Below are 55,867 nucleotides of genomic sequence, written 5' to 3' on the forward strand. Positions count from 1 at the left end.
CCTGGATCATTTTCCCAACCTTCGCATGCCATTTTGATATAGGAACAGGTTTCTTGTATGTCAATTTTTAAGGGTGATCCAGTTTACCACTAAAAGTGATGGGAGGCTTTATTAAGACATTTATTACATACATTGTAAGATCTTCTCTAGACTGTACATAGTTCCTGATCCCACTATTCATTCCAATGAGCTGTTGGGGAGATGCTCTTATTCCAATTATTTTGTGATTGTGTTTCTACATTACCTACACTTTTTCATTTACAGTTTGGGCCAGTAGAGATTCTTCATGCAAGTGATTCTAGAACTGAATATATAAACAGCATTTCTGCCAAATCCAGAAAACATGTATATTGTTACAAAGATAAATTAATTAATTCAATTGTCTTAGAAAATCCTGTTTATCCCAGAAAGGTATATTTACATAAATGCTGGATATAGCAAAGATAAGAACTTATATGATGCATATATAAAAAAGAGGACCTATTAGGAATGTACTTGTTGGAACCTGTGTGATGTGTGAGATGAACTGCAATTGCTGAACTGATTTTAATTTTTATACCCTCTTATGTTTTCCTTCCAATCAAGTGTCTAATAATGCTTAAAACCAAAAGGTACCCAGACTTATAATTGTTGTTTATCTTATGGACTTAAATTCCAATTAATTAGTTGTGTCCATTCCATTGGTAGTGCATAGATCAGTAAAGCAACTAAATAAACATTGAAGTCAATATGTAAGTAAGAATCTGCTACTATATTCCTTTAATTCAGATTGTCTCATATTTCACTATCTGTGAATTTTATTGGTTTGCATTAAGTTACTTGTATCACAATCAGATTGTAAACTGTTTGGGTACAGTTTTTTTTTTTATTTCAATCTGAGCCAGATTCTTAACCATTGATTTCAGTGATCACAATTATATTCTCTGGCTCCTAAAGCCATATTTACAGTTGGGACTTTAGATTCAAAAGATAATACAAAGACCAAATAACAGCTTACTTAACTCTTATGAATTTACAGTGGATGGCAAGCATCTTGCTCCAAAGTTTAATGTTCTGACAAATTCTAAATTTGATTGCAACTTAAACTTGGGCCTTAATTCTGAAAACATTTTGATCAAGGATGTTCTTTGAAAAGTTATGAGTCTTAAAGATAAAATGTAGAAGATAGCTATGGCTCTATGAATTATCTGACCAAGAAGTTTTAATTCAATTTGAAATTCCTGTCTTTCTGATCTTGTGCTTTGCAACTTGTTTAAAATAAGATTTTTAAAAAGAATACATTATTATTAAGATTTTGTGCAATACGTAATTTTGATTAAAATAATATTTTATACAATAAACTTTTAAGAAATAAAAATGAAAATTTTGAAGTTTTATTTTAGTTGGATAGATTTAGCAAGTAATCCTGTATTTTAGGTATGAGTGGACTTTCTTTGGCCTAAAGATTGCATTATGTCATGTGCCCTGCTTGTTGTGATGTTACCACACTAGACAAGGCTAATGTTTTGGAGTGTTTTCTGTGTATTTTTTCAATTTGGGGAGTTGTTCAAGGGGAAAAAAAATTGTTCTCTAAGCCTGGCAGAAGTTAAGGCAATTATATTACCTTTTAAGCTTTCCACAAAACCCCGTTATGACCTTATCCCCTCAGAAGGATTAAGAGCTTCCATACACTGCATTTGGAAAGGAAGTAAGGAAGATACCCACTTCAGTCATAAATGAGGAGTGGAATAGCTCTGGTTCTTTACATATGGCTTCCATTTGGAATCTGGACAGCCAGAGATTTCCATCCCCTCTCATTAATGCAGGAAACTTGGCATTTTGCTCTTTTTATTACATGGATATTTTCTTCAGAGCTCACTTGTGAAATTTAATTTTATTTCTCTTTCCTTCAAATGCATTTATCTTATTTTAGACTAGGAGAACCTAGGAGAACCTTAGAACCTTCATTCTAAGAGAATGAAGATGGTTTTAAGTATACATGTCAGGAAAAACTTAGTAATATTTCTCTGCACAATACTCATAAATCCTCATATTCTTCGTATGGTAAACTATGTTACTTTTTGTTCAGTAGAGTATCAGTGAAGGCCTTGGAAGAAATATTCAGATGTTGTGATGTGTATATATGTACAAAGATCAGAATAGTGCAGGCAATGGTATTTCTTGTGATAATCTATGGAAGCGAAAGTTGGACTTTGAAGAAGCAGAATAGAAAAAGGACTGCTGCTCTTGAAACCTGGTGTTGGAGAAAACTCCGGAGAATACCATGGACGGCCAAGAAAACAGATGGATCATCGAACAAATCAACCCAGAGTTCTCACTGGGTTGACACAAATGACCAGACTCAAATTATTCTACTTTGGACTCATTATGTGAAGACCCAGCTCTCTGGAGAAGGTTCTAATGCTGGGAAAGGGAGAAGGAAGGAGAAGAAGAGGACGACCATCAGCAAGGTAGATGACTCAGTTACAGTGGTGATGGGTACACCATTGGAAGATCTGAAGTGCCAGGTTAAGACAGATTGTCATGGAGGAAATCTATCTGTGGTCGCTAAAGGTGGATACCAACTTGATGGGACATAATCAGTTACAAAAAAATGAATGTTATTAAAGAAGTACCAGTCACTCATACTGTTATTCTTGTTAAACGTGTTTGTTTAAAATCAGTGAATGCATTACATACCAGACTTTCTCACTGTAGTTTTCCACAGTTGGGCTAGTTCTGCTTTTCTAAAAAAAAAAATAGGAAGCCCTGAGGAATTTTTGTTAATTGTTCCTAACATTATTATGGATTAAGCTCTCAGTAATATTTAAAAATTAGATTTTCCAATTTAACCTTGCCATTTTAATGAGATTTTTAAAAACTAAATTTGAACATTCCTGTGAAGATTTTTAACTTAAAATATTTTAAAATCAGAAGCCAGTGTAAAAAACCCTTTAGGATTGTCAGTTGTCAAATGTTAGGTGCCTGTTACATATTAAAGTAGGTAAGATAAAATTATGTGCCAACCAAATACAATACTTCTGTAAGTTTTCAAACAATCTTCCAGGAAAGATTTATGTTTTTAAAAAAAAACTTACTAAAGATTACTTAGATAGCTTATCAGTCTTCAAAATTCTTATAATAATTTACGTGACTTAACCCTGCCTTCAGATTTACAGTTGAAAGGAGGAATCTATGCAACACTGTTTCCAGTCTTTGATTTAAATGCTAGCGTTGACTGTTTAATGCCATATATACTCGGGAACCAGAGTAAATAAAGATTTGCACACCTCCACATAAGTTTCTGAATGACAAAGTAACTGCCGAGATATGGTGGGTAATGACAGAAGCTTTTTGAAAGAATACTCTTATCAGTAGAGACTTGCCTAATGCCCATGCTGTCCTCAGGTATTAGGCAAAAAAAATAAAAAAAAGATAGCAGAGATTCCTTAGCAGAAACCTACGTGGAAAGTGATCACAAAAAATAGAATATTATATCAGCTTTGGAAAGCTAGATAACCTTGAATTACAACTACTAGACAATGTAAAATATCACAGTGGGGAGTTGTCACATAGCTATTCCAGTGTTCAAAATTTCTAGAGGATAATTTCTAAGAGGGGTATAGATAATATGAATGTTGAATGAAAACCTGCCCATCCAAATTCATTTGACTTAAGATATGAAGTCACTTAATATGTAAAGTCACATGACTTGCATTTATTGAAAGGAATGTTGATCTTGTGAAAAACATTTCGGTTTGGTAAACCATATAAAACAATAATTGATAGAAGTCTTTCAAGTGCTTGGACATCACACAAAATGGCTAATAAACTATGAAACCAACCATAGAATAGAATACTCCACCAAAATACAATAAAAGCTTGAGACAAGTATTGCAAATAATAAATCCAGTTCTATCTTTTGTTTGATTTGATAAAAAGCCTATACAAAAGAAAGGTTTTATGTTACCATAACAGAAGAGGCCAAACTTAATCTCATGCTTTGTCATTTCAGAGTTCACTGACCATACAGTAGTTTTAGAAGAATAGTCCTATACTTACAGCTCTGGCAATAGTTTGCAAAGGGCCAAGTACCCTGCAAAGGTTTATTAATGAGGAGAAATGGGAATTGTACAGAAAATTCAAACATTGGCCATAAGATATACCTGTATATTTTTTGAAGATGACTGGAGAGCAGGAATGAACCTGTTCTGAATTCCACGACCCATAGCAAGCTGCGGAATTTGCTCCTAGATCAAACACAGCAATGCTTCTCTCTGAAATTCTGAAAAAAACAAGGCTTATTTATTCTTAAAATCAAGTAATAACTAAACTGCGCTAATAACTTCTTGATCTTATTGCTGTCTTTTACATGTATAGTTTGCTTTTTAATGAGTGCTTAAATTAGCACCTCAAACAGCAAAGAAGGTAGACTATTAAAACTGTAAAATAAAAAGTTATAAACAGAGTAATTCCTCAATCTACTATGTGACTAAAGAAATGTAAATTGTAAAAAGTCAAATCTTCCAAGAGGTGAGGTGTTCCTCCTTGAAAATGGGTTAACAATTACAAAACAATATGTCAAAATGTGTTCTTTTCTAACCTACTGTAGACGACTTCCGTGCTCTGGCTTTCATACCACTTACCTTCCATCTGAATGTAAGCTTTTATATTGAGAGGGTGACAACTGGCATTAACAGTATAGTACTTAATATTCAAAGTTTGAAATCCAGTCTGTATTGAATGAATGGAGCGGAGGTTCATCCTAATCACGTCTACTTTAGTATGGCAACTTCTATTAAAGGCTCCATCTAATAGAGATAGAATTTTTATTAGAGCACATTTAGCAGAAGGAACATCCTGGCACCTGCAACTGAATTGCCATGCAAGAACAGTCACTACTTTGTGCTTCCTCATGTTTTATGTGTGCTGGCAACACACCCAATAACAAGTGGTTTATTTTGGAGGACAACGTTTTTAGTATTGCAGTAAATCTTCCTTGTATGCAGGATTAGTTTGACTCACTCATTAGTGCAAACTATATTAATTTATGCTTGGGAGTGCAGAAGCAGAAAAATGAAATTATAGACATCATTAATACTGATTCTGAAGCTTGTCTAATATATCTTATTCCTTTTTTTACTTTAATACTTTCAGTGCTTTCTATCTCAAAGTAGCTATTGCTGTAGTGATTTTCAAAAAGCCAGAAGTAATTTGCTTATCTCTCATTAGTTATTTGACGTATGGTCTCCAGTACATTTAATTTGTATATGATTGTCAGTGTCAAATAGCATAACCCTTCAGCATTTAGAAAGTTTAATAAATCAACACCCAAAGATGCCTATATTGCTATAGATATATATTTTTTGCACACTATTGTTCCTTGAGCAAAACCTACAAGGGCAGTTTCCCAGTTTTAATTTCTTCTGAAAATAAGACAAGGTAAGATGCTGTATATATTTCTAAACAAACTGAGTATTCAGGTAAAAGGGATGACAATTCTGAGCCCACTTCTAGCTTTCCTTCCCTCCCAAGTAAGATCTCCTCCCTCTCTGGAAATTGTCATAGATTCAATTTGTTCCCCAAAATAAGGCAGTCTAAATCAGTGTTTCTCAACCTTGGTAACTTTAAGATGAGTGGACTTCAACTCCCAGAATTCCCCAGCCAGCCAACACTGGTCTAAATACTCCTCCTTGGCCAAAGTTGGCAATTTTCTTTTTGACAGTACTTCTGGCATACAAAGCTGTAATAGAAAAAATTTGCTTTGGTCAATTTTTACTTCTTGCAATGTGTTTAAGAGGCATGTGTTCCCCACAAGAAACAATTAGCACTGTCATCTGGAAGCAATATATTGGGGAAGGCTAGACTATTTCTATGTGAATTCTGCTCTTGCCATGGACTTACTATTGACAGGCCATTTAGCCATCTGGTTTTAATAAAACAAAATTTTGGGAAGGCTACTGCCAAGATTATACAGTAACTGGATAAAGGAAGTGCACCTCTGAATCAAGAAGCCACATCCACTACAACATCCTTCCGCATGAGAAAATATATTTCTGTCCCAGGTCTAACAGCGTCTTCCATTATTTCAAAGCTCAATTTACATCAAAATCTACAACCAAAAGAAGGCCAGGTCCTATTCATCTGCTCCCCATATTTCTTTCGGAAAGACAAAAGTACCAGAAACCCAAATTATATGAAAATGGTCTTAGGATGTTGGTCCATTGTCCTGACTCTATAGGCTGTTAAATATCTAAGCAGGAACATTTCCTTTACTATATAACTAGTATTGATTGGTAGTTTTAATTCAAGGTTTAATGCAAGGACATTGCAAAGCACATGCTTCATCTAGTAGCACATAGCTGTGACTGAGAATTTACAGAAGTTAGAAACTGAATTTGCATCCCTAGGACTGGAATCCCAAAATAACTCCAAATAGTAGTCAAATCTTGCCCTTCCCATGTGCTGAGAGGGAACAACACTAAACTGACCTTTCAATAAAATCGTTATTATTCTATATATTTGCTTTAAATGAATCTTTCCAAGCCCACTCCTATTGCTTTAACTCAACCCTATATATATTTACTCTGAAAGAAAGCCCCACTGAATTGAATGCTTACCCTCTGGGAACCAAGCACAGGATTAAAACTTGAGCAAGCAACACCTTAGATTAACCCCAGACTCTCACTATCAGTTCCATCGCCTGTATGATACAGCCTAAGTAAATCAGAACGTTTACCTGACTCAGGTGTGCATGACCAGTGCATGCTAGGAGCTGTAGTTCTTTCTCACAAAAAATTTAACCTCTGTGGAACAGCTGAACTGCATTACCCAGAATGCTTTGTCAAGAAAGGTGTGAGGCACCACCCCATGACCTACCTGAGCACAGGGCAGCGTTTCCCCTGGCAACTGAGAAGATAATGAAGACTCCTCCCTGTATCAGCAACTCAAAGTATTGGCTTCGGCGAGCAAGAGGTTACTTTTGGTATATGGTAGGATAAACTGCTTGAAAGAGGTTAGTTGAATGAATTGAGGTATCATGTCTGATGCTATTTCTCTGGCCCAGTAGGCGGGGCTCAGCCATTTTTTGCTTTGCAAGAAAAAAATCTAGGATTTCAGGAGTAGAGATTAGGTAATCCCTCTGGGAGAAGGAAAGAGAGCCCTGCTCTTTCATTCAGGTGTGGGTCTCAGCAGAACAGACTAAATCTGGCAAACTGAGTGATATTAGGATTGCTGTCTCCAATAAACATTAATCTATTTTTGTAGTACAAAAAATCCCCAACAAAACAATTTAGATGAAGGATAATCTGTGTCTAGTTAAATACTAATGGTGTTTATACTATATATTGGAATCTATCTCATATATAAGCATCATTTCTCAGTCCCTTGTTATCTAGTGAAGTTAAGTGGGAGGAGATTTGTCTTTTCTTTAATCTGGGTTTGAGTCAGTAACCTGCTTTAATTTGAAGAACCTTGGAGTTCCTAAACAAGGCATAATTTCCTAAAAGGCTTGGAAGTTGTTCCCACTCAGTTCATTGAGGCTTGCTCCTAAATCAATGTAGATAGGATTATAGATGTTGGCTATGATCTTAAAAACACTTATTCCAAAGTATGTTTTACTGGCAAAATGTAGTTTATTTTTAATGTGAATAGGATTGTGTTCATATTTACCAGCAAAGAATTCAAATTATTGGCAGGGGAAGGGGCAGGAGAGAAGGAAAGTGCATTACATTCTTATCCCATTTATATGAAAACAAGTTAAACTGATTACAGTGATACTTCCCTCCAAATAGTTTTTTTTTTTAGTCTTTATAAACTTTGTGCTTATGTTCTTTAATAGCATACTGCAATGCATAAGATTGAATTCTAAATATGTGTGTTTAAGATTGCAACAAAACTCTTAATTTCTTATTGAAAAAAAGCACTTAAGTACTATTAACTTTGATTGGAGCATTCTCAGTTTTTGTTAAACAACTGCGCTACTGCTTTTGAGGTTTTTAAAATTATTTATTTAATCAATTTATATGGCTGCCCATCTCACAACGATGACTCTGGGGATCTAACATAGGATTAAAAACCCAAATACAACCAAACAGTAATAAATGTACATTGTGGCAACTGAGTTTTCAAGCTTTTTAAAATAAAAAGGAATTGCTCAGTGATCATATCAGATACGTGGCATTTTATGTGGGAATTGCTCTGTTACATTTGAATTTAGTTCATTATTAAGTGAGTATTCCAAATGAAGCAGAAATCTCTGAAAGCTGCTTCATCACTAAGAAAATCAATTAAATGATGTGGTTTGGCAAGTAAGATTCTATTTTCTTCAGGATATCTTGGAAATGTTTATTTAATTATCCAAAAATTGATCTAAAATTATAGTTAATAAACTATGTGATTTAAAAAAAACACTTTGGGTGAAGTTGTGATACTGTTCACTGATTTAGTCTGTTTGTAATTGTGCTTTTTGAGGAATTCTCATCATTCATGAGCTCTTTCCCATTAGCTTCTCTCATGATAGAATCATATTTATTATTCTAAATTTAGTAAAATCTGCTTTCTCCATAATACACATTCAATTACACCGAGTTTGGTTTCTCTTAAAATCAGTAACGCTGGTGTTCCTGCTACTTCCATTTTGTCTAAAGAAGATGCTTTGTCTTCTGTATTGGTTAGGATCAAATGAAGGATATTTTTCTCCATTCTGAGAAGGAGAAAGTTGTCAGCAAAAAAAGTTAAGATATTTCTGGAAAGACATCTTGGCAAAGTTCACCTCCCAGCAGATATCAAGGTAATTAAAATATACAATTCCTATTTGCCTCTGAAAGATCTACAATCTATAGTTCATTTCCCTGGTTGAACAGATGACAGGACACATTAACAGCAGTGTTGGTTGTATGTATTCCTCTGCTTAATACTGTATTTGCTTTTAGGCAAAAGGTCTAGAAACTAATTTACCTCCTCAATAAACAACAGAGCATTTCTTATTAAATTATCAGTATTCTGCAGTTTCCAGAAAAGCAGCCAAATTTTGTGCTATGACAATTGCTGTTAGAAGTTGCTATAGCCAAACAAAATTCAGTTTTGTTTCAAAGTGAGTCTTATGTTGGATGCTTTGTATTTTAACTGTATATGCTTTTGGTCTATGACCAAACATAAATAAATAATAGTAATTCTTCTGCTTATTTTAACCTATATGTTCTCTACAATATTGTCATGTTAATTTACTTGGATTTTTGATGGCTACTTTTTCCTGTAGTGCAATTCCCTTTCTATTTTTTTTTTTAAATTCTCATTGAACAAACTGTATCTTTATTAGTATATTCCAGTCATGAGAGATATCCAATCAGGTCTCCATTATTCCTATTAAATCTTGTAGTAAGAGTTCAAACTGATCTAATTTATTTTTAATATTTTGAATTATTTCTTGATAACAAGAAAGTAATAAAAGGGCTTCTGAATATTTGCACTTCAGAATATTTTTCCCTTTCTGTTCAGCCACTGGTAGTGTATCCTATCCTTAGAACAAGGGATAGCATGACTTAGGAATGGAGAAAGGATACAGAGGTGAGGACACACAGAAGGAAGAAAGGAGGTTGTAAATAACTGATGGCGGAAAAGGGGAAGTTTGGAACTGCACTTTATTTTCTCCCACCTGGTCAGGTCAGACATTTGCAGGAGAAACCACTTACTGTTCATTTTTAACCCCTGTAAATTTATGTATTTATTTGATTTGTACTTGCTCAAATCACCCAGACTCTTAGCAGTTAACAACAAATATATATACTAATAATACATTAAAATATCATATACCAAGATAGAATAGTAATGGAAATCATCAGTCATTCATCAGCATCAGCTCAGTCATCCATCAGCCCTCCAAAACAGTTCAGTTTTTAGCTGCTTCTAGAGGAGGAAAATGTGACACTCCATTAAGAGCCTGTTCCATTGTGCAGGTACAGCCAATGAAAAGCAGTGCCCATAAGCCTGAATCCCCCTCATGCAGCCGTAGTAGGGAATCACCAGCAGATTTCGCCTGGGACATGTGATCAGGTAGGTCAATTGCAGCTGAAGAAGGTACTTATAGGTATCTTGGAGTCAAGCCATGTAGGGCTTTGTAGACTAAAACTAATACTTTGAATTGTATTTGGAACCCAGTAGAAAGCCAGTGTGGGAGCTGAAGGCCTGATGTGATGTGTATAATTAAATGAAATGCCTTTTTAACTCAAAGGCTATTCTGAAGAAAAGAGGGATTGTTCTGAAGATAGAAAACACAAGACTGTGACTTGGGTCACACTAAACCAAAATGTAGTTTCCTTATTTGTGGCTTAGCATATCATTTGAACCCAACTTTTGTGGTTTACAAATAATAAGTTTAGTTAGCATGTGGTATAGTTCTGTCCAATGCTGGTTTATTCCATACAGCATACTTAGTAAACCACAATTTAGCACAATATGGAAACACAATCTGTACAGGTTTGCTTACAGAGTTTTTGCACAAGGAGAGGCAGAGAGGTAGGCATAATGTTAAGGTCAGAGGGAGACTGAAAATGCAGAACTGCAGCTAGCCCCTCCCCTTAGTTTAACAATCAGAATTATAGTATTATCAGGAATGAAAAAGAAAGAACAATAAACACTTCATAACTGCTATTTACCATTAGAGTACAAAGTGTTCTAAAAAGCTATTGTAGTTTTTTGCAACATTATTGATTGGCAACATTAAAGACTACAGTATTACATTTGGCTTGTTATCAAGTGGATTTGTTGAAATATAATCTTGGTGCAACTGAGAATTACAAGATCTATCTTCACCTGAGGATCAGGACTTTCAACCCTGTAGGACTGATTTTGCATAGCTGGAAATTTGGCAGCATATTATAGATACTCTAACAAAATGGCTATTGGGAAAACTTGTCCCATTACAAAATGGCTCCCATGAGAATGCAATTTGTTCCAAAGCACCATTTTACCCAAATGCTTCCTCTATTTTCCCCTCCCCCAAGATGCACTCTGCTCACATTTGCCCTCTTTCTGAGCAGATGGGCACGCTCTCAAATACAGCACTGGATTGTTATTTTTGGATTTTCAGTCAGAAATGAAAATGCCATCCATTTTTTCTAGCTCTCTAACATATCATTTAGCATAGATAAGGTATGCCTTAATAGAGTAAACAGTTTCTTGCTTTTACATATGGTGACGAAGGAGTGATAGCTATCTTTTGTGTATGCTTAGATAAGGTGGCAATTTTAATCAAGTAACAGTCTGAATACAAGACAATGGAGCCTATCGCTTTTTCCAAAATTGTATTTGAAATGTAAAAGCTTCTATGTGAGAGAATTTCACCTTCTGACTAGTTTTCTTCCAAAATTGAGCTGCTGTCATACAGCCCTCTTTCTCAGGGTTGAGAATTTACAGATGTGCTTATTATGGTACATGCAAATAAGAGGGGAGAAGAAGTTTGAATAGAGTAAATAATTCAGCCTGTAATATTACTGCTGGACACAATAATATTATTTACTAATTGTAACGTAACAGTGCAGTTGTGGTCTTATTTTGCAAAGTTTTCTCCTTCATAGAAGCAAATCTCAGTGTTTTTGTTTGCTAATTGCTTGGGGCTTTTTAGTTTATTCCTTGGGATATATTTTTTTTTAATGTTAACAGCTTCAGAATAACCCTTGCCAAGGTTCAGGAAAGCTGACTGGCCCAGTGTTACAAAGCTGCAGTCTTCACAGCTGCAGAGCTCTTGAGAAACTTGCTTCATAGCTATTGAGTAAACTTCTAACTGAATGCTTGGCTGCTGCCAACAGGTTGGGTGGCTTTTATTGTTTTTTTGAAATATTTAGGTTTCATTTTCCGATCTATGCAGGTGGAAATACGGGAGGAGCAATGATAACAGGTAGGAGGTACTGACTCTCTGAAGTACAGGCTTGGAGGATTGTGATTGGGGGCAGAGAAAGAGAACAAGTCATTGAGGAAGGGCATGAGGTCATAAAAAGCGGGGAATACTTAACTGGCAAAGCCGGTCTGTTGGACAATCATGTGATTAAAGTTGTTACAATAAAGGAGTGTACAGCAAGGGCACACAAGAACTCTTGGCCTTTTGAAGATGCCTGCCTGCCTGCCTGCCTGCCTGCCTCTAGAAGTGGAGGGGAAGCCCTAGAAAGGTAATGCTTCTCACTCTGTTCTCCAATTTGCAGGGTATTATTCACGAATGAGCTAAAATGACTGTGAAATTGCTCTCTGTTTGGCCTTTGCCATTTGTCCTCTTGACTTTCTGCCTTGCCAGAGTGGGTGGACAGGAAAGAATGGCAATTTCTCAAGGTAAGGCAGCAGCTGCTGGTGGTGGTGCTAGTGCTGGGGAGGGGGAATCCTTACATATGTGTTTAAGGATAAATATCCTGGATTTCAGTGATAAAGGCATGCCATCAGACTATTCCCCCCCCCCCCCCCGCTTGTTACATGCCCTGAACAGGGTTCCTTTTCTTGCAGTTCTTATTATTTGATCCAGTTGTCTCTCCTTTGTGAACGCATAGTAGATATCTCTTTTTCGGAAGTTATGTTCTGTGTTCAGAAATATTGTTAGTCCTTGAGACCATATTTTGAACTTTGTTTTGACAGGCCTATTTCTATCTTGTTTCTCACAGCTAAGAATAGTGGTCTCATGGCTTCCTAATAGGTTTTTTTTTTTTTTCTGTTACTGTTCTTGACCTATAAGGCCTTTTGATCAAAGTGATTTTTTATTATGAGCTGCCTAATTTATAAGGACATTGTTATTCATTTGCTGTTGAGGTTTTCTGAAATTCTGCTGTCCACTGGCAGATATTACCAATTTCCTGTAGAGTTCCTGGTATTGGACTGATGCCTAATATGGCTGACTGCTCTCTACTTTTGCTGGCCTGGGAAGACTCATCTTTTCCCTTTCCTTAAATTGGCCACATTGGGACTGGAATCTAGTCTGCCTCTAAATGACCTGAAAACAGAGATGATGATAACGGTAGAAGCAAGGTTCTTACCATCAGCATCTTCACCAACAAAGCTGTGCTAGGCTCTATGGAGGCCAAGATGGATGTATTTAAAATATATGTTTCTATTTTATAAGAAAAATATCCTTTTTTGCTTATTCTCAAGCAGAAAGCTAGTTATGTGCTTTGCAAATGGAAGTAATATAGGTGGCTGTGTAAACTAAGTTCATTATATACAAGGCCTAACATGAACTAACTGCATTATTAGAATCAGGTATTTTTACAATGAATTTTGTCAGGCCACTTATTTTATTGGGTGGTCATCTAGAAAAACTTGCCTATCAAGCAAACCCACCTAATGTATTACAGAATTGCTGGGATTTTGCAGCGCACATAAATAAATTATACTAAATAAAAAAATACTGACTCTGTTTTGGTTGCTTTTCTTCTTGGCAACTGATGGACCCAATGGGGTTCCAGAGGGAGCTTGGGGTTATACCTGAGGATCTGCTACACAGTCCAATGGAGGCCCTGGCCGCAACCTGGAATAGGAAGGTGGCCGAGGCCTTGGACAAGTTCGCGCCTGTGCAACCTCTCTTGATCCATCGAGCCCGATGCTCCCCGTGGTTTACGGAGGAGTTGAGGGTTATGAAAAGGATTAAGAGACATCTAGAGCACCGCTGGAGGAAAACAAGGACTGAATCTGACCGAACACAGGCTAGAGCCACTATTAAGGCCTACCTTATTGCAGTAAGAGTGGCAAAATGTCTACATTTCTCCACTCTTATTGCATCTGCAGAGTACCGCCCAGCGGCCCAGTTTAAGATCACTCAATCTCTTTTGGGAAAGGTGGGCTGCGCAGAGGAGTTTTCTGGCATCTGGTGGATAAAATCACTTGGATACGTTCCCAGTTGGATGCCAAGCATTGAGCAAGGCCTGTGGAGATGCTGGGGCTATGTACTTACCCTGTTATCTGGGAACAGTTTGACCCTGTTGGATCTGAGGAAGTGGACAGGGTCCTCTGGCTGTAAATGCCACCATCTGTCAATTAGATCCATGCCCCTCATTGCTGGTTAAGGCAACTCAGGAGGTGACATGTGGGTGGGTCCAGGCAATGGTGAATTCATCCTTGAGAGAGGGAGTGTTTCCAGTGGCCTTTAAAGAGGCACTGGTGCACCCCCTCCTCAAGAAACCATCACTGGATCCCACTGTACTGGACAATTTTCATCCAGTCTCCCACCTTCCCTTTTTAGGAAGGTGGTCGAGAAGGTGGTGGCGTTGCAGCTCCAGAGGATCCTGGATGAAACGGATTATCTGGACCCTTTCCAGTTGGGTTTCAGGCCTGGATTTGGGACTGAAACAGAATTGGTCACACTCTTGGATGATCTCTGGTGGGAGCGGGATGGGGGTAATGCATCCATCCTTGCTCTTCTTGACCTCTCAGCGGCTTTCGATACCATTGACCATGGGTATCCTTTTGGGTCGGCTTGGGGAGTTGGGGGTGGGTGGCACAGTTTTGTGCTGGTTCGCCTCCTCCCTCCAAGGCTGGTCCCAATCGGGGTTGATAGGGAGCGAGAGGTCCAGCCCACGGCCCCTCCTTTGTTGGGTGCCGCAGGGTTTGGTACTTTCCCCGCTCCTTTTTAACATCTACATGAAACCACTGGGTGAGATCATCCACCACCATGGGATGAGGTATCATCAATATGCAGATGATATCCAGTTATATATCTCCATCCCAGGTGGTTTGAGTGATGCTGTGGCTATCCTTTCGCGATGCCTGGAGGCTGTGGGGGTCTAGATAGGTAACAACAGGCTTCAGCTGAACCCTGGTAAGACAGAGTATCTGTGGGTTGGGGGCTCCTCTGTATCTGGGAGTTTACCATCTTTGGTTCTGGATGGGGTTGCACAACCCCAGACAGACCTGGTGCGTAACCTGGGGGTCCTCCTGGTCTCATGACTCCTGCTCAAAGAGCAGGTGGCAGTCGTGGCCAGGAGGGCCTTTGCTCAACTACGTGTTGTGTTCCAGTTATGCCCTTTTCTGAATTGGGAGTCCAGTCAGTCACTCAGGCCCTAGTCATCTCCTGTATAGACTATTGCAATGCGCTCTACATGGGGCTACCCTTGAAAAGTATCCAGAAGCTTCAGCTGGTTCAAAATGCAGCTGCGCGGGCAATTTTAGGTGCCCCAAGGATGGCACATGTTACACCATTACTATGTGAGCTGCATTGGGTCCCAGTTTGCTTCCGGGTCCAATTCAAGATGTTGGTTATCACCTTTAAAGCCCTACATGGCATGGGACCGGGTTACCTGAGGGACCATCTCACCCCATTATATCTACCCGTCCCACCTGGTCAGGGAGGGAGGGTATGCTGTGGACCCCGTTGATGAAAGAATGGCGACTGGCAGGGTCCAGAAAGAGAGCCTTCTCTTGGCAATTCCTCCTATGGAATACTCTCCCCCCAGAGGTGAGGCAGGCCCCAACTCTCTTGTCCTTCTGGAAAGAGGTCAAGACCTGGCTCTGCCAACTGGCATGGGGCACAGAAAAGGGCAACCAACCCAGGGGATGGCTAGCACCTTGAAGATGCTCCCATATGCTAACATCTTACTGACCATCAGCATCTTGGAAGATATTTGTGTATGTGTTTGGATTTTATTCTATTTTTATTGTATTTTATATTGTTTAATTGTATTTTAATATTTATTGCTGTTTTATTGTGAACCGCCCAGAGTCACTTTTTGTGAGATGGGCGGTATCTAAATTTGAATGAATGAATGAATGAATGAATGAATGAATGAATGAGTTCATCAGCTGGGAGATGCATAGCAGCATGAAATAGTGGAAGAGCACAATTGCTTTCTATTCTCCATTTTCCAGAGCAACCTTTCTCAGCTTAGATATCTTTCAGACATGTGGGCCACATTGACTAGAGAATACTGAAGTCTGCTTATCTGGAGGATACCTAGATTGGGGAAGGATGATGCAGAGTAATTTTCTCCTTTTTCCTCATTTGAAATAAAAACATAGCTTGCACCTTCTTTTGAACCAGCAATTTATGGAATTAAATTGTATTCCAATTCTGATATACAGGGGATATATGCCTATAGCTGTGAATATTAAGAAAGAGATAAATTCTGGCTTGCTTTAAATGAAGAAATGTGGAATGGAATTCCTCTGACTGTGAAGTGCCAGTTTGTCTGAATCATCCTTCCATGTATGGTCACAAATGAAAATTCTGGAAGGTTACTTGCAGAATTTTCAGTATCAACATAAAATCAGAATTATGTACTGTTTTACAAGAAGACATTTCGCATGGCAGGCATTCATCTAAATTTATTGTACCAATTAAAAAAGAACAGAGGAAATAATTGATTTTCCTTTCCAGGCTAACTTTCCATGATGTGAGAACGCATAATGATAAACTGTTTTCACAAGAATACTCAGTTTATAAACTCAAGTTTGCAGTGTATGCACTGATGTTTCATGTCTAAAGTTTGACCCAAGACTAGATGATATCCTTACAAGTACTTCATCTTGTTCATATTCAACTGCTGATGAGACTAGCAATTCAAATTTGGCAAACCTCACTCTTGTTTGATCACTACTCTGACTAGTTTTTGCATTCCAACAAATACAGCAGCAACCCCAACATTTATGATATGATCAGAATGACACATGCTTGTATGTGATACTTGCTTGTGTGCAGGGCGTCATGGATAAATCCCACTTGCCAGGACAGCCAACAAGTGCAGTCTTGTTCATTCATGGCAAGGCTGTGTTGTTGCCTGGCATGGTGTATGTTTGGGCCCTGTGACATACTGGAAAAAGATACTAAGTTAGGATACTTGGTCAACTCACTTGAGCCAAAAGCAAGCTGTCATTGTTAACACAAAGACATCAACTCAGGAGAATAAGAATAGAAAGGAATCTCAAGGGGAATTGTTGAAAGAGGCAAGAGGGATATCACCTTCTGCTCCCAGCATCTGTCACTTAAAGCAGCCAGTTCATTCTCCCTGTGAGATAAAGTAGTCTTGCTTTTGTCTGGGCTGTAGCCACATTGTTCATAAGACCATTTCTCTGTTCTTTGAGCAATCTAGTGAACTGAAGGTTAACAGGGTGTTCTTTCTCATTACACATTTCTCTCTCTCCCCCCTTCCTTTCCACTTAAGCTACCTTTGTCATTAATTGCTTTGGGCTCTGAGCTTAAGTTCAGTTACTTGGAGGAGTGTTTCAGAAATTGGCAGAACTTCTATGACAGTGTTAAGTGCTAATTAAAGAAGGTTTAGAAAGTATAACTGGTTTAAAATGCAGCTACTAAAGTATTGGCCAGGCACATTTCAAGAAGTTTTGTGCTATTTATACTGGCTGTCTACTTTCTGGGCCCAATTTGAAATCTAACTCTAACCATAAAAACTTATTTAAGATCAGGTTGTCTAAAGGACTGTCTACATCCATGTGAATGTATCTAGTTGGGTATTAAGATTTGTTTTGAAGGCCCTCTCTTCTGGCTAGCCCTTGAAGGACAGGAGATTCACAGTAATAGCCCTCAGTCATGGAGATAATTTTCTCAGCATGAGATAATCATTTTTATATCCCATGAGGCCTTTTCTAGGTTGCGGTTATATATTTTTAGGACCAGACTGAATTCATCACCCAAAGGATGCCCGGGCTAAAGTGTGCTGTCAGCAGCAATAATTGGGCCAATGATAAAATAAGGTCTCTAATGCTAATCTCTGATCTGCTTGTCTAAAGATCTAGTCAAACATGTTTTGCAGGCTTCTCAGTTGATATGTAAACCAGGAGTGAAAAAAGGAAATGTATATAATCTATGAGCAATGATTTTTCTTTCATTCCAGGTGATTCTAGCCCTTAACCTCCATTTATCAGAGTATTTTTCTAAATAGATATCCACTTTGTAAAGTTAAGTGTTGAGAAAGAGATCTGGAAAGAATTAAACTATTTAAGAGATGTCCTATCAAAGGGATCAACATGTCTGTGGTCAAATCTAGGTCTATGAGCATTTCCCATGGGTGTTTGCAGATGTGCTGAAAGAACAGCACTTCTGCAGGCAGCTTGTTCCCGAGCAGGGAAAGAGGTCTTTAACCAACAGATAAATGCAACATACAGTATTCACATGCCAGTAGGGACTCAGCCCAATTGTAACAATTAAATAAGCTTCCTTAGAATGATGGTGCAGTTCTTGGGGTTTTTTCCCCCCCCTTTTCATTTGTAGCTTTTGAATAGAAGGGAAAAATCATGACATGAAGCGCTGAAAGGCAGGACGACTCTGTAGATGGACTTTATGGAGTAGTTCCGCTTATGAGAGGGCAAACAAGTGGGCTGAGTGTTTCTTTATTTACTGTATGCCTCACTGAGTTCGGCAAGATTTAATATTCTGTTTTAAATATGCATTTTGTAGCAGCTTCAGGTCCTTTTAATGTTATTAGAATTGGTTGGCTCTCGATTATAATTGGCCAGCCATTTTTGTTTATACCTGCTGTCTTCCATGTGCAAAACTAGCAACAGCTCTTGGTAAAGCAAGGATTCATAATTTGAGCTTTTTCTCTGACACTCTTAGTAATAGTTAGTGGCACATTAACTGCAGGATATCAATTTAACTTAATGTCAGTGCTGGCAGGGTATCAATAGTAATGAACTACTATGTATAAATGGCATTACTCTCCTGCCAGTCATAAGCATTTTTGGTGAAGGGATCATGCAGTAACTTACTACGGAAACATATTTATAATCCCTTTCATGCCAGTAGTGGCAGTCAGGAACCACTGTGTGTCAAAAAAAAAAACACAAAAAACCCTCCAGATCTAAAAATAATCCAGAGAATGCTACCAGTACAGGGTTTTCCCCCTTTCTCTCAGTCTTTAACGTATCTGATAATTTTTCCCTCCTTTTTAAAAAATGCTTGTTTCCTCTTTGTTTCTCTTAGAAGGGGTGTGTGTGTGTATGTGTGTGTGTTGGGGAAATGTTGTAGTGGGAACAGTAGAATAAATCATAGGGTTAATGTGCTCTTTGATTTAGAAATGCTTTATTTGCTACTTAGATTGTTTTAAAGATTGGCAGACAATCTGTGGCATAAGCCATTTTACTATCTTGATATCTGTCCATGTAGTTAAAGTTGCGATATATTCTGCTCGTGATGACTGCTCCGTTCATAGTTTTGCTGCTAAGTAACTCCTGTAACGAGTGAATGATTTGGAAGCTTTGGGGAGTTGGTTGTGCTTTACTTGCTGTAAAAGTATGACTGGATTCTACAGCATAGGATACATACAGTAGTTGCTATTTAACTGATGTGCTTTATTGCTAACTTATTTCTTGGATGGTTTCATTAGCCTCCAATTTATCCTGTGTGGACCCAGATCATTTGTATGATCATACCATTTGGATCCGACAAGAGTCTGTTAATCATTTGTTCTGCCCTTTGGATAATCAGAGCCTCCGGCTACTTCAGTCTGCCTCTGACTTCAGTGTCCAGTGGAGCAAAGATTGCCACCAGCTTAACCTCTCCTCCTCAGGCCACCTGCGTAGCACGCTGCAGAATACAACTGCATACCTCACCTTTGAGCACCCAAGGGCGAACGATGCAGGCAACTACACCTGTACCCTCTACTTGAATAATCAAAGAAATATCTCCTTTACTATTCAGCTGGACATGGCAGGTGAGTAAAAGAAATGAGAGAAGTGACCACAGACATAGGTTTTGGGGAGCATGTTGCCTAACCCTAGGAGAAGCAGTTCTACTAGCGTTTTGAGAGAGATCAGTTTTCTATCTAATTTTAGCTTTTACAAGATCTCACAGCTGATCTATACCTAAACCAAAAAACAGGTTTGGCTTGGCTTGGCTTTTCTCTCCTTCCTTCCCTCCCTCCCTCCCTCAGAGTAAGGGCATTGAATATATCTTCATGATCATCTGAGTTGTACTTTCAGCCCTTTTGATCTATCTGTGTTAGTCTGTGACTGATTTAGTAAGGTAAAATGTGTGAGATCCTGTCACTGCATAATGAGTTTTTCCTATCTGATCCCGTTTCTTTGGCTCTGTTTGCAGCAGTGAGTAAACTTGCAGTATGTTATTGCACTACCTCAATTTCCTTATGGAAATTTACTTAATGAGGAAGAGAAGGTGCAACATGTCTGCTTTTGGCAACAGCATTCTCTTGGCCATAATATTTATTTCTAGCCTGTTTTGTGTGTTGAAGTAGGAAATGTATAGAAATTGACATCTGTTTGTGAAAAGACACAAATTTGTAGAGTTTCTTTAAGCCCTTCACTGTTTTGATATTGTACCTGGGGTAGCATAAATAATTGTAAAAACAGATTGCAAACTAATTTGTGCAATTAAAACAAATGACTGAAGAATACTCTGTTGTTATGAGGCACCACTGAAAAGAGAAAAGGTCTTTAAATTTCATTGTAATAATGAGTGATGGAACTAGAATTGTGAGAAGAGATTGGGGAAGCTATAAAAAGTGCTAAGATGAGCATTCCTATTCTGCTTTTGCTACATGTGATATTATTTATAGTTTCTGTGCATACTATTGTACTTTTTCATATATTATTTCTGATCACTTCAGCATTTCTGACTAATAATGCAGAAATAGCTGTGTGGTTGAGCTCTAAATTGAAGTGGGAAAAAACCACTATTTTATTTACTGTTGGTTAAAAGAACATTTGGAAGAGATAAATGTTCCTTTCTTTCCATTCTGTATTATATGACAAATTTTAGAATAAAATGCCACTGTGAAGCACTTCACTTTTCTAAAAAATAAAAATAGCCAAACAAGAATCTTAAAGTTGTCCTGACTTGGCTAGGAATTGGTTGCTAGCATCAAAAGTAGTATTTCTCTGTAATAAAAATATGTGTTATTTTTCTAAGGATTATAGATGGGTTTATGTCTCTGAAGGGACGGGCCCTCTCACTTCTTCATATGCATCCACAGTTTGAGTGTCTGCACTTCTCACAGATTTCTTCTCTCTGTACTATCTAATCTGCAGAATAACATGGATTGACTTAATTTCTGGGCAAATATGCAAATACCTATTTTTACAAAATTATTTCATTTTTTAAAAAGTAAAGAAATAAACGAGGCTTGATTTCTAGCTTTGAGAAAAGAAGGGCTATAAAGGAAAGAGAAATTATAAATTATAGCAAGGCTGGCTACGTCGTATGACACTACTGTAACTAGTTCTACATCATTATCCCCTGGATCCCCTTACATACCTTTAGATGCTGAATTTCAGTTATTTTCCATAGTGAGGTTATTTTCCATAGTGAGGGTTTTTCCCCCCCCTCAAGGATTCTGAAATTATGTAAGGATAAATCCTCCTTTGGGAGCCAGTTTGGTATAGTGGTTACAGCACCAGGCTAGAAACTGGGAGACCGTGAGTTCTTAGGCACAAAACCAACTGGGTGACTTTGGGCCAGTCACTCTCTCAGCCCTAGGAAGGAGGCAATGGCAAACCACTTCTGAAATCTTGCCAAGAAAACTGCAGGAACTTCTCCAGGCAGTTGCCAGGAGTCAACCCTGACTCAAAGGTGTCAGGTTCAGCTCAAGAACCGCAACGAGACAGTCCAGGAACAGCTCAGTTACTTTATTAGCTTACACCTACTAGACAGAATCTCGCCAAACTAACCCAATGACAGCAACTATAACCTTGAATCCCTTAGGGAGGGGCCAGTCTCCTTCTCTTCACTTTCACATGCTCCAGCTGGGGGCTGAGGAGATGCTTGGAATGCCTCTCCCGCTCCCTGCAACCTTGAAGCTCCATTCCAGGATCCTCCTTTCCCATGCCTTCCATCACATTGGCACCAAAAAAAAAAAAAAAATCCTCCTTCATGGACAGGTTCATGTACTGTAGATTTCTTGAGAGCAGAAATGGTTTGCCCGTCCCTGCTTGATGGATGGATGGATGGATGGATGGATAGATAGATAGATAGATAGATAGATAGATAGATAGATAGATAGATAGATAGATAGATAGATCGATCATCTTCCCAATCTAGCCTACAGCCCTAGAAATTCTTGATGGTCTCTCACCCAAGCATTACCCAGATCCAGTCCTGCTTAGCTTTCTGAGATTAGCCAAGATCAGCTAGATGTTGTCCCCTAGCTAGTAAAAAAAAAATGTGCAAAAGTTCCATACATACTGTATGTTATAATGGATGAACAAGCATATAGCGTGAAAGTTAGAGACCTTTATTGGACTCTGAACAGGCATTGATGTTAATTTAGTTACTGGCAATAATAAAGTTAATCATTAATATGAGATGTCAAAATTATTATTGCTTCTTAGAGTTCTGTGTAGACACTTTCTCTCCCCTGCCCTGCCATGTACCCAATAGTTTTTTATTTGAGAAATAGTATGTTTTCTTGAGAATCTGGCCACTGTGCCTTTTTAAAGTCAGATGGAAGGACAGGGGTATGCAATGACACATATAGCTATCCCAAGAGATAGGGAAATCAGTGTGACAAGAAGGGGGGCAGGTAGTTACTAGGATGCAGATCTCAGCCAGACTAGGCTTAACTTATCCTGTTGTATTAGTCAGCTGTAAATAATCAGTTGAGGATTTGTGAAAAGCGGCTGGAAGTTCAGTCTCTTTTTAAAAAAATCTATTTTTGTTCTTCCAACAGATCTTTGCAGTATGCTTCCCCACTTCCTTTATCCCTCTAGCAATCTGACTATGGAGCAAGCTTTGGAAAGTCAAATAACACTGAACTGCACTGTGCAGCTGCCTTTCAGTAACAACTGTGATCTTGACCTGCACTGGATGAAAGATAATCAGTTGTTAGACAATAAAACTCATCCTTCTTATACTCAGTGGTAAGAAAACTTTTACATAAAGTTGTCTTTATTTGGTTGCATAATGGTGGCAGCGAGGAGAATAGGAAGTCTCCCAAACTCTGAAGATCTTTTGAAGAAAATGATCAGCTTTTTATAAGGGCTTATCTAGACAGTTAGCCCTGCTGATCTTCTAGAATAAGAAGCAAGTTTGCAATGAAACTGGCTTTATAGAATGGAAGCTGCATTTGCTGTCCTTATAGGAAGGAATACTTATCCTGAACCTTTAGAAAAGGCACGTGTGTAAAAAACAGAAAGGAGTTTGTTTTAAAATGAGAAATTATTGTATGTCTCATTAGAGAGTGGGAGAATAGTTGTCTTAGTTTTTGCACCTTTAGAAGAAACATGAACACTCCTTCACAGAGTTATGGTGTGTGGTAATGCTCAGCTGCTGAGGAAACGTATATATAAAGTTTGTGGATGACATGGGCTGTATTATATATTTCCATCAGCGTAGTGCTTACCACCACCCAGGGAATCTGGGCATTAGATTCTTGTGAATTCAGTAATAGAATCAAATTCTAAATGGAAAAAAATCATTTACGTTTCTCCAGTAACAAATTGGTACATTTTGGGCCTATCACCCCCAATGCAGCATCTACAAAACTTGTCTGGTGGTTCCGCAGGCCTCTCTCCACCCTCCTTCTCCTTAGCACTTTGCTTTTGTCTGTTTACTCTTTTGACTAGAAATGACAATAGCAAGTGGCCAGAGCCTGGGCTGGTGGGTTGCTTTGCAACTGACGAAACGTAGTTGGGCCCAGAGGTGGAACAGGTAGGGCTTTGTTAGCATTTGGATAGGAGATATCCAGGAAATGCCATGGCTGTAGGTTAGACAGGGAAGTTGAAAATATTCCAGAAGAAGGAAATGGCAAACTGCTTCTGTACTGTTGCCAAGCAAACTGCATGCTTGTGTCCATATAATCATGAAGAATTTACTTTGATTCAAGAGTTATACCACTTTAGCTGCTCGGTAAAAGTTGGAGTGGGAGGGAATGAAGCTTCTTTGCACTGCCTGGTAAGCTTAGAAGGGGCAGTGGGGGAGAAAGCTGGCAGAAGAGGCAGACCAGAGAAAGCCAACAAAGAACATGATCATCTGCTTGGCTGAGTAGACGCAATATATAAGGAGGTGCTTTCTCTGGTCCTCTTCCCCTTGCTCTTCCTTCAAAGGCCAGTTTCATCTTTAACAATAAACAAAGAATAGTAGAACTGCCTGGACTCCAGCCATAGCTGGAGAAGTTGGGTGGCTGTGGTGGCTAACATAGCCCTGGGAGGCTCCTGCATTTCCCAGGCCCAGAATCAGACCACGTTATTCCAAACTGGTCTATCACCAATAGTTTGGGGTGCCTCTTTCTGAGCCGCGGAAGCCGAATGGATTCAAATGCTTGGATTTTTTTGGTTTGTGTGTAGTTTATTTGTGCTTTTTGTTCTCTTTCTGATGCTCTTACTCAAAGGCTACCATCCCAACATTTTATGAGTGGACACATTTCATAAGAATGACTCTTTAGGAGAGCATTTGGGAACAAGTGAGCTTTATTCTGTCCTTAGATTGTGGCACAACAGACTGGTTCTGTTAGTGGTTGTAGTTGTCTCTTTTTTTAGTCCTGTGTTGTGTTGGTTGCTGTAAGCTGCTCAGAGCCTGTGAGAATTGACTGGTAGAGAAACCTAAGCCAATAAATCTGTTGTATACTTGATTCCACTTAGGCTCCTCCAAAAGTTGAGGACCTCTGGGTTACACAATAGGACGCTTATAGTTTCACCACAGAAACTTTTAAAGTAAACCTTTTAGAATTCCACTTTCTGTGGTTTCTTTTGTTCAAAGCTATCTGTGGAATCACTCAGCTGGGTTGGACAAAATGATCTTAATGTAGTGAAGGAGGCTTCCTGTTTATTTTGATATGATCCTCAGTGAGTATGCCATATGTTGTTTTTCCTTTGTCTTTTCCCTTTGTGGGAGTCAGATTTATATATTTTTTCTGTCTCTGTTTCTTTCACTCTCACTGTCTATCACTGCCTTAGGTGACTTGGGGATGACTCTCACAATGCCCTTGGGCATAAAGCTGGAAAGATATATTAAGCTAATTAATTTTGTTATTGATTGCCAATAATTGTTCAAAAACAGTCTGGCCTATAAGCAGATGTTATTCAGCTGTATAATCTAGTAGAAAGCTAGGCTTGCTTTTTCCCACTTGAACACTTCTGTAAGCAGTATCATATCGGCTATGCACTTCTTCTCTGGCATAATATTAATTGATGAATCCTGTCCTTTCAGCCTACTGCCCAGGATAGAAAATCTGTCACAGTCAGAATTGAGCACAGCAAATTTGTTAAGCATAAATAAAGGGCTTAACTCTATTCATATCTTTACTTGTCAGTAGCTTATCAATTCTTAGTTGTTTCTTCTGTCTGGGGGAGTCTACTTTCCTGGACTCATTCTACTACATTTTTTTGCAGTTAGGTTTAGTTTTCAGTTTTGATCTAATTTTGGTAACTGTTATGATCAAAGCAGGCAGTTTCAATCCAGCTTGATAGTCAATCCAGAGGTAAAAATGACAAAAATAAACTAATTGACTATAATAATTAACTATGACTCTTTAAAAGGGAAAGAAAAGAAAGAGGGAAAAAAAAGAACAAAAACTCAAGTTTAAAGAGAGTTAGATTAAAAATTCATACCCATTTTCTCCTTGAGGACGAAAAAAAGAAATCAAAAACACATTTTAAGTAAAACATTAGCCTGCTCCCCAACTAGAACCTACAATTCATTTGTATGCAAAAGGAGTGGAGAGAAATGGGATCTTCCCAAATCTCTGCTAGTTTATGTGCACCAGTGTAAACTAACTGGTTTGATTCCGTTCTTGAGAACCAAGCCTATTGCCCATATAACAATTTACACAGCATTCCCTTTAACTAGGCAAAACTAATCTTTCCACAATTCCCAATCTGCTCCTTTTAAAAGACCTTCAGTGAACTGAGGCTTCTGTCACCAAAGCACATTTGCTTGGATTGATCAATGTTCCTGAAGAAAGTGGGTTTTTCCTTCAGGCTGGAGAAATTATTTCTTTGCCATGTGGAATCACAGTAATGGCAACTAGTCTGTCTCTATCACCTGAACCTCTGGTCTTGTGGATGAGAAGAAGGTCTTGGATGGAGGGTAGGCAGATGAACAGGAAATAGGCAAGAGTTTTGGTAATTGCTGCTAGTATGTTTTCTTTGAAAGAAACCTTGACTAAAAAAAATGGAAAGAACTGTGTTAAATGAAAGAAACTCTGGGAGGGTTTTAAATACGGATACAGAATTGAAAACCTAGGAACAAGTTGAATATGTTGGTTAGCTACTCAGTAATAACATTAATACAGTTTAAACCAAAAATAAGGTCTCTGCCTCTCCCTTTAGAAATTTACAATCCAGTTCAGACTATTTACTTAGAAAGAAGACCCATTGAGGTCAATGATTATTCCCAAGCATGTTTGCATAGGTTTGCACGCTAAGCCTTGGGAAAGGAAGGGAGAATACAGAAGGGAGATTGGAAATTACATGAGAAGGATGAGAGAGGAAGGTACTATGTATTTTGGGTGAGAAAACAAAACCTTTTTTTCCTGTAACAAGCTTTTTGCTGCTTTTCCTGATTTTTTTGGGGGGGGGGGCTTGGAAAGACAAAGAAAAATAGCATATCGAATATGACTATGTGACCGTGTGTAAATCACAAATTATAGTCAAAGCTAATTGTTGTCCAATTCAGGTAACATCTTTGCAGATGCAAACTCATTTTTGTAGTAGAAAAGGCCAAGATTACCAAGATGGACATGCTAAAACAGAAAGAGTATTTCCATAGCATAGATTTGCTTAGGTCTTCTTAGAAGTTAAATATGGCAATGGAAAGCCTATCACTTTCCCTGATCCAGTGTTTCATAACATCCAAAGACTCTCCATCCATGAACATCACACACCTTTCTAGAGTTTCAACAGAGGTACAGTATATGATGGAATCTGGATAAGACTTTTAATATGTAATCCACCCTGCTGCATTTGTGGAATTTTACAGGGATCTAGGCATTGTTCATATCATGAATAACTCTTCCATGTTTTCCCATTACTTCTTCTGTTGCCTTTGTTTCATTACTAAAATCAAGTCCATTAAGGAAAAAAGATTAAGCTTCACAGTGTACTTTCATAGGTAGCATTAGGAACCCTCTGTCTGTAAGCACCCTAACGTTTCTGGGTAGTCCACCTCTGATTGAAATTTTCTGATTCTCATCCTGTGCTCTTCTTCCAAAATAACAATACTTAGAAGTATGCTAACTTTTTTTTTTTTTGCTTCCCAGGTTCAGTGACAATGAAACCAAAATATTTATCTCCAGTGCTTTAGCACTAAACATGACTTCAGATGAAAATTATGGAGTTTTTGCCTGCTTCATTAGAAATAGTACAGCACTTTTTACACTGAAAAAAACAGGTAGTGTGCTGTTTTTACACTGAAAAAAACAGGTAGAATGGTCAGTACCCATTCAAAAGGAAATCTGTTAAAAAGATTCTGTTGATTATTGCTGCAGCTAGATGTGCACAGCATTGTTTGATAGTGAGTTCACAAAATAATAATAATAACCTATAGATCCATTCAAGAGCAGTTTTCTGATTCTATTAACCAGATAACAAACTAATGAATTGAAATATTTATTTATTTGCTGTACAGTCATAGACAAAATAAACATTTGTACAGTCTTTTGCATTCTTTTTTTAATGTCAGCTTTAAACATGGGGTGCAAGAATCTGACAGCTGAGTTTGCATTCCATCTGCTGGGTGATTTTTGCAAGCATAAAATTGGAGGAGGGGGTATTATACAGTATTTGCTGTCTTGAGTTCCTGGAGGAGATAAAGATGTTTGTGCTCAAATTAAAAGAGGGCGGGTAAAACATTGGGCTTTTGAGAATGAGAAGCAGCACTAACTTAGGAGCTCATTGTGACAAGCTATCATTGTGAATCTAAGGAGAGAAATTGCCACATGATGGCACCAGCAAACAATGAAATTTTTAAGGTTGTAGACTAGGCTGGAAAGTTGAAAAAACATTCTGGAAGAAGATAGTGGCAAACCACTTCCATTCTGTGAAATGACTTCTGCCTTATGAGATACTGAATATGGACTGCTGTTTTTCTAGCCTGAAAATGCCAGTGGAATAGCTAGCAAAAAGTTAGCACAAGTTCCCAGTTGTTATTGCACCAATAAGTAACAGCTGTGAAAACCTGCACTCTTTCATTTCCATATTGTTAAAAAATATCCCTACTTGGGTGTGTCTGTGAAGTCTCTAGGAGCTGAGCTTCAACTTGGATTGGCTACTTCAAAGAACATATGTATCCATTTATACTAGCCAGAGTTGAGCTTGACTTAAAAGAGACCTTTCTTCTCCTCAACAAAAAAGTAAATGTTGAAATATTTTAAGTTTGGAATTTGGGGGAGGGCAGACTGCATTTTGATATTCTAAGCATTGGCAGTTCCTCAGTCATTCTGGAAGTTCTATTATTGTTAAAGAAGTATTCTCCAGACTTTTTTAGAGCACGCTCTTGCAACGTCCAGGTGCAAAACGTCTTAAAGTGTCTGTGTACAAACATAACAAGATAAACTTGGCTCTGAGGTATGTGAAGAATTTACTTCACGTCCATCCTTCATCCTAAGGCCTTTAATTTATTGTTTTGTGAATAGGAATACTTACCACAGAAAAATTTAACTCTCCATTTTTAAAGTTCTGCTCAACTCTGTAGTTGTGTTGTTATTACAGGTAATTCCCGGGTTAAGAACACCCAGTTTAAGGACCACCTGTAGTAAGAATGGAGCCTATTGTAGCAAAATTTGAGTTAAATACACAATGATTCGAATTAAGTACACAACAGTTTGAGCTCATTACACAATACTACTTATATAGTGTTATACTATAATACTATTCCGGCTTACATACAAATTCGACTTAAGGACAGACCTCCGGAACGGAACTCGTTCTTAAACTGGGGACTGCCTGTTTTCTTGTTTAGATAGCAATGCATCTATTTTTTTCCAAGTCACAGAATCAAATTCCATTTTTAACTCATCCTATACTGTACTATTTTACCATGATTTGTTGTTAATGTTGTTTCTTTCCTTTTCAGATGAGACTGCTGGGCATTTGGGTGCAGTGCTAGCTGCATTTTTTGCTGTAGCACTCCTGCTGTTCATAGCTGTAATGTATGTGAAGTGCCGACTGAATGTCCTGCTCTGGTATCGGAATCATTATGGAGAAGTAGAAATCAATGGTATATATATCTGTCCCTTTTCCTCTTGATTCAGAATATTTAACATTTGAAGAAGTCATTGAGAGAAGAGAGGAGTTTATTAGAAATTATATGGAATCTTAAAATTCTAGCCAAGCCAATATTTTTATAGTTTCCTTTCAAATGGGAATGATTAGAGGCTAGAACAGGTGCCAGCCTGCTGCCTTTTGACACCTAGGGCTCTGTGCAATAGATGAGCACACTAGGAAGGAGAGTGTGTCTGTAATTTATTTCATTTTATTTTCTGCATCTTTTGTTCAAAAGTATGGTTTAATTTTGTCTACCATTCCATCTGTTTATATGACATTGCCTCCAGGGTTATTCCAAACTCCAATAGTATCAAAGTCAATCCCTTCTCTCCACCCCATTTTGAAATTCCACAAGAAAAAAGCTCTTGGTACTATGGGAATTAGATGGGATTGATTTTTTAAAATTAATCTGTTAGCATAACATACTGTGTTTCCCTATGCTTTTTTCTACAGATGGAAAAATTTATGATGCATATGTGTCTTACACTGATTCAGTGGATGATAGAAAATTTGTGAATTTTATAGTGAAGCCACAGCTAGAGAATCGCTATGGTTACAAGCTCTTTTTAGATGATAAGGACATTCTGCCCAACTCAGGTAAGAACTTGGCATAAGAAATGGGCAGTGTTTAGTAGGTTGGAGTTACACCCTAGCTTCCTGACTTTGTGGAGAACTGCAGGAGGCCATCCAGTGATACTACAATGTCACCGAAAGAGAATTAACTGAGTTTTTTTCAATTGGGACATGAAAGTAGGAACAGGAGGCCTCCCAGAAGCAAACCAGCCCTATTCTTTCCTTTAAATGGAATATGGGTTAAATAACATCTAATAAATTTGAATATTTTGCTATTAAAAGATACCTCATGAAGGCCTATGGAATGATTTGAGTGAATCAAGAGAAATCTGTAATTTAATTTGCTCGTTTGTCCGCATGTTCATAATAGACTAGCTTTACTTGAATGCTGACTTACTGGAGTGAAATGTGATCTTTGTTTTCAGGACATTATATTTTACAGTATATTTGAATACCAGCTCAGTTTTTCAGACAGTTATCAGAAGGAAGGAAGGAAGGAAATGCAGAATACAGAATTTCTACAGAGTAATATCAGGACAGTGGAAATTGCTCTGTGTTAGTCAAAGGGTTTACCCCACCAGTCCACAGAACTTCTCTTTCCTGAAGCTCCAGCCCCTCCATCTTCTCATCACGGAGCTGTTGCTTGAAATTGTTTCCAATATTTTGAAGTGAAACTTCAACAGGTTTCTCCCCAGAACTCTGCACTTTTTTCAACAAATAATGAAAGAGAAGAGCATATGAAAGAGGAGATCTGTTCCTTAAGAGGTGCTGCTACAAGTCCTGGAGTTCTTTGGAGCAGCAGTTCCCTGAGATCATGTGGTATCAGTGGTGATATTCTGAAGAAGCTGTAGCTCCTCCCACTGATATCATATAGCATTTAGGTGTGTCCCAAGAGCTCTCTGTCTTGAACCAAGAGTTTTTCCCACACTATCTATATGCTCAAGGTAATGTTTTCAAGTATAAACTCCAATCCTTCTTCAAGGAGATCTATGAGTAAAGTTTTTTTTTAAAGTATATCTTGTTGAAGTCAATTGTAATTAAGTTCTAATTCAATCCCTGCATCCAGTTTCAAAGGGAAGGAAAACATGTATGCTTCGGGATTCACTTATTACAGAAGCTTAGAAGCTCTGCAAATTATGGTTTTTCCTTTGGCATATGTTGGCATCTGTAGTTGTTTGAAATACATGGCAAGTTCTCAACGTGGAGAACATTAAGATTCTGTGAAGCAGAAATTAAACATTTGGTAGATAGATTCTCAGTGATACAAAAAAAAAAAAAGGTTCTCTTTTGCCATATAATATTTGTGAGGAGAGAGAAGATACCATCTGCCTATAACCCTTTTTATGTTTATTCAGCACACTGATACATTCGTAGTACAACCCTGACTATTCAAAGATTGTCTTATGATATAGTATATTGCTAATTTTGGATAAACTTCATACACTTATGTCTTTCAGAGAACATATGTGAATAGATTATTTTTGTTGGCCTGCTGCCTCTTGGGACCCAAAGTTCTCATACTTGTATTGCTTAGGCTTGATATGTTAAGAAACTATTTATTTGCGTTTATGCTAAAGAACTCAGAGTATTCCAGAGTATTCCAGTCTATCTGCGCAACTTACAGGGTCAGTCCTGTTTTGGCAGTTTGTAATATTTCACTCAATTATTGATTTCTAATAACTATCACTTTTTCTGTAATATAATAATTCTGTCAAAAAGGAATAAAACCTTAAATGTATAGGGATGTGCAAAATTTGGTGATTCAGGAATAGAAGCTCCTAGAAAATTCCAGAATGTTCTGTTTCCTATCTGGACCATGCTGAACCTTCTCCAGACTCTTCCATTCCAGCACCAAAAATTATTTCCTCTCTGGACAAACAGACTTATTTTCTTGAAGTTCTGTGGAACATTCTATCCTGAATCACCAAATTTTGCACCTCTTAATACATGACCTTAACATCAGAACACAGCAATACCTTATTAATCTAGATGAACCAATGTATTCTCAGCTGATGCTGAAATCTTCATCCCTTGGCAACATGCTTGAGGAGGAAAAGAATTTTAACTTGAGACACCTGTATTGAGAATGCCCTCTCTTGGGCTTGTTGTTATGGTCCATGGAGTCAAGCCTGACTCTTGGTGACTACAGAGACAAGTCCTTGCAGTCTCCTTGTCATATTTAATGGCATTTTCAGAAGCGATTTGCCTGTATCATTCTTTCTAGGGCTGAGGAAGTGACTGGCCCAAAGCTACCCAGCTGGCTTCTGTGCCTAAGGCAGGACCAGAAATTACAGTCTCCTGGTTTCTAATCTTTGTTAACCACTAGATCAAAGTTGCTGCCTCACAGCAAAATCCTGGCAATAAAGCAATAATAACAGAGCATCGTCAGATTTTAACAACCAGGGTAACGTATAATGGAGAAAGCATTGCATATTGCTAGTGCACAGATAGCTGTGGTCAGGCTAGCCCTCTCCAGGAACTAGCTATAGATAGTAGTCAAGTGGAGCAGAAAAAAAAGCTTTCCTTCCAGAGGAAGAAATGCGTCTCCATTGATAATGATGGCTCCAGGAGCATTCTGAAACTCATCTCCTTAAGAAGAAGTGTCTCCCAGCTAGGACAAGAAGCCACCTATCTTCAGTGCCACCATTGTCAGAAGTCAGCTTCAGTTTATTATTGCGTGTTGAAAAAAAATCACTGGATTCAGACACCAGTCTAAAGCTGCACAAATTCTCTTGATTCAGAGAATATAGAGAAATACAGCCTGTTGTTATCAGTGTATTGATGAAGTCTCTGCCGGAGTTTTCATATAAATGTTAGACAGCACTAGGAACAGAATAACATCCTGTGGAACTCCACAGTTTAATTGCCATCAGACTGAGATATAGTCACTCAGTGCTGTTTTTCTTGAGAATAGCCCTGAAGTAGGAAAGGAACCAGTCGGTGCCCTGAATTCCTTACTTCACAGAGATGCTCCTGAAGGACACTATAGTCAAAAGAACCAAGAGCTGTTGCGAAATTGATAAGGAACAAGAAGTTTGTATTCCCCCTGTCTCTCTCATAGAGATCTTCCATCAGGACAGCCAAGGTTGTTAAGTCCCAAATTATGGGACTTAATCTGGCCTGAATTTAATTTGGATTTGGATGCTAGTGATAATATATTCCTGCATAGATAAAGATGAATGATAAAAAAAATCCCCAAGGGGTTGGCCCTTCTCAGAAAATAAATTTAAAAAAATCTTCTTTTCCAGAACCTTCTGCAGATCTGATTATGAATGTTAGCCGGTGTCGACGCCTTATTGTGGTTCTTTCTTATCCATACCTGGAACAGGAATGGTGCAATAATAATTTCAGGTAACCAGACAGTCATTTCTCTAAGATGTGTGTGTACTTGCTCCCTTCTCTCATTATATCTGTTTTTTGAATGCTGAACTGGCTTGTAAACTACATTTTGCTGTGATGCATGAACTAATAAACTCTTCCTTGTATGATTCCTCCAAACCAAGATTTCAAACCATTGATTCATTCTAGTTTCCAATCTCTGTTTCATAAGTTCTTGCAAGTCACTGGTTTGAATGTGATGGTAAATTGTGACTTGAAAAACTAATACAATAAATATTCTGTTCAGCTGACTATGTCCATGTAGCTCATTTCCAGACTTCCAACCTAGGGTTGAAGGACTGGGGAATGTAACATTTGCATGCAACCACTGTTTTTGATAGGCTACTAGATCCCCTTATTCACAGCAACTAAAATCTCTCCTATGTCTCTGAAAGTGATACACAGGAAACTAAAATTTGTACATTGCATGTTAGCTTCTGACATTTCAGCAACTTAGAACTTAAGGTTCTAAGCTTAATGGAGTTTGGAAATGATATATATTAGACAAGTGAATCAAATGCAAAACTTTTCCTATAGAGTGGAGGACTATAAATAATTACAGAAACCATTTTTTGTTGGTGATTCTATAAATCCATTGCCTATTTTTCAGGGAAGGTCTTTGGAGACTGCTGGAACTCTCCCGGAAGCCAATCTTCATTGCCTTTGAGAGCCAATATCGAGAAATAGCACATCCAGCCATTAATTTGTTAAAGCAGCACAAGAGCAATGTGACCTTGTTGATGTGGCATGCTGGTTCCATGGTAAACTGGGGGCAAAGAGGCTGTAACCTCATCATTTGGGTTCTTTTTTTGAATAGCAAGACAATATTTAAGATTTTATTCTAAATATAGAGTAGCTTCTCTTCAAAGAAAAACCAAAAGTAATCCTTTAATTATTTGACCTAACAGCATTACATATTTAGAAACTTTGGCTATTCTTTGAGGCCTAGATTTTGATTTCATATAATCAGAAAGTAAATTATAAATTTGTGTATCTTTTCATAATGGACTATTTCAGAAGTGATGAAGCTGTAACTCTCCAGATGTTGCTAAACTAATAGTCCCAGCAGCTCCAGCCAGCATAACCAGTGTTATGGTGGTGGTAACTGTAATTTTCAACATCTGGTGGGTAGAGGTTCCCCATCCTTGATCAATAGGTTGTTACACTGAATGCCTGTTGGCTAGCGAATAGATTATTGGGGCTGACAGTGTGTTTCTTGTGTAATATATAAATATTTACATATATAGATGTGACTTGATTTATGCAGAGGATAAGGAAAATCGTGAACTAGACTTAAGCACTGCAGAAAATTGTAAGAAAAAATGTTGTAATGCCTTGTCTTTAAAAGAAGCAAGCAGAAATCCATAGGGAGGCATCAAAAACATAAAAAATAAGAATTGATAACATATACTGTTTTTCACCTGAGGTGTTTAATGGTCAGATAGTTCAAAGGCAAGTGAAAGTTATGGATGGTGAAGATGAAAAAACACAAATATTCTCCAAAGCAGAAATGTAGAAAAGCATTATACCCACTTAGAAGTTTATAATTAGACTTATTTCTGTTTTCATATTAGTAGTAAATGAATGGTCTTTTTCATTGGTTATTGAAGGTGGGATGGAAACTTCTCTTGAGATATGAAAATAATTTTACATGAGCTTAGTACAAGCTGAGTATTTGAAACAGTCCTTATTCTGTAGACAACAACAGCATATGTGATTTTTTTTTCCTCCCTAGGAATGAAATATCCCCTGGCTCAAGAAAAGAAGTATCTAATTTACATTTTCTGTGTAGTATTTCCTGATTTGTGCCAGAACGAAATTGTATGATGGGCTGGGCTATGGTTTGAGAGGCTCAGGAAATTATTTTCTTGCCAAACGGAAATTAATTGGGGAAAGGAGCTCAAGAAGGCATTCTAAAAATGAATATATTAAAAGACCAAATACAAACAATTCCAATGAGAGAGGGGGAAAAGCACATAGTGGACCAGATTCTGAAAGAAAAGTAACTCTGGAAACATGGCCCCAGGGAGGAGTTTGGTTCTCCTGCAGCGGATGTGTTCAGTTGAAGGCTAGACTGCCATCTCTCAGGAATGCTTTAATTTGGATTTCTATCATAGTAGGGGGTTGGACAGAACATCTTATTCTATGATTGGATAGAAGTCTGTCAACGTTTATTTGTATACTTTTTAAAATGTTATGTTTCTAAGGAAAGGCATCTTCTTTCATTTTTTGTATGCAGTCTCCAGCACGGCTGGCTTTCTCTTTTGTTGCACAAAATACTGGTGCAATTAAAATCTAGAGGGGACATTGCTTGACTTTTGGTCTTTCCATGTGTGACATTAGGACAAGGTGTTTTCCAAGTGCTCATTGAAGTTTTTGCCTTCCTTGCCTCACTCCAGAAGTCAGTCTTCCAGAATTCTTTCACAGTCATGGAGTGTGATTATTTCTATTTTCTGTCAGTGCTTTTCCAAACCTTTAACTGATTGAAGCATAGAAGTCATATGTCATCAGGAGGTGGGGGAGTCTGGAGATCATCACAAGATGATCTTCATGTAATTTTCAGAATTGTGAGGATCTCAATTCTTATTCTGAAGTGAATTTGTTTTTAGATTTGAGCCATATGAACTAGCAGGAAAAGTTATCTGTAGTGTTTGTTTGCTGGTGTCCATTGTGCTTTTTAAATGTATACCAAAATAAGTGATGCTCCTAGGGAAAATGACATTTTCAGTAGCATAATCCTTTCTTTTTTTTTGATTTTTTAAATCCCTCCTTTATTATTTTATATAAATAACTCAAGGCAGCAAACAAACCTAGTACTCCTTCCTCCTCCTATTTTCCCCACAATAACAACAACCCTGTAAGGTGAGTTGGGCTGAGAGAGGGTGACTGGTCCAAAGTCACCCAGCCGGTTTTTCATGCCTAAGGCGGGACTAGAACTCCCAGTCTCCTGGATTTTAGGCTAACACCTTAACCACTCGACCAATCCTTGCTGCCTCTGTTCAGTATGCAAGTATTTGCCATTAACAACAGTAACAAGGAACCACTTCCTGATGGTTGAACTAGCTTTGCACAGATATTCTGATAAAAACTGATAAATTCATCTTAAAAATGGGGTGTGTGTGTGTGATCCATCAAATAAGTAGTTAATTTTAAACAAATATAATTACTCTCCCATTACTGACAGAATAGACTTTAGGTGGACCTTCCAGTTCCCAGCACGGTGATTATACTTAGGTACGTGATTATACTTAGGTACGTCCACTGTAGGAGAGCAGTAATGCTTTTGCCATTGTTGAGACTTAACCTATTCAGATCCTGACAAATTGTAGAGTAACTAAATCCAAAGCTGCCTCTTTTGAGGCTTATTATCAGTTAGAAAATCTGCATGATTTAATTTACACTATAAAGAATCCTAAACAAGTAAATAAAAGCTATGAGGGAAGTTAACATGAAGAATGCAGAAATAACCGCCTCCTCTGCCACAATAACAACAGTAAAAAAAAACCACTCTGTTTCAAAAACAGTGCTATCTGAAAAATCCCACCTTAATCCTACCTGTGAGAATTCTGCAGTTTGCAATCAGTGCATGAAAGCTACACAGACTTGAATAAATTTTCCATTTACTGATATTTCTAAATCAAATAGTAGTGCATTAATCTTTTGGTCTGACTCTCCTTGTATGAAGAAGAGCAGCATGCTGTCATTCTGACCTGGGGCCCCTGGTTTGTTTTTTTCTTATACTGAGAGTAAAGCTCTCATTTAGCATCTCTCCTCAAAATAAGGCAGCATAAGATAATTTCATCTTATCCCAAGAGAGATTTTAAAGTGGTATTTGACGGAGGCTTTTCTATCATGGCTAAATCATTTCATTCAATAAATACAAATGGCTGTGATCTGTGAAGATAAGTTCTGAGAACATTGATTCCAGTTTTCAAGAAACAGGGCTAGTAAATTATACACCAATCAGTGTAATAGATATTTTAGAAAAATATATGTGAAATACCTCTTGCTTACTTATGAGGAATGGGTCATATTGCATGATGAAACTGCTGGAGAATAAACTGGCTGTTCAAAATTAGAGAGTAATTTTGTACTTGCTCATTTAATTCATGTTAACATAAATAAGTTGATGCAGCTTTTGTGGACTCTGAATCAGACAGGCCATTTTAATCAATTGAAATACATTCTAGAAGAAACTTGCTAATACCAACATCAATTACTATTTGTTAATTTTATTGAGAGTGATATACTCAAATTGCATACTATCTTATGTTTAATGTCTAGCTATATATTCCTTTCTGCCAGAATTGTGCATTACTACCCTTTTCCCCCCAACTTCTTAACAAATTTGCCATCTTAATCAAAAGGCCATTGCTGTTTTCCTGTTATAATCACCAAGAAAAAGCTATTTGAATTTCTTTATGCAGTCAATTCAGTATAATTCTCCTGTCCTGTTCCTGTGCAAGCCTGTTTGATGATTATGTGCCATTAACTTTTTGTCAACTCTTAGCGAGTACATAGATAGATTTTCTCCATGATGATCTGTCCCTAATCAAGTCTTTCAGGTTTTCCAACGGTGCACACATCACTTCTGTAACTGAGTCTATCCACCTTGCTGCTGGTTTTCCTCTTCTTCTCTTTCCTTCCAACTTTCCCAGCATTAGAGCCTTCTCCAGAGAGCTAGGTCATCACATAATGTGTCCAAAGTAGGATAATTTGAGCCTAGTCATTTGTGTCTCAAGTGAGAAGTCTGGGTTGATTTTTTCCCATGATCCATGTGTTTCTTTTCTTGGCTATCTACAGTATTCTCAGGGGTGTATTCAAATTCAAAAGCATCAATACTCTTCCTATCCTGCTTCTTCAAAGCCCAACTTTTGCTTCCATAAAGTCATGGGGAATACCATGGCTTGCATGATTCTGATCTTTGTAGGTATACACACATCATGGCATTTGAATATCTTTTCCAAGGCCTTCATGGTTGTTCTACCAAGTGCTAGTCTGCAGCATATTTCTTGACTGCTTGTTCCTTTACTGTTGGTGGTTGATCCTAAAAAGCAGAAGCTATCTACCACTTTGATATCTTCATTGTCAATTGTAAGGCTGGTGGTTCTACCTGTTGTTGTGATACTGTTTTTTGTCTCTTCTAACATCTCTCTTTGTTAAGTTCCTTTCTGAGATTTTTGTCTTTCTTGGCTTTGGCTTCTCTTCTCTTCATGGCAATCTCCATGGTTTGTTCTGGCATCCAGTTTGCTTTCTTTTGTTTCTTCATTTTTGGCAGTCTCTTTTCACACTCATCCTTAACTACTTATTTAAATTCATTCCATAATTCCTCTGGTTCTGTATCAATGAGGTTCAGGTTTTCAAAGTGATTCTTGATGTTCTCCTTGGAAATGGTGGGTACATGTTCAAGATCATATTGTGGAAACTGGTTGGCTTTCTTCTTCTTCTTTAACTTGGAACTTGCACATGAGCAGTTTGTGATCTGTTCTGCAGTCAGCACTTGGCCATATTGTTGATGCTATATTTAGCTCCTCCATCTCATTTTAGCAATAATATAGTCAATCTGATTTTAGGCACGCCATCTGGTGATGCCCATGTATAGAGGCATTGTTTTGGTTGTTTGAAGAAAGTGTTAGCTATGAAGAAATAATTGGCATGGCAGACATTGATAAGTCACTCTCCTGCTTCATTTTGGTTTCCTAAGCCATACAGTCCAACTACATTTTCCTCTTTAATGTTTTCAACTTTGGCATTCCAGTCTCCAATCACAAGCAGCACATCTTGCTTGCGTGTTCTGTCAATTTTAAATTGAACTTGATCATAAAACTCATCAACCTCCTCTTTTTCTGTATCAGTAGTTGGAGCATCAACTTGGATGATTGTCATATTAAAGGGTTGTCCATGAAGTCAAATCGGTATTATTCAGTCATTGATTGCATTGTAGCCAAGTACTGTTTTTGCTATACCCTTCCTAACTATAAAAGCAATGCCATTCCTTCTTTGTTTTTCATGTCCTAAGTAATAAACAGTGTGATCTTCTGACTGAAAGTGTCCAATCCCAGTTCATTTCAATTTGCTGATGCCTGAGATTTCAATTTGTAGTCTTTTCATTTCATCTTTCACTGTGTTGAGCCTTCCCATGTTCATGCTTCCTATGTTCCATGTTCCAACTGTAATTTGGTCTTTGCAGCTTTGGATTTTCTTTTCCTGTATGGCAACATGAGCAAGTAGTAGATATCCCAATCTACTACTATTTAATCTAGCCATGTAACACCATTAGTACTCTGAAAGATCCTTAGCTCTTCTTCAGCAGCATGTTGAGTGCCATCTGACCTGAGGGGCCCATCATCCAGCACTATATTGTCAATAATTTTATATTTTCTGTCCATGCGGCTTTGTTAGTAAAAATATAAGACATATTACAGGTAGTCCTCAGGTTATGACCATTCATTCAGCAACTGTTCAAAGTTATGACGGTACTGAACAAGTGGTACTTACGACCAGTCCTTGAAGTTCTGGCCATTGCAGCACCCTTGCAGCCATGTGATTGCAATTTGGATGCTTGGCAATCAACACTCACTTACAATGGTTGCAGTGTCCTTCAGTCATGTGATCATCATTTGCTACCTTCCCTGCTGGCTTTCCACAAGCAAAATCAATGGGGAAGATGGTAGGGAAGATTGCAAGTCACTCCTGTAGCTTGCTCCCGCCACTTTTTCTCCCAAAGAGCCCCACTACAGAGTACAAGATCCCAGCAATCCCGTACTCCATAGCACACACCCACCCGCACTCTGTAGCATGCGCCCACCTACAGCACCCCCTCTGCCTGCCTGCACTCCCTAGCACTGGCCCGTGGTCCTTGCCGGGCTGTCCACAATTCTCGCCAACCTGCCCTCACTCCCTATTGCCCATGCAAGGCACCCGTGCCGCTCCCTGCTCCTTGCCTGGGATTCCTACCTCTTTCGCTTAATGACCCATGCAGCCCTGGGGTTATGACGGCAGCCAGGACTGCTGGGATTGCCATTGCTAAACAATGCAGTCACATGATGTTGCAGTTTACAACGACGTCACTTAGCAACAGAAATTCCAGTCCCAATTGCCATTGTAACCCGAGGACTACCTGTATTGCCTTCTCCTCTGCAGCATTAATTGATGCCTTTGCCATTGTCATTAAAGTGATCATCTGCCTCCAGCATCTTCCTAGTGCAAACCTACATAGCTTGTTAATATCATTGCTTATGCTCTTCCATAAGAACTTCTTCAGCATAAATTATCAGACAGCTGAAATCCTTGCTGCTGACCATATTATAAACTATCTTGTAGTACAGCGGCGTCTTTGAGATAAAGAAGTGCTGCTAATATTCAGTGATCAAATGTTGTATTTTGCAACTGTTTGTTTTACTCTCAGATTTTTGAAAGATGGAGGCTTTGTCGTGCCTGGAATATCTTCAGAAAAAGCTCTTGTGTTCTTAAACTTCATTAGATAGTCTAAGTATTTCCTAGATCAGTTATGGGATTTTTCATCCTGAAAGTACCACGCACTGTCTTGAAAGAAAAATAAGTTTTACCCCAAATATCTTGAATAGGGAGGATCACCTTACATTTCCCAAACAGAGGCAAACATTGAAAGCAAGGCAGTGAGTAGGAGATGAAGGCACCTGGCTGGACATAATGCAAGCTGATAACTGAAATGGAGACAAGAGGAGGGAAGAGCAGGAGAGAGGGAGATCTGGCACCACCCCTGCCTTGTTTAGAAGAAGAACTCTAGAAATAGATGGAGCATTCATGGGTGAAAAGCTTTCAGTAACCTGAGACTGCATTTTTTTTCATGTCTCCTATGTACCGTATGTGTACATTTGTCCTATATGTTTGTACAAGGTGGCTGCTCTTTATTTGTACAGTTTTATTTTGCCCCAGTCTATGACAGATATACACATTTTTGTCGATTTTTATCTGCGTCTCAACTCACTCTGCTCCTTTTCAGGGAAGGTGCAGTAGTAGATCAGTGAGGTTGAAGTAAAATAATGAAAAAGACAAAGAATGGGCCACATCCAGGAAGGTATCTTATGCCTCCTTGTGTCTGAAAATACAGTAAAGTTTGCAAGACTTTCTCTTAGTTTTGCCAGTTAACTTAAAAGTGATACTCACATCATACACATCTCAGTTTTTCAATTTCACTTCCTCCTCCACAATTGCAATCTCTGAATGTTACCCAAATACCTACTGTAATCCTATATGATTGCATGAAGTCACTTGTTGCATAAAAGTTATTATGTTTCCAGAACTGGAATTATTTGGCAGGGTGGCTGAAAACTGAGTGAGGGATTTGGGTACGTCATTGCATTCATCACAAGGTCAGACTGTCAGGAAATAACAGGATAGAAGAAGGAATTTTTGCAAGGCTCCTGCTCACTGCTTGATCACCCTACAGCTTTTGAGACTCCCCTGGATATACCCACATATTCTTCTGCTTTTTTTTTCTTTACAATGATGAAGGAAAAATATCTGGCTAAAACACTTACACACGTACTCAGAATATACAATTGCACTAAAATCTTAAGTTAAAGGAAAAGCAGGCTTGGCAGCTAATACCACTTAATATCTCTTCTCTGGTTTTGCAGGATGTTTCATCTCAGAGATGAGACAAGGCTGAATGTAGATACTACTCACTGAACTCCACATGCCTTCCCAGTAACAGGCTTTTTATCTCCCTCTGTTCGATCCTTTGGAAGCCAGACATGGTCCTTGCACTTCACAGATTGCCTCTGAGAATGTTTTTCTCAAGTCAGGGTTTGGAGATACATTACTGAAAAGATTACATAGGATGGTGAGCGTATGACAAACCTCTCTGGGGTTTTTTTCTTTTCCTGTCCTCTGCTTCTAGGCAATTTCATCAGATTTCTGGAAGGAGCTGTGCCTCTCCCTGCCACGGAAAGTATCATATCAAAGCCTCAGGGGAGATCCCCAAACCTATCTCCAGGAAGACAAGGATCCAATGCTGATTCTGCATAGCAACTATCCAGAATTCCAGGGGGATTCCCATCCTGAAGGAGACATTGGTAAAAACACTATTTACTATTAGCTTTGTCACTGTTTCTTAATGGAATGACTCTGAAGTAAGCCTTTCTGGGGCACAGTTCCCCAGCATGAATATCAGTAGAACATAACTGATGTTAACCATACTGATTCTGTTGGGGCCTTAATTTGCTTTTCTTTCTTTTTTAATTATCCCACAACTGGTGAAAAAGGTTGAGACTTGTAGCTAATGCTTGAAAGAAAAACATTAAAATTGCCAAAATACCAAAAGGCAATCATAAGCAGTAGCATGAGTGGGTCAAGACAGAAAGGTTTTCCCAGTGACCTAAATGAGTTCAGCAGTCTGGCTCAACCCATCATTTTGAGCAGATTTCCATATAAAAGACACCTTCTATGGAAAGGTCCTACTCCTCACCATGTTATCTCCTGAGTTCTGGGAGCAGACCTTCACTCAAACATGTCCCTAAAGATTTTAATGTCTAGATCAGTGTTTCTCAACCTTGGCGACTTGAAGATGTGTGGACTTCAACTTCCAGAATTCCCCAGCCAGCATGGCTGGCTGGGGAATTCTGGGAGTTGAAGTCCACACATCTTCAAGTCGCCAAGGTTGAGAAACACTGGTCTAGATACTTAGCCGTTTATACTAAGCAGAGAAATAATCATTTGAGTGGAGGTGGCAGCCAGAGTGAGAGAACGTTCAGTGATCTTCAGGAACTGAAGACTCATCTGCTGAGGAGAGCAGTTTGTGGGGAAATGATATGAGCTAAACAAGTGAAGCCAACCAGGTTTCTTCCAGTGAATGAATAGGTACACCTTTTGGCTTCTCTAGGTGAGGGCAACACTTCTTGGCTAAAGAAGCCTCCTTGGCTTGTCTGGTACAAGCCTCTTGTTTTCGCACATTGCTACAAAGTAGCTGTATGCTGTTGACTGCACTTACTTTGGGGTAAGTTCCCTTGCTCTGAAGAAGACCGTGCATAAGCATGCATAGAATGAGATCCCATGTCGAGTAAAACTGTTAGTCCAAGGCAGCCAATGGGGCTTTTTGCAGAGAGTTGAGATTACCTGAAAATGACTCCTGTTTGCACCGTGTATGGTTGTTCTCTAATAAACAGATTTCTTCATTCATTCACAAAAGATAAAACCTGTTCACTATGAAATTACAGCGAAGACAAATGAAACAGTATGTATCCCTTGAGAACTGAAGCCTATCCAATCACTTTTAACTTAAACTGTATTCTCTTCTTCCAGTCCAGGTTTGCAGAGTTAATTACAATAATTACTAATTAAGGTAGCTTAACCTTCATAATATTTATGTTGGGACATCTTTGCCTAATACCTTAATTTGTTTTGATTGATTACCGACCTCAGCTCTATTCCTTATTGTTTCTGTGGCCTCTAAACGGCCTAAGCATTGTTTGGTGGCTGATGTAGAAGGACATCAGTTAACTATCCCTGCATTGCCCAAGCACCCCTGGCCTCAGTCTGTATAAAAGTCAATGTATTGTCAGGCAGTGAACCTCATTGGCATACTGTGGCACAGTTTACTGCATGCTAATTAATCCATACGTGTTTATAAATTCACATTAAGTACTGATCAGCAAGCAAAACAGGAGTTTCCATAAAATACAATTTGCAGTAATCATAAATTGTGTATGTGGTATAGATATATGGAGATTACATTTTAATTATTGTGATAAATTTATTTTAATGTAGCAATACGGGAGGGTGGCATATAATCTTTTCATTAAGTAACATTCTGACTTCCTCTGTCATATATATGCCAATATATCAAAGCTGAAAAAAGCAAGCAATAAGAAGCATGAATCAGAATTGGAAGGGGATATTTAGGCCATCAAGTCCAATCCCTGCTTGGTGTAGGAATCCAAATTAAAGCATGTTCAACAGATTTCCGTCTAGCCTCAACTCAAACACATGCAGTGAAGTTGAATCTACCACCTCTCTGGATAATTGGCTCCAGTGTTGAGTTGCTCTTACTGATATTTTTTTTTCTGAACAAATCTTGACATTTTTTCTTGTGTATGATATCCTTTAGGTATTTGAAGACTATCCTCATATCCTCTCCACTGCATGTCTTCTCTGAAGGATAAATATTCAGAATTCCTTCAATCTTTTTTTTTTATATAAAGTTTAGTTTCAATTTCCTTGATCATCCTTACTGCCCTTTTCTGTACCCTTTCCAGTTTGTCTGACTCCTTCTTAAAACAGGGAGGTGTCCACAGCAATATCATACTTGGATCTGACCAAAGCAGAATAAAGTGGAACAATTACTTCCCATGATTTGAAAAAAAAAATCAGGAGGAGTCTTTGCACCTTTTTATAGTTCCTATGATTTGGAAACTCTGCTTCTGTTGATGTAACTAAAATTGCATTTACCTTTTTCCCAGACATATCATGTGGCTGAGTCATATCCAGTTTGAAATTGTCTTGTATTTTAACCCCTTTTTCAAAAGTACTATTGTCAAGGTAGGCATTCCATTGTATATTTGTATCCTTGATTTCTATTTACTGAATGAAGACTTGACGTATGTCTCTATTATATTTCATTTGGTTATATTCAGCCCATTCCTTTAACCTATCAAGATACTTTGTAATGTTATATCTGCCTTCTTACACTCTTATCCAATTTTCTGCCATATGCAAATTTGATAAACATTCCTGCCACTTCTTGATCCAAGTCATTATCAAAAATATTGTATTATAGAGGGTCCCAGACTGAATTTTATAGTACCCTGCTTGATCCCTCACTCCAGTTTTATAAGGATTCTTATCCCTAGTAAGGACTTTCCAGTTTGATGAACAGTCTTTGATTACAATTTTTGAGGCAGCTATGCCTTCACTTAGTTCTTATGCCATTTGGCCTTTACTTAACTAACTTACTATTCAGAATGTCACATGGCTCTTGGTTGGATGCTTTGCTGAAATCTAGATGTATTTGTCTACAACTTTCCCACATTCTACTCAACAGGTTATCCAATTAAGAAAATATGAGATAAAGTTAGTTAATTTTAGTTCTTGACAAATATGCACTGACAGCTGGTAATTCAGTGTTTTCAAGGTACTTACACATTGATCTTCTTATGAACTCCTCTAGGGTTTTCCCAAATATTGATGTCAGACTGAGGGGTTTGTAGTTCCTGGATCTTCCTTTTCCCCCTTTTTGAAGAGAGGAACAATATTTGTTCTCTGTCAGTCTTCTGACATTTGACCCCTTCTCCAGGATTTTTCAAGGATAATATATCGTGCTTTGGCTAGACTATTATCTGACTCCTTCAGTACCCTAGATGTGGTCTATCTGGCTCTGGAGATTTCAGCTCGTTCAAAGTAAAGCAGAACTTCTCTGTGTTTCTATCAAACTTAAGCTGCAGTACTGCCCAATTATTCTTTTCTTCACAGTTGCTTGCTGGAACCTGCCATTGAGGCAAAGTCACCACTGAATAGCTCTGTTTCTGTTCCAAAGGGCAGTCTTCCATCTCTAGAGCCTGAAACCTGGAGAAATCGTAGCTACTTCATGTTATTCCTTCTTAGGCATTTAGGCCTAGGGGCACACATTAGATCAATGGTAGCAAAATACATCTGTGGGCATTCATTAAATCCTCTGGATTTAATGAACCAACCCTGACATTGGGGATTTGCTAATTCAGGCTGAGCTTGCAGAGCAATACATTTTAATTTTAGCAACAGGAGCAAAATAAGTTTGGTGCTCATAAAAGATTTACCAGTATCTGGCAGCACAAAACCCAGCTCACTTATACTCTGTGATTTTAATTGTTGGAAAAAATAAAAGCAATTCATGAGTTTGGGTGGGCTTTTCTTGCTGTTGAGGCAGCAGTGGTTGACTTTTTTTGCAAAAGGGATGTATTCACTGTCATGAATAAGGATTGTTCATTTCACGGTATTGGTCTGCACCTTGTTGGAAGCTCTCATTTGTCTGTTGCTGTGTACAACAGCATCTTTGGATATTCAAGCCTTCTTACTCTCTAGTTTGCATGAGAATTGCTGCACTATCTTTTAAGAATTATAATTTGGTTTCTCTTGCCTTTCCTCCAACCAAAGCATCAGAAATGAAAAACTATAAGAAAATTCAAAAGTCATTTCCTAAATACAAATACAGGATTTGATAATAAGTCCTGATGGGAGTCAACCTTCCTAAAATGCATGCAAAAAATAATCAAAATAATTTATATCTTCTGTATCAGCCCAAGCAAATGTGTGGTCTGATAATAATTTGTACCACCAACAAATCATTAATAAAAAAAAGATAATGAACCTGTCTGTACTACAGTGCAAGTGTCCAAAGAACATCTTGCTTTTGGCAGATCACTTGCTGAATGCTAGCCACGTGTGCTCCTAATATTACTGAGCATTTCATGTTGAAGAAGAATTCTGCAGCAGGAAGAGTTGTTTGACTCACAGTACTGCCAAACATCATGAGCCAGTCAGATTTGTACACAAAATGAAGTAATTATGGAATTGCAGTAATATTGCAATGTATTTATACATCTGAAATAAATAAAAAATAGATTTCAAGGAAGAAATCTTGGAATCTCTGAGGGCAGACTGGAAACATCAAGTCTATGTGCTGCCCTCGTTGTTGAGTAAGACAAAAGTATAGGAACTAAGGAAAGAAAATGAAGTACAACAGAATGAATTGCATCTCCACTTTTACCTCTGTGTAAACTTCTAGTTTTCTCCTGGGCAGTATCTTCTTGTAAAATCTGCAAATATATATGAAGATGAGCAATATATAAAAGAGGAATCAAAATGGCTTTGTGAAAGGAGAGAGAGCAGTGTAGTACCTTGTGGTGATCAGAGCATGAAGGCTAAGAGCCATTCAAATTGTTCCTATCTCTGTTAATTGACACAGGGCACCATCTGATGTGAAGCTTTTTTGCCTAAAACCTAGATGAACAAAAAGAGTAATCAAGTTAAGAAAAATATTTAAGTGAAACTTGCACAAGAGAAGTTTTTATTGGGTTGCACCTTGCTGCTTGTTCCTTGTCTCCCATTCTTTTGCCCTCAGTAGTTCCCACACCCACAAATTGTGTAGGGTTTTCTATAAATTAGTAGAATAATTTTTTCACAGAGTCTGCCTTTGGATGGTCTTTGCTTGCAGCAGGCCACTGTAGAACAGAATACTGGACTAGGTAGGTCTTGTGGTCTGATTCAGAATGGATTTTCCTATATCCTTATTATTGATCTGTTATTTCTGTTATTTATACATCATACTAAAAACTTCTAGCAGTTCACAGTTGTATGAATGAAAAAAAACATAGCAAACATACAATAAAAGAGGAAATCAGCTACAACTATCCTTTCAACCATCAAATTGTGCTCACCAGCATGAGGCAATTTCAGCTTTCAAACACCTGTAGAATAATTCCATTTTTACAGCTTTTTGAAATGAAGCCAAGCATCATACTGGCCAGGCAGCAGATACTCCTGTTCCTCCCCGCCTAAGTAACCGTAGGCTGCTAGACAACCTGTTGAAACTGTACAATAAAGATGAAGACGTAAGAGTGCTTCGATGCTCTTACCTGCACAGTGTAGGTTTGAGCATCAGCTCTTATTGTGCTCAGTCAAGTTCACTTCTTGACTTTCTTAAGGCATGATTTCTGTTGCTTCATTTCCCAAAACCTGGTAAACCAGAGAGCACCTCAGGATCTGCTGACTGCTTGAGGGCAAGCCTGTCAACTGCTCCAGTCATCTTATGTTCACGACCTTCAGCCAGACATTTGACAGAACTGCCTACAAGATTAATGGGAAAAATCCTTAAGTGTCTGCTGAAAACCTTCTGGATCCATAAGACATTTGGGGTGGTCCATCCTAATTGGACCTACAGAGGTTAAAAATCAGCCCCTTCACTTCTGTCTATGCCAAGTGAGAGCATATTTTGAAGTAAAACACACAGAGTAAGTCTAAAACTACCAACTGGAGATCAAACCACAGGAGATCCTAGAGGTCTGTAATTGGAGTTCTCTCACAGGGCTTCAGCTTTGATTGAAGCATTGACCACAAATAATTTTAGTTCATTTCCTTCAGTGGAATTTTCTCCCAGTCATAGATTTACTGGATTTCATGTAATTTAATTATTACACTGATTTAATAGCATTTTGCATTTCCCCCAAGGAACTCTGGAAACTATAGTACTTTCAAAGAAAAAAAAAGGTAGAGATCTCAAACAGAAATATTAGTATCCAGAACAATGTACAATTTGCAGGAAACTAAGCTACTTAAACTGGTATTGAATAGGTTCAGTATTAAATATAGCCTCACTTTTAATATTTTGTAGGAATTATAATGTATGTAGTTATTTCAAACTAGTCTTGTGTGAACATTTGGAAATATCAGCTTGTTATCATTTCTGTCTTACAGTCGTCCGGGGACCCGTTATCAAAGGCCCACCACCACCTCGTATGATTGGTCCTGATGGTCCATGTCTTGGGGCAATGGAAGAAGTACAGCTTGAGGAAAACCAGAAGAGTGAGATAGACATTTCTGACCTGGGATCTCGCAACTATGAAGCAAGGACAGACTTTTACTGCCTAGTGACAGAAGATGATATATAAGGACTGCTAAGATATTCCTGTGAAAATGAGAGTTTTTATTAGCATGGTATTCCTTGACAAGGATAATATACTTGATTAGTCTGTTTAATCCAGAATGACCCATGAAGTGCTACAGAACTCTGACCTGATCTTAATACTTTTCAACATGTTTATCACTAACTTAGATGAAAGGTAGCAGCGGAAGAAATGTTCAGATGATACAAAACTGGAAGGAGTAGCTAAGACTTTAGGAGATAAGAATAAAACAGCTCTGTTGGGCACAGGGCAGTTAGATAAGGTGGCCTCTGAACCCCCTACATGATTCTATAAGCATTCACCATCAGGAAGCATGCAAAGTTTCTGGGAACATCTGGTTATCTTGTACACAATAGTGCCATACAATTTCGGATGATGATCTTGCATCAGATTACCATGTTGGGATTTATCTAAGCAGGTTTGGCAAGCTTTTCAGTTACTGCTAACTCTCCAGGTAAGTTTTGATATATGAGAAGTGAACATTAATAGCTAAACGTTATTAGTGTAATTGAAATTATAAAGGGAAATATCAACACTAAGGAGATCTGAGACTCCATTCTTGCTAGAAAAATGCAAAGAATGGCAGGTTTCTAAATGAAAAAGCTTTGATTTTCTTTGGAAGAAAATTTCAAGACACCCACTTGTACTTATTTCCATGTACATTTGAAAATGCAGACTTAGTATATGCTATACTAATGGATGCAGACCTGCATAGATTTTTAGGCTGATAGAATACTATTGCTATTTATTGTTTATATAGTGCTATCTAAGTAGATGATGGCATTCTTTATTGGGCTTTTTGCAAGTTGTAATTGCAACACATCTGGAGGACATTAGATTAGTTTCACTGCAGGTTGGTTTCATTTCTCAAGCATTGTTAGTCTATGATAGCCAAAAATTAGAAGGTGTCTGGTACCACCTTTTCAGATGAACACATTGTATTAAGGCATACTGTAATCTTTAATAAGCTAAAGGTCACATCATCAGATGCATGGAATGACTAAGGTGATGTAGGATTTAAATTGGGATGAGGCAAGGGAGAAGAGAGGGAATGACAGTGTGGTTATGCAGATGCAGCTTACAGGTAAGATAGATTGCAAGTACCTTATCAAAACCATTATGTTTGTTGGGATCTTTGAAGGCAACCTGAACTATTTCAATGTGTGTGAGTTCAGACATCTCTTGCTCACACTGGTAAAGTTCCTTTTTTTCCAAGGAAAAAAAAATATATATAATAGAGTATCCAAGTTGGCTTCAGTAATAGCAAGTCACTTGAAAGAGAAAAAAAAGGCAAGAAAAATATCTTAGATGCCTAGATACCTGTTGGTAGAGGGAACAGCATTTCCGGGGGGAACAGAGAAGAGATGCAGGAATGGGGCTGAGAAGGAGACCCAAAAAATAAAAGAATTTGGAGATGGAGGGCAAGTCTGATGACAAAACATTTAAAACAAATGTCCCAGGAAGTATCAGGAATTCAAGCACATTGGGATACACTCTTTTTATGATCGTGAGCAGCTGCTCAAGTTGTCAAAATTTGAAAGTCCAGAAATTAGGACTAACTCTTCTGAGCAGTTGAGTGAGCATAGAGTCTTGAGGGGCATATTGAAATTGCCCCTCAAGTTTTATCCTAACTAAACCTGAAGAAACAGTTGATTTAGAGAGCAGAAAAGTTATCTTACAATGATATTAGAGTGATGGTGCTTGATCAAGTGTTTCTTTGTTCTCCGATCATTGTAATGACAAAAGTTCCTTTTCAAAAGGTTTCTTGTTAGAAAAAGACTGTCCAGTATTCTATACCACTTTATTCTCTTCAGACAAGGTTCTATGTATCAAGGGACCAAGCACAATAGGAACATTTCCACAAGCCAGCCTTAGACTATACTTAAATACTGGTTTGTGCAATTCAAAAGGCAGCTATTTTTACTCTAAAGATTGGAATGCGAATAAAGGGTTGCCATTTTAGCCAGCTATAGCCCATTTCAGATGTGATATATGAACTACTAGGCTTTGGTCTCAGCATCAAAACTGAAGCCATCGTTGTCATGAATATCAAGAGAGTGAAGCTGGACTGGGAAAAATTGCAGCTTTTTCAAGCAAGGATAGAGGTGACTTACAGGACGTGACTAAGTGGATCCTCTGAACTATCTTGAGAGAAGGGGTTAACAAGAGAAGATTGCCAATGAGAGCCTCTGTTTCTTGCATATCAATATTTTATTTTCAAGAAATCTTAGTAAAGAACATCATTATCAAGTGTATTAGCGTTATCTGGTGTTAGTCCATTTCATTTGGCCTATAAAGTTAGCCAGAGTTTGAGGCCCACTTGGTATCTTGCTTTAACTGGCTGAAATTCTGTCTGAATCCATTTGCCTTGACTTTCCTCCAAAAATATAGAAGTTTAGAGAACATCTGCAGGTGTACTTCTCCCTCTTTCAATCCTGTTCTTGAAGTCAACGTGATGCTTAGGAGATGTCTGGTGAGGGCTGGGGCATAGAATGTAACATAAAATAATGCAGCATGAACACAGAATGCAGAAAGAAGGGACTGGAAACACCCATTTTGTTCCACATCAAAGCCCAGTACAACTATTGATCAAGAAACAGCTAAGATATGGCACAAAGTTCCATTTCTTTAAAAATCCCCTAGATGAAGGAGAGGAGAATTCTATAATACTGTTCAAGCAGCACATACCTGAATTCTATTATGTCAAAGGATATCAAAGTTCTTGAAAGTTTGGATCCTTTTGGTACATCTGCTACATTCAGTCTTTGATTGAGGGCATGATCTCTTGGTTGCATACAATTCACATCTCTCTCTCTCTCTCTCTCTCTCTCTCTCTCTCTCCCTCCCTCCCTCCCTCCCTCCCCCCCCCCCTGAGGACTTTCATGCAGTATATAATAGATTAGATAAATATACTCTAAGCATTAGTTGTTACAGCAAAAGCAGTCTAGAAGTTTTACTGTTTGACAGTCAAGCTAGTGAAAATAGGTAATTATTTGAAAATATTGCTATAAAAATGAGAATCCAGAAAATAATTATTTAAATGAGGCAAGAAATCAATCAAGAAGCATTTGGCTTGTTATGTGACCTATGGATGACAGGAATACTAAAAGAAGACTGCCAAGAAAGTGGGTGAATTCTTTTGACTGGCCTTCATCAAAGACTCCAGATTTAACATGTTAATCATGGCATAACAGGACATATCTCTGACATGGGAAGCAATGTAGAATTGGGACCAGAGCTTTAACATTGGTCAAATAATTTGGAATTAGGTGTGCATAGTTAAATGGCAATGCCTGGAAACAATGGCCAAAAAACATTGTGCAAAGAGTCTCAAAAGGGTAGCTCCAAGCCAGATGTTCAACAAAGAAGTAACTCTGTTTCAGTCTTAGTATAATATAATGCACTTTGAACAACACATTTCATATAGATGGAGATGTCTTAACTGGCAGAAACCTTTCAGAAAAGTGTATTACAAAAGGACAATTACAACTATCAAGAGGTTAGAGCATCTTGTGAAAGAGAGTTTTTCATGACAGCTTTTTAAACACAAAAAGGTAACCAAGGAACATAAAGGTTTAAAACATTAAGTGGTTTGAAGAAAGCAGATACAATCTTCCCCCCACCGAACCTCAAGTGAAATTGATTGGCAGTAGTTTGGGACTGATCCCTTCATACCACACCTACTTGTGGAATTGACCTTAGCAAAATGTCATAGCTGTTAACTTAGCTAGCCTTATCTTGTCCAGTCTCTCTTAAAATGACTATTAGCTATGAACATTAAATAGAATTTCCCCCTTCAGAAACAGTATGGTATTGAAAATTGCTGACGGGCGACAGCCAAGCAAGGAAATTACAATTTCCTGCAGGAATTAACTGTATCTTTGGACTGATTCAGAGGAGTGTATCATGCATTCTTATAAAGACTTAATTGTTGGCAGTGCAATTGCATACAAGTTGCGCCCATGTTTTATAAAAGTCTAGATTTTGAGTTCAGTGTTGCTTAGTTTTAAGGACAAGAGCTGGAAACAGGTGGTCTGTGTTAGAGTAGCAAGACATTTGGTCTGAAGTTAAGAAGGGTGATTGATGTGTGTGTGCACAGTGTGGTTCCTTCCTTCTCTGTTTGTTTGGGTATTCTATTATATGTCATATCATGGTTAAATGTATTCAAAAACTCCACCAACCTTAATTGTTTTTGGTGTAACAGACATGTTTTGCTCTCCCCAAAACCCTACCAAGTTTTTTTTTTTGAGCCCAAAATGCAGTTCTTCCTCCTCCAATGATGTCACTGTATCACCTTCAGATTATTATTATTTTTTAAAGATGCTGCCCTCCTGACTGCAAGGTTGCCCTTTTCTGCTATAGTAAACACAGATGACAGCTTACGGCTGGGGCTGTGACAGAATGGTAGTCCCCCAGCGGCCCCCTTGGTTAACTGAAAAGGCTAGGTCTTGCTCAAGAACAGGGGCAACACGAGGTGGGATTCAGCGGGCCAAGAGGGGAGGCCATCACACCTGTAAAGGAAGGGGCTGCCTTTGCTTCCAATCGGTACTGAGAGAGCATGTGTTGATTTTCAACCTGCTGCGTTTCAAAATTAAATGTCCTTTGGGCAGCGCCTGTTTGTACTTTAACTGTTCTCCACTGCATTCCTCTTCAACTACTCCAATATTTATATGTTTTCTCCAAAGGTTGTTCAACTTTTGGTGATAAGATTGTACACTTTGACCCGCTGCTGCACAGGCCGGACTCAGCCTGGCTTTGCTTCAAAATACTTTCTACTATCAAGTGAATTGTAGCACCAGATACAATTAGGCAGAAATGCAAAATGGTAAATGCTTAAGAAAATATTTGCTTTGCAGAGCATCCGGGCAAAACAGGAGCTCATCCCTTCTGCTGTAGAGCTAAGGTGTCTTCCTAGTTTATCCAGGCCAGAATAGGACAAATTGAAGTAGAACTTGACACGGTCAGGAATGACATTTTCCTTTCCCAGCCTGTCCTACGTGGATAAACCGGCACTACTGTATATACTTACCAGTTTTATAGTAACAATCATAATTTCCCTTAAAGAATCCTAGGAATTGTAACTGGGTGGCAGTGCTGCAAATTCTGCTAGAGAGCTGTGAAACAGGAGAACTTCACAGTCAGCTTAATAAGTTAATAACTTTGCCAACCACATAACAGGAAGTAAGAGCTGTGTTGGGTCAAAGTCTTTACTTACTTGATAACATGAGTCTGCTCGGGGATTGGTAGCCAGCAAACGCCCAAGCTGGGGAGCAGACTTTGCTCTAAGTGACAGGAGGCCAAAAGCCTTCAGTAAGGGTCGAATTTTGAAGGAGGGCAGAGTTCCTGTTCTTTGTAACAGTTGCATACTGTAGGACACAGAATTTTAGCAGGTTCAATTTGACCTGCAGCCATGAAGAAAAAGATGCAATTAAAAAGCTTGTGTCTACTCTTTTGTTAAGGGTGCAGGAGCCCTGCTATCCGTTGCAGCAAATCACTTTTGGAGTTAATCAGCTCAGTGCCATCTCTAGCTGACCTATTGAAATCAATCCTCAGCTCTTCTTTCACCTTCCCTTGGATTTCGCTTTCCACACTCTTCTCCTGCAATGGCTCAGGCTTTCCTAGAGCACAGAGAAACAGCTGCGCTCTAGGAAAGATTCCCAGGATACAGGTGAAGGCCTTCTCCAACAAAGATGCTGTCATTTGGGTTTGATAGACTTGGATTCAAGGGCATCTTATTTGTGCAGATCACAGCTGCGGTCCACTAACAAATTAGCTGTGTTCATCTTAAACCATAAATGATAGTTAATAAACCAGATTGGCTAAGCCAAAACCAAATCAGCTGCATTATATTGTAACATGTTATGCAAACCAAGCCATCTCATTAGGTCGTTAGGCATTTGGTTGCGTGAACACAGCCGAGGTAGCCTTTTTATGTTATGTGGCCATATCCAGTGTGTAAATGGTTGAATCTGTGGCTCAGGGGTTACACAATGGCCCACTTTTCTCCTAGGTTTAGATTTGTCAGAGCAACTGATTTCATGGCCAAGGCAATATATCCCATGTTGCTCTGATGGAGAATAGGCAGGCCTGACAGGAAAAGCAAAGGAATGGCTCTTAAAAAAGACAGCCTCAGTGAAGAAGCAGGTTAGCAAATTAGTAGTTTTATCTACCTGCTCAACATGTTAAACTCTAATAATTACAATAATCAGGCTGGATTTGTTCTTTTTGTCTTATCTCTTGAGAAAGACAATGGGAAAGAAATTAACAGCCTGATTTCCAAACATTGGTTCTCAAGCATCCCGTCTGAAATTAAGCACACTGGTACTAGAAAGATACAACTATAAGCACATCTATCCTAGCTGGAAACTAGGAGAGATGTTTTCCCAGTGTTATATTCATGCCTTCTCCCGGTATTCAATTACTAAAGCATCTCATAGGGAACACGCTACTCTTCCCTGGCCTCAACATAATTCAAACGTCATTGATTTTCCTGCAGGTAGTTTATATGTTCAGCACAATTGCCTGCAGTGAGAAAGATTTCACAGTTACTTTACGCATATAGGCTTTGTTTTCCGGCACATATCCTTGCTTGATGTGGGGCTGCTTATAGAAGCTCAATCATTAGACTCACTTTGCGGGAGGAGGTTTCTTCTGGCATGCTTGCGTGTTGGGTGTTCCCTGGATGAAGCTTAGGTGATTGGGGAATGTACCACCCAAAGGAAGCAAGTACTTTACAGAGCAAGAGATCAGTTGCTAAAAATAATCACATTTCTTTAGGATGAATGGTGCCCAGTTATATAGAACCGTTTTCCAAAATGGTATGCAGGTAACTGAGGTAGGACCCTCAGTTAATTTTCCATCCCATTCCCACCCTGTTTACCAGCGTTAAAATTAGGGAACAAAAGTGTTCTATGTGCAGGAAACATAGCTAGCCTTGCAGACAACTGTGGGCAGTCCCCAGCCAAGATAAAGGAGGAGAACTGGTCCCCTGCCAAGGGATCGGGAACTATGGGAATGAAAAAGAAATGCCCCTTTGGGAATAACGCTACTGCGTTGGGGGCTTTACCTGATGTGTCAGCAGTGTTGCATGACTGAAGTCAGAACACTGATGAGAAACACGCAAGTAGCCAAACAATCACAAATTGAGAAGCCAAAAAGACCTT

At 38.4% G+C, this 55,867-nt stretch overlaps 1 protein-coding gene across 2 annotated transcripts; it reads left to right on the plus strand.

Moving 5' to 3' along the window:
* The first annotated feature begins 11,973 nt into the window (after nt 1-11,973).
* Nucleotides 11,974-49,242, plus strand: SIGIRR (single Ig and TIR domain containing). Of its 2 annotated transcripts, none has more exons than XM_007428222.4 (10): nt 11,974-12,143; nt 19,470-19,613; nt 22,584-22,773; nt 27,111-27,241; nt 28,925-29,068; nt 29,569-29,712; nt 32,937-33,039; nt 33,677-33,827; nt 41,951-42,125; nt 48,496-49,242. In XM_007428222.4, the coding sequence occupies exons 2-10, from the start codon at nt 19,607-19,609 to the stop codon at nt 48,687-48,689; spliced, it is 1,239 nt and encodes a 412-aa protein (XP_007428284.1). In that variant the 5' UTR covers nt 11,974-12,143; nt 19,470-19,606; the 3' UTR covers nt 48,690-49,242. The 2 variants fall into 2 exon arrangements, with proteins under 2 accessions (XP_007428284.1, XP_025022436.1); XM_025166668.2 differs by lacking the exon at nt 11,974-12,143 and adding an exon at nt 12,186-12,300 and having other exon boundaries at nt 19,287-19,613.
* Nucleotides 49,243-55,867: the final 6,625 nt, after the last annotated feature.

Source organism: Python bivittatus, unplaced genomic scaffold (assembly GCF_059951505.1).
Source record: "Python bivittatus isolate LINGU-HERP-01145 unplaced genomic scaffold, Pbiv_v1 ctg000480_np1212, whole genome shotgun sequence".
Taxonomy (NCBI): Eukaryota; Metazoa; Chordata; class Lepidosauria; order Squamata; family Pythonidae; genus Python; species Python bivittatus.

Coding starts and splice junctions, on each gene's coding strand:
- SIGIRR (XM_025166668.2), top strand. CDS start 12,201: ATGACTGTGAAATTGCTCTCTGTTTGGCCTTTGCCATTTGTCCTCTTG. Junction 33,828..41,950: donor TGTGGCATGCTGGTTCCATG/GTAAACTGGGGG, acceptor CTCTGCTTCTAG/GCAATTTCATCAGATTTCTG. Junction 42,126..48,495: donor CCATCCTGAAGGAGACATTG/GTAAAAACACTA, acceptor TCTGTCTTACAG/TCGTCCGGGGACCCGTTATC.